Genomic DNA, 57,040 nt, shown 5'->3' on the forward strand with positions numbered 1-57,040 from the left:
CCCTCTCCCACAGAGTCCATAAGACTGTTCTATACATCAGTGTCTCTAATGAGGCTCCAGTTTCATCCACCTCATTAGAACTGATTCAAATGTATTCTTTTTAATGGCTGAGTAATACTCCATTGTGTATATGTACCACAGATTTCTTATCCATTCATCTGCTGATGGACATCTAGGTTGCTTCCATGTCCTGGCTATTATAAACAGTGCTGCGATGAACACTGGGGTACACGTGTCTCTTTCCCTTCTGGTTTCCTCAGTGTGTATGCCCAGCAGTGGGATTACTGGATCATACGGCAGTTCTATTTCCAGTTTTTTAAGGAATCTCCACACTGTTCTCCATAGTGGCTGTACTAGTTTGCATTCCCACCAACAGTGTAAGAGGGTTCCCTTTTCTCCACACCCTCGCCAGCATTTATTATTTGTAGACTTTTGGATCGCAGCCTGAATGTTGAGCTTTAAGCCAACTTTTTCACTCTCTTCTTTCACTTTCATTAAGAGGCTCTTTAGTTCTTCTTCACTTTCTGCCATAAGGATGGTGTCATCTCAGTATCTGAGGTTATTGATATTTCTCCTGGCAATCTTGATTCCAGCTTGTGCTTCTTCCAGCCCAGCGTTTCTCATGATGTACTCTGCATAGAAGTTAAATAAGCAGGGTGAAAATATACAGCCTTGACGTACTCCTTTTCCTATTTGGAACCAGTCTGTTGTTCCATGTCCAGTTCTAACTTGCTTCCTGACCTGCATACAGGCTTCTCAAGAGGCAGGTCAGGTGGTCTGGTATGTCCATGTCTTTCAGAATTTTCCAGTTTATTGTGATTCACACAGTCAAAGGCTTTGGCATAATCAATAAAGCAGAAATAGATGTTTTTCTGGAACTCTCTTGCTTTTTCCATGATCCAGCAGATGTTGGCAATTTGATCTCTGGTTCCTCTGCCTTTTCTAAAACCAGCTTGAACATCTGGAAGTTCACAGTTCCCCTATTGCTGAAGCCTGGCTTGGAGAATTTTAAACATTACTTTACTAGCATGTGAGATGAGTGCAATTGTGTGGTAGTTTGAGCATTCTTTGGCATTGCCTTTCTTTGGGATTGGAATGAAAACTGGCCTTTTCCAGTCCTGTGGCCACTGCTGAGTTTTCCAAATTTGCTGGCATATTGAGTGCAGCACTTTCACAGCATTGTCTTTCAGGATTTGAAAGAGCTCAACTGGAATTCCATCACCTCCACTAGCTTTGTTTGTAGTGATGCTTCCTAAGGCCCACTTGACTTCACATTCCAGGATGTCTGGCTCTAGATGAGTGATCACACCATCGTGATTATCTGGGTTGTGAAGATCTTTTTTGTACAGTTCTTCTGTGTATTCTTGCCACCTCTTCTTAATATCTTTTGCTTCTGTTAGGTCCATACCATTTCTGTCCTTTATTGAGCCCTTAACAGTCTTAAAAGCCTCCTGGCCTCATCCCATGCTGTGCTCCTACTTGTCCTCTTCTTCCAACCTAACACGCTGCTTTTTTCTGTTCCTATTCAGTGCTTCCATTAAGTGTAAATAGAAAAAGGTGCACCTTCTTGGGGGATATATTAGAGAAAGGATTTTGTTCCTTCAGCCTGGTGTCTTTTTACAGTGCACGACCTAGGCCCCCGAGCCCAGGAGTCCTGCCTTTAACATGCCACGCCCCAAACAGTCAAGATTTGGACATCTGGGAGGAGTGGAAAGAGCCTGGGCTCTGATGGCAGAAAGGGCAGGGATCCCAGCTCTGCCACTTGCCAGATGTGTAAGCTGGGACATGACTCAATCGGAAAGGATTGAACAGGTCCCACTCTGGGGGATGGAAAGTGTTGTGAGGATTAAATGAAATCATTAGTGTGCTGTGCTTGATCAATATCCCTCCCTTCCGCTGTGTGGCCCCAGAGTGTCTACCTCTATTAACGGAGAATCAATGCTGTTAGCAGAAGCATGTACATTTTTCTTTTTAAATTAAAAAAAAAAACAAAAACCTTTTATCTGCTTTTTTTCCAATACAAATGCTTCTTTCTGTTTTTACTACCATCAGCCTGGAAGAAGTCTGCATGACAACAGACTCCTAATTTGTTCCCGCCCCCTTCCACTCTTGCCTTTCCAGTGCTTTCAGAAGTCACAACTTTATAACTAAATCTGGTCATGTCATGCTAAACCCTGCTACCTGTGTCAAACTCTTCCTCATCCTTCTGGTCTCAGACCAAATGTCAGCAGCTAAGGAGGACCGCTTTATCACTTTCAAGTTAGAATCCATCTAATGGCCTAAGACGGCCACACCTGGTGTCCCACAGCAGAAAATGGCCCATGGTTTCCAAGAAATTCACCAAGAGTCCAAGGATGGTCCGGGCTGGTGACCTTGCTTTCTCACCAGCCTGGAGAGTCATGCGTGCATGCCAAGTCGCTTCAGTCATGTCTGACTCTTTGTGACCCCATGGACTGTAGCCCGTCAGGCTCTTTTTCGGTCCATGGGATTCTCCGGGTAATAATACTGAAGTGGGCTGCAATGCCCTCCTCCAGGGAACCTTCCCCACCCAGGACGACTCCCGCATTGGCAGGCGGGTTCTTTACCACTAGCACCACCTAGGTATCCCCATCTGGAGAGTCATGGGGAAATGTTAATTTTAGCTGAGGATGTGATGGACTAAAAACTCCAATGGCGTCTGTCTCCTAGCCTAGTGTTCTGCTTTAGGCACAACGGCTGGGCAGAAAGCATGGACTAAGGGAGCCATCAAGGTGGAGCCCAAGTATGGAGCAGAGAGAACAGTCTGTGGGGGCTAGCTGCTCAACAGCGTCACCATGTGGTGGTGAGAAGAGCAGCAGTCGCAGTAAATACACAGGACGGTGGACTGTGAGGAATCACTGCTCAACAGCGACACCATCTTGCAGTGGCAGGAACAACACCCCAATGAACAGACTACGGACCGCGGCCTGACATTAGAAAGCAAGACGCACTCCTTTTGGACTAAGTAAATCCCAATTATTCTTGGGCAGTGTGGAATGAGGGGTGTCCTCAAAAAGGGACAGTGGGGCTTTCTGCTCAGGAAGGCATGTGGGAGCTCAAAAGGTTTATTAGAGAACTAAAAAGAGATGATTGTATCTTGGCCACACCAGGTACAGGCAATAAATGAATGAATGAACATAAAACAAGAAGAAACAACATGATCACCAGAATTTCAAAGAAAAAAAAAGGTTTTTTTTTTTTGTTTTTTAATGTAGTATGAAGCACAAAGAGAAATATTGTGATTACCATTGAAATGCAATTCTTGGAGGAAATGTCCCTGCAGCCTTAGCCCTTGGAAGAAACAATTCCTAAAATACACACCTCTCAGTTTTCCAAAAGACCAAGTTTCATGTTTGGATCATTTCTGAATCTGAGTTCAGAGAAGTTTGCAAGAGTCTCTGAGTCCTGAGCTAGAGAGGGAAGCCTAGAGAGGGGGCAGCCTGTGCCCCAGGGGCGTGTCAGGAACGGGTGCTGACAACCCTGCACCTCCTGATTGACGGCCCCCGGCACCCATGGGGTCTTCAGCTGTAGTGGACATCTGCACCGAACAGCAGGAAATCCTGGGGGAGAGATGAGAACGCCGTCATCTGCCGGAACAGTAACCCTCATTTGTGAGGGTGGGAATGCTGGGGTTTTTAGAAGAAAACTTTGGGAGCTTGCCTGCTGGGAAAGAGAGAGCCTCTCTGCTGACAGAAAGGCAAGAGTGAGTGGGGGCAGGGGGCTGGCATCCCGCCCCTACGGTCTGCACATTAGCGGCTGCCCATGCCCGCGAATCTGTCAGCAGTTTCCCTGGCAGCTGTTTTCCGCTCAGACGTGGAGACCCCCGGGCTGCCTTCATCTGTCATCCCTGCCTCTTGGCAGCTCCAGGGAGCCCCCTGCCGTCAAGGCTGCAAAACCACTTCTCTTTTGCTCCTTCCTGCCCTGCACTCAAGAATGTTCGGAAAGGAATTCAGTTGTGCCCAGGGGGTCGTTTTTTATTTTAAGGATGAACTGGGTTAGATGTGGGGGATGTGGGGGATGTGTTTCCTCTGCTCACTCAATTAACTTCTCTATTGTCTCTTAGCCCTGGGAGTTCTCCAGTTAGGTTGAAAGAATTGGGGACTGGTGGACTGGATGTTGGGGGTGAGGGAGAGCGAGGAATCTGGGTGGGGGTTTCCCATGAGGGTCATCAGAAAGCCCTGGACTGAGGTAAGGAATGCAAGAGTGGGTGATGGCTTCCTTGTAGAGTTATCAGCTCTTTGGGACATAGTGGGTGTAAGGAGCTTTAGAGTGGAGACACTGAAGAAGCCAGTATGTGTACTTTGGGCACATAGAAGAGACTGGAACCTCGGCCGGGTCACACGGAGATGACTGTTGTGCTTATGCTGATGAAAGTGACCAGGGAGGAACTTCTTTGGTGGCCCAGTGGCTGAAACTCCATGCTGGTCAGGGAAATAGATCCCACATGTCATAACTAAAGAGTTCACACGAAGCAACTAAAGATCCTGCATACCGCAACTAAGACCCAGTGCAGCCAAATGAATAAATATTAAGAAAAAGAAGACGACAGTGACCAGGCAAAGCAATTGTGGGGGAAGGGCAGAGGCCGGGGCAGGAACCCTGGAGAACTCTCTCTGGGAGGGGAAGAAGGAACCAGTAAAGGAGACCAAATAACACAGTGAGAGGTGGCTGGAAAACCTGGAGAAGGAATCGTCAAAGCTAAGAGAAGAAAGTGTTCCAAGGATGGGGAAAATAGTGTCAGATGCTGTTGGGGTCAGACCAGGGAAAAGGGAAGAGAAGGCTGTCCATTCCGGTGTCTTAATCTGCCAGACACTGACCAAGGGCCTGGAAGGATGCTGGATGCAAAGGAAGGCATGCGTCACATATCTGTCAAATATTTAAATGCATCCACCTTATAAAGGAGGCTTGGGGCCACTAAGTGAGTTCCATTTCTACCAAGTATTGTGTGGGAGTGGTACAACTCAGGGGTTAAAAACCGGGACCTGGCTTTGACTTTGGACTTCATTTAATGGCGGTGTGGCGTCCCTGAGTCTTATCCTCTCTTCTGTTTAGCAACATACCCTGTGGGAGTGTTGGAAGGGTCGACAGCGCTTGATCCAGAGCTGGAGGAAGGTGGCTATCGAAGTAGGAGATTTGGCGAAGGAGACCCTGGGGACTCACCTGGTAAGGCTGAAGGGTCAGGTTGAAGAGCTCGATGTAGGCGGGCAGCGGGAGAGGGAAGCCTTTCTGTAGCTTCTCTGCATTGGAGGTTAAGGCAGAGGTTAAGGTGAAGGTACCACCTCTGATGGGAGGGGCCGGGGGAGGGAGAGGGTGGGGCCGGGACTCAGGCAGCCAGTCCGCAGCCTCCCTGGACCCTCTGGGAAGAAACCTAGGCAGGAAGAGTCCGCCCAGAGTCTCCTCTTCTCTCTCCTCCACTAACCTCCGGACACTGCGGACACAGGAATTCCGGCCCCCTCAGCCCCAAGACCGCCCGCCTGAGGGTACCAGCACTGCTGGTGCACCCCTGGCCCGAGTGACAGCCGGGGCAACTGCTTGCTGGGGCGTGGAGGCCTGGAGACACCTGACGGATATGCACATGTAGCCCCTCGATGTTTCGGATGAAACCAGAAATGGGTGGTAGCCAGGACCAGCTCCCCCATCCCACCACACTCTGGCATGGAACCCTGGAGAATTCTAAGCTCCAGCCTAGTCCCTCAGGTCATTATGAAGCTGCACTTGTGAAGGCAGGAGGAGAAGCCAGAGTCTATATGTAACAATTCGTTGTCTTCATTTATAATTTCTAAGTGGCCTAAATCAGGGGTCCCCAACCTCCGGTGATGTGAGGTGGAGCCGATGTAATAATAATAGAAATAAAGTGCACAATAAAAGTAATGCGCGTGAATCATTCTGAAACCATCCTCTCCCACCCCGTGCATGGAAAAACTGTCTTCCATGAAACCAGTCCCTGGTACCCAAAAGGGTGGGGGCCGCCGGCCTAAATGTTCTCATCGTAGGGTGGGTGGGCCTCTATTTGCACCCTTGTACCCGGCTCTGCAAAGGTCAGGGGTTTCACCAGTGAGTGAGCTGAGTGGAAGTGTTGTTAGCCCAGGTTAGCCCTTCTTCCTTAGCCCTTCTCTCTTGGAAAAAGACCAAAGATTCTGGCTTCAGAGCTGGGATCGAATTCCAGCTTCATCTCTTACCTTCTCTGGGACCTGAGAACCACTCATTCTCTGATCTCCCATTTCCTCCCATGAAAACTGGAGGTATTATTCTCCATCTCAATGGACGGTCTCATAGTTCACGAAGGAGGAACTCAACCCTTTTCCCCTCCCTTTTCTGGGCCAGGTGTCACTTGAGGTTCATTTGAGGAGACCACCTCCAGCCTCCACACCAGGGGCCCGATAACCCATGGCTCTAAGATCCACCCCCCTCACTGGGACTGAAAATCAATCCTTTCCCCAAAACTCCTTACTGTTAATCACGGGAAGCACGATGGTGGGCATAACGTAGTTGATGACAGACTGCAGCGACTCAACCTGGGGATCGGGAGGACAGGACCCACGTCAGGGCACTGGGGCATCAGCCGTCCTCCGTCACCTGCCCTCCCACCCAGAACAACCTCAGGAAGAACCGCTGAGAGACAGACCAAGGGGTGACCTGGAAACACTGCAGCTCAAGGTCACCAAAGCACTCTTTTGCTTTAAAGGTTCCAGATGCAAACCACATTCTAGACTTGTAGGGGGCAAGGCGGAAGCAAGGAAGGTCATCACAGAGCACTGAAATGTGAAAACTTTTGTGCAAGAACATGCACTCTCTCAGGCTAGGGGGGCAAATTCATTCAACCTTTCAGAGGGCTATTTGGTGATGCTCATCAGAAGCCTTAACAATGTGTGTGCCAGGTGGGCCAGCAAACATGCCTCCAAGGCATTTATCCTAAAGAAATGAGGTAGTGCATTAAATAGACCCAAAATGATAAAAGCAACCTGCAGGTCCAGCAATTGTGGAATCATCTGGGGGGTGGCCGGGCGCGGTAGCACTTGGATAACAAGAGATACTATGTAACTATTTAGGGCTTCCCTGGTGGCTTAGGTGGTAAACAATCTGCCTGCGATGCGGAAGGTTCAGGTTAGATCCCTGCGTCAGGAAGATCCCTTGGAAAAGGGAATGGCTACCCACTCTAGTACTCTGGCCTAGAGAATTCCACAGACAGAGGAGCCTGGTCCATGGGGTTACAAAGAGTCAGACACCACTGAGCCACTAAAACTTTCACTTTTCATGTGTAATTATTAACAATGATCTGGCAGAAATATAGCATCAGGGACTCAATGGACATGACTTTGGGCAAACTCTGAGAGATAGTGGAAGACAGAGGAGCCTACAGTCCATGGGGTAGAAAAGTACTGGACACGACTTAGTGACTGAACCCACAACAACAACAGAAATATATTGGGTTGGCCAAAAAATTCATTTGGGTTTTTCCATAACATCTTACAGTAAAGCCTGAACAAACTTTTTGGCCCACCCGAGAATTATCAACATAGACTTTTTTGTGATCTATTTTTGAGTTTAAAAAAAGCAGGCTAATGTATAACTAATTCACTTTGCTCTACAGCAGAAACTAACACAACACTGTAAATCAACTGCACTCCAATAAAAATTTAAAAAAAAGAAAAATCAGGTTACAGAAACCACGTAATTCCATCCTGTTATTAAACATGCATCGAAAAAAGTCAGGAAGGATATACACCAAATTATTAAGTAAGTGGTGAAAACAGGAGTGATTTTTATATTTTGTTTTGCAAATCTGTAGGTTCTGACTGTTCTATAATGTACATGTTTTGCTTTTGCAGTAATAAAAAAATTCAAAAATAACGTAACACCTTCAAGATGATGGCCTGTAGTGGTGACATTTACAACCTGACAATATGTACATTTTTGTTTCTGGAACAATTGAGTTTCCTTCCCCGGGCTGTAATTCCTGGGGCTTATCAAACGTGGTGCCCTTCTTCCCATGAATCTGGGAACTTTAAATTTTTATTTTCTGCAGAAGCAGAAGTTAGTTATTGACTGAGTCCAGCTGCTGCCAGGAGAGCCCTGGCATCAGTAAATCCATGAAAATACAATGAGGTTGCTTTGGGTCTTTCTGTTTGTTGTAATCTTATCAGATGGGAACGGCTGGCTGGATTTCCATCGGATTTGGAGGGGATGTTGGGACTGACTTCAGGGTTGGGTGATGGGGCTGCATTTCAGAGATCTAAGGAAATATTCTCCAGAGGTTTGGCAAGAGGCTCTCTGGCAGATTCCGGCCATGAGCAGTAAGACACTGTGGGCAGAATTAGCATCTTTTAATAGAGAAGGGAACAACCCACTCCAGTATTGTTGCCTGGAAAATCCCATAGACAGAGCAGCCTGGTGGGGTCGCTTAGAGTCAAACAGGACTCAGCGGACAGGACTTAGCAACTAAATAACAGCAACAGTGGAAGTCACAAGAGCAAGGCTCATTCAGGTCGGCTGTTGAAGAGCATCTGACCTGCTGTTTACAAGGGCAGCTCCCCATCAGGGCCAGAAGGTGTAGGAGGAGAAGGAGCAGTGAACTGCGGGGAGCGAGCTCCGCCTCTGGCAAAGGTCATGAGGAAGGAGGCTTGGCATACGCAAAGGCGGGATCAAGCCTCAGGAGTCTCCCTGGAAATTCTCGAGCAATCTACCCCCAAAACCAGAGTCTGCCTACTTTCTGCTTTGTGCTTTCACCTACACCTCTGACTTTACGGGGGGGCTGTCCCCCACTACCTCTCTGAAAAAAGTTAGCTTACAGCTCCAGTTAATAATTCCTGGGTGTGACAGTGTTTAACCTACAAACTCCTTTGGAAATCCTCTAGCCTGCCTGAATAGGTTTTTCCGGCCACACGTGATTGTTCAGAGCCTCCCAACTGTGAGAGGCAGGAGATGTTCTAAACTGTCTAAACACAGATTCTTTTGAGTAGCTAAAAGATTGATTAGAAATTGTATTGGTGAAGGGATTTTCACTTGTTGGGCCAATGTTTGCTGCTAAGTTTCCATATCCCTTACCTGCTGTGTCCCTGGCAGTGTATTGATTAATATAATTGGTGTAAGTAGTAGCTTTAATGTTTGTAACCTGGGACCCTTGAGTTAATTCTTTTTCTTGTTATAGCCCACCACACCTTTGCTCTGTAGGAATGCAACTTTATCTAATGCTTTTGGAGGGTGGCTCCTGACCAATCACCTTTAGAGAAAAATAAGTTTTCTGAAGAAAAGGTCTTAAAATGTTAACAGGCCTCCGGGCCAGAAGATGATGCAAATCACCTAAGCTTTTGCATATGATAAGTTTGCAGGAAGAAAGCCTGGTTTGCTGCAAGACTCTACCCTTTCCCCCATTATCCTCTATGCATAACTTAAGGTATAAAAACTACTTTGGAAAATAAAGTGCAGGCCTTGTTCACCTAAACTTGGTCTCACCATGTCATTCTTTCTCTTACCTTCTGGCTGAATTATTCAGCCTCTTTTCTCCACTGAATTTCCTCACTGAGCTATCCTTATTTCAGCCTCTTTTCTTCATTGAATTTTACTGAGCTATCCTCATTCTATTACTCTTTATATCCTTAATTAACATTTAATTAAGCAATTGTTTCCTGATCTTCGCCTACGCCGTCTCTCCTTCAAATACCCTGGATCAGCCGGGGCTGGTCCCCGGCAGTGAACCTCCTGTTTTTAAAAATAGATTTTGGGGGGATGTGGACCATTTTTAAGGCCTTTATTGGATTCGTTACAATATTGCTTCTGCTTTATATTTTGTTCTGTTTTGTTTTGGCTGTGAGGCACCTGAGATCTTAGCTCCCCGACCAGAAACTGAACCCGCATCCCCTGTATTGGAAGGTGAAGCTGTAACCACTGGATGGACCGCCTGGGAACTCCCAGTGGTGAGTCTATTTGATGACAATGATTCCATGTAGTGGAATCATCTCTGTGGGCTGGCGAGATACCTGTCATCTCCCTCCCATCTGCCCTACCGTTCATTCACTTAGCTGCTCAAGTCAAAAATCTGGGAGTCATTCTTCATTGCCTTTCCCCCGCACCATGCACAGAAAATCTCTCACCAAGTTCTAATTCTGCTTCCAAAGTTTGTCTCCCATCTGCCATCTTTCTCTTCCTTTCTGGCCTCGTCCCAGCCTCCATCATCTCTCACGTGGACAATGCACCAGCCTCCCCAAGGCAAGGATCCTTATGCTCTGACTCATCCCCCATAGTCCATTCCCCTCATTTCTGCAGGGGCATCTTTTATAAAGTGGAAATGGATTCATGTCCCTCCCTGCATGAAACAGTTCGCTGGCTTCTCACTGTCCTCTGAACACAAGCTACTCTAGCCTAGAAGGCTCAGGGTGGGCCCACCCCTGCCTGCCCGCCTGCCTCTCTCTGCCCCCAACTTCTCATCTTGTTTCTCCAGCCACACTGCTTGCCCCCACTGCCCGAACAAGCCAAGCGGTTCACCACAGGGCCTTCGCTCCTGCTGCTCCCTCTGCCTGCCACACCTTCACCTTGTGGGCTCCTTCAGCCCAAATATCACCTCCCCAGAGAGGCTTCTCCTGATCACAGGCTCTAACCGTTAACCTGCCCCATCACTTTCTACCCCACCTCCACTTAGTTTTTCAAAGCATTGATCTTGACCAAAATGATCTTCATTTCTCATTGTCTGTTTCTCCCCTACAATGGAAGCTCTAGAGGAGTTGTTTTCTTGTCTAACTCATCAGCACATCCCCATCCGTGGAACAGGGCCTGCCACATAGTAGGTACTCAAGAAGGTAATTCACTTGTTCATTCAACACACATCTGTTGAGCAGATTCTCTGTACCTGATTGTGTACAATTAATCCCATTTAAAACTCACTGCACTAACTCAGGCAGAAATTATTATCCTTGATTTGTAGGGAAGGTATGAAATTTGTTGAGTGGAAGTGACTTGCTCAGGGCCCATAGTTAGTAGGTTTGGAGCTGCAATTCTAGCTCAGGTCTCTGTGCCTGCAATTGTGTGTGTGTGTGTGTGTGTGTGTGCGTGCACGCGCTCAGTCATGTCCGATTCTTTGTGACCCTATGGACTGTAACCCACCTGGTCCTCTGTCCATGGAATTTCCCAGGCAAGAATATTGGAGTGGGTTGCCATTTCCTCCTCCAGGGGATCTTCCCAACCCAGAGGTCAGCACCCTATCTCCTGTGTTTCCTTAGTATAGGAAAAAGCATAGTATATGTAGAGTTCCCTTCTATCTGTGGTTTCAAGCAACCCCAAGGTCTTGGAATATATCTGCTGTGAATAAGGGGGACTACTGTATTCAGTTAAGCTGTTTAAGAGGAAATAAAGATTTCATCACACAATTCATTGTGACAAAACCCTAGACTATCCCACTTTGCTCAAAGGCAGTATGACAGTATATATCTTTTATGATGCTACGTCTCCAAATGTACTTGTCTCTACTTGGTCATAGAGACATGGAAGGCAGTTGTACACAAAACCCACAGTGCTCCTCCCCTCATTATTTCACATGCAAATTATATGCAAACTAATCAGTAGTCTGTTGAAATGATGTTATGAGCCCAGGTGGCCCTCAGGACAGTTATCTCAAGATCAGAGGAAGGAAGGAGCCACCAAGGGCCTCAGACTCACCGAGAAGGGGCCGATGTCTGAGTGCTTCAGTTCCAGGAGCAGCCTGTGAGAAGGGGAGGGGAAAATTGAGACCACCATTTGCCTGACCCATATTAGAATTCAATTACTGGGGAGAAGGGCTTCCCAGATGGCGCTAGTGGTAAAGAACCTGTGTGCCAGTGCAGGAGACATAAGAGATGGGTTTGATCCCTGGGTTGGGAAGATCCCCTGGAGGAGGGCATGGCAACCCACTCCAGGATTCTTGCCTGGAAAATCTCCTGACAGAGGACCCTGGGTTGACAGAGTCAGACACAACCGAAGCAACTTAGCACAGCATTGAGGAGAAGGGACACTCACTGGTGGGTGTTGTCTGCTCTTCCCATCCTGTATCCATTCCTCCTTCCTCTGGTGACAGCTCCCTGATTTTTTCTTTGGGACAGTCATCTGTTCCCTACATTGTTAATTCTGGGTTCTGGGGTGGGCTGGCCAAAGGGCAGAGTCTACCTCCGCTGCCATGGTGATTGCTTCGAGAATTGACCACTAACCCATGCTGGTCCAAGGACTTCTGCTGGAAATATTGGGAGTGAGGTATTCTCTTTTCTCCAGCAAAATTAGCTGGTGACCATTTTTGCCACCACTCGGTGACAGCCTGCTGGGAAATGAAGCCAGTATGGGGGAGAGCAGAGCCAAGAAGAGAGTCAGAGCCCTAAGGATATCATTGGAGCACCTGGATCTACCTGTGTCTGAAACCCTCAGACTTTTGAATAATTTGAGCCCATAAACAATCCCCTGAAACGAGTCGCCAGTCCAGGTTCGATGCACAATACTGGATGCTTGGGGCTGGTGCACTGGGACGACCCAGAGGGATGGTATGGGGAGGGGGGAGGGAGGAGGGTTCAGGATGGGGAACACATGTATACCTGTGGCGGATTCATTTTGATATATGGCAAAACCAATACAATATTGTAAAGTTAAATAAAAATAAAATCCCCTATTTATGGACTTCATGACATCTTAACAATGATCCAGGGGAAAGGTAAATAAATGGCTATTTAATGAATCCCTTTTATTCACTATGTTGGATGCTATATCCTACTGAATTCCTGTAACACCCAAGAGGCAAGGGCCATCACACTCCCATTTTACAGATGATGTCCTTGACAATCAGAGAAGACAAGCAATCTGCCCAAGGGCACGCAGTTGACAATCAGCCAAGTAGAATTTCAACCAGGTCTCCCTGATGCCAAAGCTTCTGTTGTCTCCAGTACCCTGCAAAGCTTGAAAACTCTCGCCCTGTGGAGTCTCACCACTCCCTATTCCTGTATATTTTAGGAAGTCTGTGCTCAGCCATCACCCAGCTGTATTTTCTCCAGCTCCTCCACTTGAGAGGCCCACAGGTGTTTCCAGGAAAATGAAATCCACATGTTTCCAAAGCAGTAACACTTGTCAAAATGATGCCAGGAGAAATAAGCAGCATGCAAACCTCTGGAGCCAAGCTCAAGGTTAAGAAGGACAGCTCTGTGCCAGAGAGAAGGCAGAAACAGACAGGAATGTGGGTCAAGACTCAATTTAAGCAGAGTGAAAGTGAAGAAGAGGTAGACGCCAGGTTGGAATTCGGGGGTCATCACGTCTGCTCTGCTCGTCTCCCTCTCTTTCCCTCTTGCCTCCTTTGGTGTCTTTCTGTCTCTCTGACGGTCTCCCTATTACTGTGTCTCTGCATGCATCTGTCTGTCTTGCTCTACTTTCTTTCTCAGTGTCTCTCCCTGCCTTACTGTGTCTCTCTGTGTTTCCCCATCTCTTTCTGTCTCTCCCCCATTTCTGTATTGCTCTTCTGTGTGCCCCTCTGTCTTTCTCTCTTCCTCTTGCTTGTTGAGCACTTATTATATCCTTCAAAGCGTTCTAAACATCACAACACATATTAATACAATGATTACGGCTGGCAAAGAACAGTAGTAATTGGGCTTATTTTACCAGCCAGGGAAAACGGCTGAAGTCTGAAGAGTTCTGTGCTTGCCAAAGGTGAGCCGCACTTGAAAGGCAGCCGCCTCAGCCTCCGAGCCCATGTTCCTAACCCCCACCTCCTCTGCTGGGATTCAAACCCAGGCACGGGTTCCAGAGTCTCCTGGCAGGAGGTGGCTGATGAAGCCCCAAGGATGGGGTGTGAAGAAGTTGAAGTGGGTTTCCAAATGTCAAGGAAGGCCAGGGACGTGGGGTGGCTGGAGGCTGGAGCAGATTTATCAACTGGCACTGCCCAGTCATGAATGGACTAGGATAGGGGCGTGACCTGGGATGCGGGGGTTTCAGTGCTAAAGCTGGGTCACTGCAGACAAGCCGAGATGGCTGATCACCCTATGACGGGTGGTCTTGGGTGGGTCACTTCATCTTTGAGCACCAGTTTCACTATCTGCAAAATGGGGATATTGTACGTACTGTGCTCTGTCTGAGGTTTAAATGGGATGAATGAACACGAAAGCTTGGAACTTGGTAAGGTCATTGTGAACTCACAGGCACCAAGACTGGATGGGAAGGACTTCCCCAGTGGTCCAGTGGATAAGAATCTGTCTGCCAATGCAGGGGACATGAGTTCGATCCCTGGTCCAGGGAGATTCCACATGCCATGGGACAACTACTGAGCCTGAGCTCGAGCCACAACTACTGATTCACATGCCCTAGAGTCTATGCTCCCAACAAGAGAAGCCCGAACACCGCAACTAGAGAGTAGCCCATGCTTGCCGCAATTAGAGAAAGCACACTCGCAGCAACAAAGCCAAAAAAAGAATGGATGGGCAGTCCCCTCCTCCCATGCCCATCGCCCCACTTACTTGTCCAATCTGAGCTCTCCAATAAGTCTGTCGGACTTGGCACCAACAACCACAGAAAGGTTCAAGTTCTGCAAAGCAACAAGCCAGGGAATGAAGTCCACTGACCCAGAATCCTGGGGCTCTGCAAAGCCTCTAAGACCAGAAGGTCTGCTTCACGAAGACCCAGCAGAAGAGCCCACATTGCTGGGTCAGACCCACAGAACCCACAGAAGGGAGGAGTCTTCCTTTCGTCAATTTTGTGCTTGTTATGAGTCCTGGACTGTCAAACAATTACCATTTTTCTCCCCTTGCTTCTGGGACCAGTTTAGATTCGCAGGCCACTCCCATGGGCTGTAGGAGACAGGCTGTGAGGTAGGTGTCCAGGCCAGCTCTATTTCACATTCATTCATTGAGTCATTCAACAAATGAGGTTCCCAACCTCAGCTTTCCTGTCCACTGTCTGTGTGACCTTGGGCGACCCCCTTAGAACCCACTGAATCTGCAAAGTGAGGAAAATGGGTCTCAACTTGAGGCTGGACAGACCTGAGTACCTGCTGTTGGGGAGAGTCTGGCCCTCACCTCCAGTAGCCAGAGTGGGTGTCACCAATATTTGTGGAGTGACAGAGTGATCAGATGAATGAATGTACAAGTCAACCATGGGATGAAAACTTAAATAAGTGAAGGATTAAATGCACAAAGGAAGGAATAAATAAAGATAGGCATGGATGAATACATGATTAATGAATGAATGAACAAATACACAAAGGAATGATCCATTGAACAAAGATATAATAAATGAATAATGGAATAAATGCATGTATGAGCCAGCAAAGATACAGTAGATTTCAAGTTAGCAGTTGAATGAATAATTGAATGACTAAATAAATGAATGAACAAACCCACAGGTGCATAATTGAATGGCCAAAGATATGCATGAACAGATTGGAAATAGTATACCTATTTCAAGCCAACCACAGAATGAATAATGGAATGAATGAAGAAATCAGAAGACAGTGGCTCTGGACACACACAATGCAGGTTTGAGTCTGGGTAGGCTTTACGCCAGTCCCCCTGGCTCTCAGGGCAGTGCTCTGAGCCCTGTCCAGGGCTGCCTGTCTGCTCAGACCTGGGATCAGCTTACCATCTCAAGCAGGAAGAGGGGGTCCAAGGAGGAGTTTGGGAGGATGGCAAAGGCCTGGGTGTCCAGGACAAAGATGAGGTCAAGGCCGCTGGGCTTCATGGTGAGTTTCGGAGGCAAAGAGGCCCAGATGAAGAGCTGCATCTGCATGTCAGGGAACATCTTGGCCACCTGCAACCCACAGGGGACGACCAACAAAAGAGGCCATTGATTAAAAAGCGTCTAAATCCTATCTTGTCCTGGTCCTGCAGAAGCACTTCCAATGTCTTCCCACTGTTGTTTTTTGGCAGTGCTGGATCTTCAATGCTGCACGAACTACTCTCCTCTGGTTGTGGTGAGTCGGGGCTACTCCTCTTTGTGATGCACAGGCTTCTCATTACAGTGGCTTCTCTTGTTGCAGAGCACAGGCTCAAGGGCACATGGGCTTTAGTACTGTGGCTCCCTGGCTCGACAGCACAGGCTCAATAGTTGTGGCGCACGGACTGAGCTGCTCCGTGGTGTGTAGGGTCTTCCCAGATCAGGGGTCACTGAACCTGTGTCTCTTCCATTGGCAGGCAGATTCTTTGCCACTGAGTCACCAGGGAAGCCTCCCCATTGCTTTCAGAATAAATTGTAAAGACTGTATAATTCAGCACCTGGCACCCTGCCAGCCTCACCCCATGCCCACCCCCTCCATCGCTTCTACCACTTGCCCTCTAACTCCACCCACAAGGGACTTCTTTTCCTCAAATGTGACTTGCTGTCTTTGTATACATCAACTCAATTAATCAATTGCAGCTTTATGAGGTGAAGTTGTTATTACTGCATTTTATGTATGAGAATACTGAGATACAGGCAGAACATGCTCAGGAACATAAAACTAGTAAGTAAGGACCAGAGTTCAAACCCAGATAGATCCCAGGAAGAGATTTATAATTCAAAACATCTTTTTGGATGGAATAAAAGTATCCTGAAATTAACTAAAAAAATTGCACTCTACTCTCTTTCTGTCTAAAACTCCTTGCATTCTCTGTTCCCTCTCCCTGAGTGTTGATCCTGTATTCCTCCTTAGCTTGGCTCTTTCCCTTCCTTCAAGTCTAGAGAGCAGTGGTGGGTTCAAGGAGGATCAAAGGAGAGCTTTGACAACACCCCCATCTCAGCTAGCCTGCAGTCCTCCTCCAGGTAAACTCACAGTCTGAGTAAAAAGAATGCAATTGCTATGCAAATTAAGTTTCCCTTTCCCTTTCCCTGATCCCTCTACGCGTTGCAGCTCCTCCATACCAGTACTGCCTATATATAAATTTCTGGAAGTGTCACCATTAAAGAGGCTATTATGGACTGAATGTTTGTGTCCCGCCTGCTCAGCAAATTCATATACTTAAGCCCTAACCACCAGCATGGGCATTCCAGGTGGCTCCGAGGTAGAGAATCTGTCTGCCAAAGCAGGAGCTGCAGGAGACACAGGTTTGATCCCTAGATTGGGAAGATCCCCTGGAAGAGGAAATGGCAACCCGCTCCAGTAGTCTTGCCTGGGAAATCTCATGGACAGAGGAGCCTGGAGGGCTACAATCCATGGAGTTGCAAAGAATATGACACAGTTGAATGACTAACACTTTCACTTTTTCACTTATCACAGTCTGTTTTCTTTATTGTTTCGGGTGTCTGAACAATAATTTTCTCTCTCTCCACTGGACGGGAGCTCCAGGAGGGCTGGGATATGATCTGTTTTGCTGGATGCCCTGCACAGGGCCCCAGAAATGCAGTGGGCACTCAGAAACTATTTGTTGAATGGATGCGCCCTCAGGATCTACTCACACCTGGTCACATGAGTGCTTGGGGCCTTTCTCCGCACTGGGGATGAGCTGCACAAAGCTGTGTCCACAGGCTCAGGCTGGGTTGCCTCTTGATCTGGACAGGGGCAGCTCTCAGCAGAGCTGTTCTCAGCTCCCCCCAGGCCTCCTCACGAGATGACTAAAGGGGAACAAGTCCTTTCTCACCTGGGGTATCAGGATTCCAAAGAATTTGGTTGTCAGGCGGAACTTGGATTCCTTTGGAATCTGTAGCGAGGGAGGAAGAGAAAAGGATCTTGGAAGATTATGTTATAGATTGGGGGGCAAATTCTATATGAGGGGTGAGAGAATGAATACACAAACAAACCGTGGCCAGATCACGTATGACCGAAGAATGCTGACCCAGAATGGTCAGTGACTGCCAGCTTCCCTAACACTGGAAAAATCAAATATGCTTTTCAAACCAATCACATAAGATGTCTGGCTTCTGTTAGTCCCGCCTCCAGCTTGCCCACACCAACAACCTCTGTAAGAGCCTACCCAGCCCTTTCCCTTTATTTAATATAAAGCGTTCCCACCCCTCGCCCCCCCCCCGCACCGTGTGCCTTTGAGTCTGCCAAAGGCAAGAGTTCTCATTGGGATGGTCTTTGTTTATCTCCACAGGGGGACAAGTCAGGGCTCAGCATCTCTTTGATGCCTCTACAGAGGGGGAGGATCTGGCATCTCTTCTGAGAGCAGCAGAGGAGGAACCCCGTGTGGCTGGTGAGCAGGGTGGGTCCTGTTGCCCCTAGACTCTGGGGAGGATGGTCATTTGCTCATTCTATAGATGGGCAAACCGAGGCCCAGAGCAGGACTCAGCCACAGATACGGAGACAAAGTCATGGAGGATGATGACCATAATGTTGATATGATGGTAAGACTGGATTACGGACAGACACACAGCAGGGACACGGTCAATGTTAGCTGTTATCATTAGGATGCAGGGGACTTCCTCCACACTCATAAGCCTGTGCTGGGGCTGCCAAGTAATCATATCTCATTCAACCTTCCTTACACCCTTTGGAGGAAGATACTATTATTGGTGTTTTACAGATGAGGTTCTTAGAGGCTGAATAACCAACCTAAGGTCACCAGGATGGAAAAGAGGGGATCTGGGGTTTGAACTCAGGTCTGGCTGACTCCAGAGTTCAGAACTCGATGTTCCTGGCTGTGAACCAAGACTCAGAACCAGACCATCTACTGCACTCTCTTCCCACATTCACTCCCATTTGGCCTTACCATGTCGTCTCTGAGGGTCAGATTCAGGGCTCCAGCCTTCTGATACACGAACCCGGCCGTGTTGAAAAAATACTCAGAGATGCCCAGGTACACCATGCGGTCGTGGTCTGAGGGAAAGGCCAGGGCTGGTGGGGCAAAGGGCGGGGGGCTGCGGTGGGCCAGACTGAAAAACTCCCCCTGCGGGCAGAGGCAGTAGAGTGAGCCTGGGCATCCTTCAAGAATTACAATTCAATGTCTCCATTCCAGGAAAAAAATGCGCTAAGGATAGTAATCATGGATTCACAGAGGAGAAAGCCATGGCCTGAGACTAACAACAGCATTGCATGCCTCCTTGTGCTAATTTCTAAGTGCTTCTCCACCAAGGCTGTGTGGTAGATGAGATCACCCGCATTTTACAAGACAGGATGCTGGTTTCCCAGGTGGCTCAGTGGTAACGAATCTGCCTGCCAATGCAGGAGATGCAGGTTTGATTCCTGGGTTGGGAAGATTCCCCTGGAGAAGGAAATGGCAACCCACTCCAGTATTCTTGCCCGGAAAATTCCATGGAGGAGTCTGGTGAGCTACAGTCCACGAGGTCACAAAGAATCGGACACAACTGAGTGAGTGAGCACACAAACACACTCTGAGGCTTGGGAAGGTGAAGTGGCTTGCCCAAGCTCACTTAAAAGGGTGAGTGCCAGAGTCAGTGATTGAACCCAGACATCTGGATTCTGGCAAGCACATTCCTAACCATGCCATGGTCTCTGCCTCAACCTTGCAAATAAGTGCAGAAATTCTCCTAAAAGAACAAGGAGAATTCTGTTTGTTTTCACTTATCAAATTAGCAAAATATTCAAGAGAGAGGTAAATTGTTTTAAACGTGTGTGTATTTTAAACTGATACTATCCAGTTTTTGGTGAGAGTATTCATGGGCTCCTGGGGAATATGTTTACATTTCTGAAGAGCAATTTGGCTACGCATTGCAAAAAACAGATCATTCACTTAGCTGAAAAACAATAATGTTGCGTTATAAAATAGCAAATTGTCGATGGATACATATGTTAGAATACCATTTATGTAAATTGTGCTTTAGTCACTAAGTCGTGTCTGGCTCTTTGTGACCCCATGTACTATAATCCACCAGGCTTCTCTGTCCATGGGATTCTCCAGGCAAGAATATTGGAGTGGGTTGCCATTTCCTTCTCCAGGGAATCTTCCCGACCCAGGGATTGAACCCGGGTCTCCTGCATTGCACGCAGATTCTTTACCGACTGAGCTATGAGGGAAGCCATTTATGTAAAATTAAAGGCCTAGAAAACATACTATATAAGAATTATTGACACCAGAGATAGATAGCAAAAGTATAAAAAGTCAGGCGAGGACACACAGGGACATCATCCACGTGATTCCCTGCGGGGTAGAGGGTCCCCAAGGGGGCCTCAGCTATTTACTTCTACAGTATTTCATCTCAAGAAATATTAAAGGTAAATACGACAAAGTAGTAACACTTCTAAAATCTGGGTAGTGGGTATGTGATAATGCGTAATATTCTCTGTACTTTTGGATCATTATTTGCCGTTAATGACCATGACACCCATCTTATAGAGTAAATATCATAAGCAACTCTTAAAAATAGCTGCAAAAAAGACAAAAAATAAAAATAACGGGTGGACTTATGTACCAACCAGGAACCATCTCTAATATATATCACTAGGTGAGAAAAGAAAGTGAAGAACAATGCAAACAGATTCTCAGTAAAACTAGATGGGCTTTCGTGTAAGTGTATATGAATGCTCAGGACCAGATTAATACCTGCCATGGCTGACAGCTATCACCTCTGGGCAGGAGCCCCGAGTGGGGGTGGGGGGGGGCCAGTAAACAGGACATTCTCATTCGCTAGGGATAATCAGGTATTGTTTTAATCCTTTGTTCCATCTTATCACTTAGATTTTTTTTACAAGTATGCTATTTGGTCCAGCAATTTCACTTCCAGAAAGTAATCAAAGATGGGCAGAGACACAGCTACAAGGATACTCATGGCAGTTCTGGTTACACTTGTGGAAAAAAGGGAAAGAGCCCAGACATCCCAAGAGGGGGCACTGTCTACGTAGCTTATCACAAGCTATCCACTGAAAGACCCAAGAGCCAGTGAAGGGACTAGGGGAGGACATTTCACTGATGGATGTATACCTTGCACCGTTCTGGTTTTAAAAGTTGTAAAACATGACTTGTATACATATATATGTTTATATATGTTGTTTCTGTGTGTATTTGTTTCCAGGCCTACATGTGTGTATTTTTGTTTCTGCTTCTTTTACATGTGTGCATGTGTGTGTGTGATTTTCTGTGTCTAAGCAGAGGAAAGGATTGGCGGGTTGGAGAAGTGTAATTTGTGTGTCAACATACAGGCCTCAGTCATATTATTAGGGTAATTTCTCTTTCCTTCTCCCCTTCTTTCCTCCCTATTTATTTCTTCTGCTCCTATGTGGTTTCTACATTTTCTTCCAGACTTTAAATGTGTTTTAGAGAAAACAAGCAAAAATAGTAAACAGACACACCCCTTGTGGAGGGATTGAGGTACATCCGGAGGGGATTCAGAAAGTGGGACTTATTCCAGCTGAGATGGGGGACGGCTGCTTGGGGAGTGACATCCCAGCCCAGACCCACTGGAGGATAAGAAGAAGATGGCTGGGAAGAGGAGGGGAAGGAGGAGAGGGGAGTCCAAGCAGAGGGAATGGACAGGATGAAGGCCTTAAGGCGGAAATTAGCTGGAAGTGTTGAGGAGGTACAAGGCCAGTGAGCCTGATTGGAGGGTAGAGAGTGAGAGGGAAAGTGGCGTGAAATGAAACTCACTCACTCCATCCATCCATCCATCCAACCATCTAACCATCCATCCATCCAATACACATTTACAGAACAGTTATTACACGCCAAGCATAGTTCTAGGTGCTGTGTATGGTAAAGAACAAAACAATCACAGCCCCTTCTCTTTCATCGTATTGAGGGAGACAGGCTTGTGACTGCGGTGTGTGTACATGAGTAATAAGTGCGGCTGAGAAAAATAAAGCAGGATATAGGGGAAGAGGAGGGTACTGTTTTAGCAATGCTGGTCTGGGAGGGCTTCTCTAGGGAGAGGATACTTGAGCAAAGACTTGAAGGAGGAAAGAGAGAGCTGCTGTCGATATCTGGGTGAGAGCCTCCTGGCTAGAAGGAGCAACAAGTGCAAAGGTCCTGGGGAGGCAGCAGTCATGGTGCATTTCAGGACTAGCAGGAAGGTCAGTGTGATTGGAGCCAGGAGAAGGCATGGAAGGTGGACTGGGGAGAGTGGTGAGGATGGATAGGAAGGGGGTGGGGTCATTGTAAGATTTGTTTCCAAGGACGATGGGAAGCCGCCAGGTGTGGGGGTTCTGAGGCAAAGGCGTGAGGGTGTATGATTCTTGATATGAGTCTCACCTTCAGCAGCCAATCCAGGTTATTGGCTGTGGCTCTTGGAGGTGCCACCAGTGAATAATCGACCCCAGCCACTTTGTCTAGTTTGGTTGTCACTAGGGGAAAGAAGATGGACCATGAGCTGGCTCCCCATGGCAGCATCTTTGGAGCCTGGGATGCAGACTCAGCATCTCCTTACAGACCTGCAGTGCTAATTCCATTCCCACTGCCTCCAAGGAGCCCTCCTCCCTGCGCGCCCCTCAAAGGAAAATGAGCCCACACCCCACATTCCCAGAATCATCAGCTCCCTCCCTTCTTCCAACAGCTCTGAGACATGGCCAAAGCAGAGTCAAGGAACAGAATGACTTGGGCTTAACTGAACTCTGTGTGACCTTGGACAAGTCCTTTCACTTCCTCTGAGCCACTTGTTTTCATTTGTAGGATGGGGTACTAACGACTTTGCAGATGCTCTGTACATGGTAGGGGCTCAAAAGCCAGAAAGAGTCATTATTGCAGTGATAACATCCCAGGCAGAGCCCAAACTGGCTTCAAGTCTGATTGGTTTCTTTGTTTCCAGCATTAATCAATGAAGATTAAATGAATATTGGTTTCTCCTTTAGCCCTGCTTTCCCATGTTAGAGGGAATAAACTGAGTCTCAGAATACGTAATTAGTCCTGGATGGCAAAGCTTGTGAGTGACAAGGCTGGGACTCAAACCAAAATCTTTTTCCTGCCCAGTGAGGCTAAACCTGGGACCCTGAAACTGCGTTGAATACACCCAGGATGAGCTCTGCACCTGGAGGGGCTGGGACAGTGCCCGGAAGAAGGAAATGTATCTGAAATGGACAAGTACCACGTGCAGGCCACATTAGGCTCTGTGGGGAGGCAGCCCTGGTAGAAGTTTGGGGCACAGGCTCTGGAGTAGGAAAACCTGAATTTGGATCATATTTCTGCTTCTTACTGGCCCTGTGAATTTGGGCAAGTCATGGCTCCTGTTTCCTGGTGTAAATTTGGCAGAAAACAGTGATCTCAGTGTGGCATTGGGAGGCCAAGAGGAAACATTACTGCTGGGTACATGACACATGTTGACACTTGGCCAGATGGGTCTTCCTGCACCTTCTGCAACCCTTCACAATTTACTGAGCACTTGGGGAAAGAGAAGATTGTGTCCATTTTAAAGATATGGAAACTGAGTCCTTGAGAGGGCAAGTGACCAACCTCAGATCTCAGATCAGCTATGTACCTCTGGCTTCAGGGGGCTGTGGGTACTTGTTGTTTGTAGGGAAACCTTGTAGGGTTTCTCTTCCATTTAACTCCCAGACCTGCTACAAGGACCTGGCCCCAAGGGATCTGATACTAATTACCATTTGAAAATAACCTGCTCTACTCATTCGCACCCAAGCCTGGCCTGCCTAGGAAACTTGCTGGCTCCATCACACTCTCCCTATCTCCCTTCTATCCCAACTTCCCCTTCCCCCTTCTACCCCAGGTTCCCCCTCCCCTTCCACCCCAGCCTTCTTAGCCCGGCCCATTTCTTACCTGGCAGCGTCTGGAAATAAGGCTGCAGCTTGGAGGACACGGTACTAGTCACCACCTCGCAGATCTTGGGAGAATAAAAGAAAAAATCAGCGAAGGCTTCCCATAGTGGACAGTGTCCTTTAGGAATAATTATCTGGACAGGTTTTGCTTGTCTTGAATGTTTCCTTGAAAATCATGTAGCTACTCAAGCTTCCCTTTTCTCTTTGGCCACCAGGAAGCTCAGAGTCCAACATATAGCCTGGAAATAGTAGCTGTATATGACTGTATGGGGGCTTCCCAGGTGGTGCTAGTGACAAAGAACCTGCCTACCAATGCAGGAGGTGCAAGAGACGTGGGTTCTATCCCTGGGTCGGGAAGATCCCCTGGAGAAGGAAGTAGCAACCCGCTCCAGTTATCTTGCCTGGAAGACCTCATGGACAGAGGAGCCTGGCGGGCTACGGTCCATGGGGTCATAAAGAGTTGGACATGACTGAACAACTGAGCACACATACGACTGTATGAGATGCATATCTGCGTTTTATTTCCTACTCAGATTCTAAAACCCATTTTATAATCTACTATGCTGTGCATTTTGACCACCATGCATGGGTATTTTTTTCTCTTAATATTTGACAGAGTGCTTTCAGATAGATGGTTGATATCTCCTTACCCACATTGTCAGCGTCTTTGACTGGAAGACCAAGGTCTCCCATCTGGAAGACTGCACAAGCCTCCTTGGTTTCCCCAAGACTCCTGCCCTGCTCTTGGCCCCTCCAGCCATTCTCACGGCAGCTAGACTAATTGATCTAAAGCACAGATCTGGCCAGGTCATCCCCTTGCCTAATACCTTCAATGGCTCCCCACTACCCTCTGGAGAAAACCCAAGCTCACTTGGCTTGGAAGACAGGCTCTGGGGTTTCCTGGAAGCTGATGGTTTATTAATGGGAAGCTAGCTCAAGAAACTACCCCTTTTCTCAGCTGAAGAGGTTGGCTTGTAGGGGATGGGGGTTAGAGTGAAAGCAGAGCTGGGGGGACACACTGGTCTGTGTCTGTCCTTCATACCAGTTCCAGCCTCAGGACATAGCTTGGCTACACTCTAGTCTAGCAGCTTCATCAGCTGCACGTTTTCTGGGTGGGGCTTACCACCAAGGTGAAGAAGGCAATGGCACCCCAGTCCAGTACTCTTGCCTGGAAAATCCCATGGACGGAGGAGCCTGGTAGGCTGCAGTCCATGGGGTCGCTAAAAGTCGGACCTGACTGAGAGACTTCACTTTCACTTTCGTGCACTGGAGAAGGCAGTGGCAACCCACACCAGTACTCTTGCCTGGAGTATCCCATGGACGGAGGAGCCTGGTGGGCTGCCGTCTATGGGGTCACACAGAGTTGGACACTACTGAAGCGACTTAGCAGCAGCAGCACCACCACCAAGGGGGTTCTGGGGTGGGGGATGAGAAAGGAGGCCGGAGGGATATGAGGGTTCAGCAGGAAAGAACAGTAGTTTCTCTGCAGGGAGGGACGACGTCGGGGAAGGCAGAGGTGACTCAAGTGTGGGGCAGTTTGCTGAGGGTGCGTGACATGAACCTTAGTCTCTTGCTAGATTCCCAGGAAAATTGACATGACACATTGTAGAGCTGGACTTGCGCTCCCTAAGGGCTGTAGGAGACTGCTGAAGAGGTCTGGATGAGAGCGAAAGTGTCCCGTGATGCGTGAGGTTTGCGGACACCGCGGGCCCCACCCACCGCGGGCCCCACCCACTTTGACGGGAGCGGGCTGAAACTCTAAGCCCCTCCTACCTTTCTGGTCATGGACTTTTGGAGCAAAGACTCGATTCGTTTGCGGAAGAGTTGGATCAGCCACCTGGATTGACATGTGGGGACAGGCGTGAGGCTTTCCAGGTACTCCCCAGGCTGTGCTCAGAAGGCTGCCTCATCTGGGAAGCCTTCCTCCCTCTCCTGAAGAGGCCTAACCGCCCTCATCCCTGGGCTCCGACTCTGTACACCCCCATCAGACCCTTCTTCTGCTGTGTTCAGTGACTGGTCATGAGGTTATTTCTTACACAGGTGCACAGCGGGAACCCTGCCCCGTCCCAGCCTCATTCCTCACCACTCCCTCTCTCTCTGTCCTCCAGCCCCAGCTCGTCCATGTCCTCCTGTGTCCTCTGCTTCCTCCCACCACAGGACCTTTGCACACGCTGTTCGCTCTGCTTAAAACACCCACTGTCCCCAGTCTAATTAACTTCTACTTCTTTTCATCTCAATTCAAATGTCATTTCATCAAAGAACTGGGCAACCGCCAGACTAGGTCAGAACCTTCTGTTCTATGTGTTCATCACACGTTGTACCTCTTTTTCCTACTTCTAATATCCTTTTGTAATTCCTTGTGAGCCATTCATTAATGCAATGATTTGATTAATGTCTGTCTTCCCCACAGGCTGAAGCTTCAAGAGAACCGGGACTGTGAAGCTAAGAATCCGGGGGCTGGGAGTCCTGGATTGAATCCCTTCTCAATTCTCATTAGGTATGAAAACTCAGGCTACTTCCTATTCTTTCTGTGCCTTGATCTTCTCCTCTGAAAGTGGGGGTAATAATAGACTAACCTCATAGAGTCTTTGTGTGGACAGGATGGGATAAGGCTCATGTCTGAACAGTGCTAGGCATCCATCAGCCCTCCAATCACTGTCAGCAAGGCCAGATTTTTAGTGACCACTGCTTTTTCTTGAACACAATGAACAAGCCTCATGCACAGCAGTTTCTTAGTTGATATTTGTTAGTTGGATGGAGAGATGAATGCCTACAGGCTTGTGATAAGGATTAATAACTTGGTGCACTGAAAGTGTTTAGTGCAGAGCCTGCAGCATAATAAGTGCTCAGTAAAAGTTTGCTGAATGAATATTGAATGAGCAAGGGACCCTTCAAGGCAGGGAGGGGGTGTTCCATCTGTGAACCTTTGTATCTTCCTTACATCTGAGACCTTTGGACAAGGCTGACATGGAAGTGGCATTTGGGATGTGCTTTCTGAATACAAGAATGATTAGGATAATCCTGTCCCTCCTCCCAGGACTTCCCAGGTGGCTCAGTGGTAAAGAATCCACCTGCAGTGCAGGAGATGTGGGTTCAATCCCTGAGTCGGGAAGATCCCCTGGAGGAGGAAATGGCAACCCACTCCAGTATTCTTGCCTGGAGAATCCCATGAACAGAGGAGCCTGGTGGGCTACAGTCCATGGGGTCGCAAAGAGTCGGACATGACTGAGTGATTGAGCACGCATACACATTCATACCTCCTCCCATCCACAGCCCCAGGAGGTCATACCCCAGGCTGCTGCCAGAGATGTGTATGCGGACGGTGTTGATGCCACTGCTGCAGCTGGAGCAGGTAACAGTGGAGTGGCCCGAGGCAGGATCATAGCCCAGATTCAGACCCGCCAAAATAGAGATGCCCTCCACACTCAGGTCAAAGTTGCCACCGAGTTTGCTGAAGGGAAACACAAAGACAAGACTTGGAGCAAGCATTTTCTCCCCTCTGCCAGTCAAACTTCACACCAATGCTGGAAGGTAGGTTTTGCTATTATCCCCACTCAGGATGAGGAGATGGAGTTCAGAGAGGGAAGGCCGCTTGCCCAACGTCACACAGCAGCTGAGTGAAAGAACCAGAATCCCAACTCAAAGTTTGAAGCCATGTCTGCCTGGCAGAACCTCCTCTTATCCACTGCCTCAGCCTCTGCTGTGTGGCACTGGGAGTGTTTCTCAACCTCTCTGAGCTTCAGTTTCCTTACTCAGACCTTGGACCAGCAGTGGGACACTGGTTTTGCCACTAGAAAGCTGAGTTTTGGGGAGGGACGTGTCTTTAATTAATTAATGACTTGGTTCATTAAATGGGGTTAATAACTACTCCCTCATGAAGTGAGTTTGGGATAAGACAGTGGATGTGAATGTAATTTGTCAACTCTTCTATAACGTGAGGAAGTATTGCTATTTATTTGTTTATGATCAGTAAGTGAAATGATGGATGTGAAAGAGCTCACATGAAAAATTAAGCAAGTCCCTCTGCTGTATAACACAGGGAACCCTGCTCAATGTTATGTGGTAGCCTGGAATGGGAGGGAAGTTTGGGGGAGAATGGATGCATGTATATGTATGGCTGAGTCCCTTTGCTGTCCACCTGAAACTATAACAGCATTGTTAATATAAAATAAAAAGCTAAAAAAAAAGAAAAATGAAGCAATGCTTATTGTGGGGAATGCCAGATCAGCAGTCCTTATAACGAAGGGCAGACCTACGCCTCTATCCTCATCAAAGGGTCTGTTTGCTCCCTGGATTCCCCACAAAGGAGAAGTTGCTAACGTGACAGGTCAGTCTGGGCCACTGTCACCACTGCACAGTCACCGCAGTGAGAGCCTAATATTTAGATTCACAGTTGTGGTTTGGATGATTGGCCCCAATTTTCACCCTCCCTGCGTCCATACCCTCTCCATTGCCTGTCTTGGGAGGATACGTGTGTAATTCCATGTTCTTGACTTTGGACTTGGGCACGTGACTTGTTTTGGCCAATGGTATATGAGTAGTGACTATGGACCAGTTCAAAGTCTAGGGCTTAGTATGCTTCTGGTTACCCTTTTTGCACCTCTGCTGTCACTAAGAACATGCTCTGTGTAGCTCATTCATTGGTCCAGGGAAGACGAGGAGATACATGTTGAACAGGGCCACCCCTAGCTGAGGCCAACCTATGGCAGGGAACCCCAGCCAACACATAGATACATAAGTGAAGATATATGACTTGCTTTAGGTCACTGAGTTTGGGATGGTTTGTAACACAGCAATTGCTAACTGATAAAGGGGTAAAGTAAAGGTCCCACTTAGCCTTCCCTCCTAAGCCATATGTACCAACTCAGCCTTGCTGGTGTCCTGCATTGAGATGTGGGAACATGCTCAGCTATTAACCAAGAGTTATGTTAAAACTTCGGAGAAGGCAGTGGCACCCCACTCCAGTACTCTTGCCTGGAAAATCCCAGGGACGGGGGAGCCTGGTGGGCTGCCGTCTATGGGGGTCACATAGAGTTGGACATGACTGAAGCTACTTAGCAGCAGCAGCAGCAGCATGTTAAAACTTCTTTTGTGAAAAATTTTCCCAGTAGCTCTGAGGGGGCAGATGGTATTCGGCCAGGCAAAAATTCGGCATGCTTGAGATCTTGGCTCTCCTCTCTTCCAAGTATCACCAAGAGCTTACCCCACACTCAACAAACAACAAGCTTGGAAACTCACATGAAATTCTTTCGTGCCTTCCATTTTCCTCTGATCTTGATACTGGCATCTCTGATAGAGAGATCAAGGCCCTTATCTGGCAACGGTCTTATCTGGGAATTGGGAATATTGAATCCTTGAATAACCATGCTGCAAGGAAGAAATGATCAGTTAGTCTCCTTGGGGTCCCCACAAGGACTCAGTCAATGGTCAGCGCAGACTCATTCCCCTCCAGCCTGGTCCTTTATCCCATCCATTGTAAGAGAGCCCAAAAGTTATGATGAGAGCAGCCTTGGGAACTCTGTGGCTAGGCTTTAAAGTCAGACAAATCTGCATTTGAATCCTGCTCTTCAATTTACTTTTGTGTGATCCTGGCCACATCGCTTAATCATCCTGAGTCTCAGTTTCCTCATTTGTAAAGTGGGCACAATAACTTCTGTCTTGCAGGCTGTGTGATAATCAGTGAAGATAACAAATGTAATTCCATTGACTACATGTTCTGTAAGGGGTGGAATGTGTCTGTCTTTTTTTCCCTATTGTACTATAGCAAAGCCTGCTGAATCAGACACATAGTAGGTGCTCAAAAATATCTGCTAAGTGAGTGCATAAAATTCGTTAGAGGACATTTATGGGTTTTCTCCCCAGCACCCACATCCCTCTCTTGTTGATAACAGAACTGCCATTTTTGCTTTGGAGGAACTCTTCCCCACATCTAGCCCATGCTGCTCCCAAGAAAGTTGACTTCACAGGTCATCTTCAGGGGGTGGAGCTTGAGACTTCAGTACAAGCTCATTCGTGTTTTCTATTCCCTGGCCACAGTGATTGGTCCAGCACTGTGTATGGACCTAAAATGGACCAATCAGAGTGAATCTTAGGAGTTTTGCTTGAGTGGTAAGAAGATGGTACCTTCCTCCTATAGGGCTGGAAGTGCTGAGAAGATGCTGATGGCCTCTTTATAGGGACATCCTACCCGAGAATTAGCCTTTCCAGAGGGAAGAGATGCTGAGAGATGGCAAGAGAAAAACAGGGTCCAGTGATATTTGAGCCTTCCTCAAGCTGAACCTGAAGCCAGATGATCCCAGGGACATCTCAGTCCTCTGAGCCCCTACATTCTGGTTAAGGTCATTTCTGATTAGGTTTTCTGTCATAGAAACCTCACCTCCGCCCCTAATCCCAATTAACATAAGGGCTTGGCACAGAGTTTGGGGATTTATGACATCCCCTCGGGAGTCACAGTGAGTGTCTGAAAGACAGTTTGGGTGGTTTCTTCCACACGCAGCTTGGGGACTGTATCCCCTCGGAATGATGTGAACATTAGCTTTGGGATCCTCTAACCTCTCTTAGTTTAGGAATTTGTGGCTCTATGAATCTACGTCTTGGTGGCCCCAACACACGACAGTCCTGAACACGGAGGACTGAGCAGGACAGGGCTTACCTGAAGAAGCTGTATTGCCCTTTCCCGAGGTACTTTATCTTAAAGTTTCCTGAGAAATTGGGAATTGTTATCTTCTCCAACTCCTTCTGCAGAGTAAGCACTCCCTGCTGGCAGGCTGAGAGGAGAGAGAGGAGGCAGAGGTCAGAGGCATGTAGCTGGTTCATAGCAGAGACGGTGGGATTGGAGGGTCTATAGCAGGGCTCAGTTAAGGGCTCTTGTCAATGCCCCGATAATAAATATTTTCTGCTTTTTAGATCTTACTGTCTCCGTCACAACCACTCAGCTCAGATGTTATTGTACAAAAGCAGCCATAGACAGTAAGTCAATGAATAGGTATGGCTTTGTTACAATAAAACTTTACTGATAGAAAATGAAACTTGAATTTCACATCAGTGTCACTAGTGGTAAAGAACCCGCCTGCCAATGCAAGACACATGAGAGACATGGGTTCGATCCCTGGGTCAGGAAGATCCTCTGGAGGAGGGCACGGCTACCCACCCCAGTATTCTTGCCTGGAGAAACCCATGGACAGAGGAGCCTGGCTAGCTGAAGTCCATGGGGTCGCAAAGAGTTGGACACTGAAGACTGAAGTGACTTAGCATACACAGCACACACATCATTTTCACATGGCCTGAGACCAGATTCTCCTTTTGATTTTTTTTCCAGCCATTTAAAAATGTAAAAGCCATGCTTAGTCCCTGGGCCATACAAAAACGTGGTGACAGATTTGGCCTACGGGCTATTGTTTGCCAACACTTAGTTTGAAATATCACCCACTTCAAACACCCAGTCATGCATCCTATGGGTGTTTATTGATCATCTGCTCTGTGCTCTGCCTTCACAGATACTGCATCTCTCCGGGTTTTGGACTCTCTCGCCACAGGATCTTTGCATGCACCTTTCCCACTGCCTGGGAAACCTTTTCCTCTCATCCTCACCTGGTCAGCTTCTAGTCATCATTTCTTCTAGGAACTTTCTCTGGTCTATCAGAAGAGTGCGATCCTGCTTGTTATCATTCTCACGATGCTGTGGGTATCTCTTTTGGAGCTCGCATTACCTTTTTTAATTATGCAACTATTCATGTGATTTTCCGATTAATATCTCTCTCCCCTACTAGATATAAGCCGCCCAAGGCCAGGGATGGATGTCACAGACATCCGCCACGTTTACCACAGGGACTAGAACCTAATACCTGATGGATGACTAAATGAATGAATGTCCCCACGGTCAGGAATTCTGCCATCTCTTATTATGTGGTTAACAGCGTCAGAGAACCAGTTAGATGGCAAACACGTTAAATGATAAGAGTAAGCAGTAAAATGATGGATCCTAGGATTTGCGTTTTTCCAAGAGCCAGTTAAGCATACTAATAATAACAATTGTAATAATAATAGTAACAACAACAACATTTATCAGGTTCTTATTCTGTTCCTGGCACAGTTCTGGGCTCCATGCATGTATTAAGTTACATACGTGTAACTGAACATACGCGAATCTGAACAGTCCTGGGTAGTAGGTCTTGTTGAAAAGAACTGATTTGGAACCCGGGTCTCCCACACTGCAGGAAGTCTTTACCAACCGAGCCACCAGGGAAGAAGCCCAGTGGGTCTTGTTACACCTCCCAATTCACAGACAAGGAAACAGACTCAGAAAGGTGACCACACAGCTGACAGGTGAGGGAGGCAGCATCTGAATTCAGGCCTTCTGTTCCCAGAGCCCATGCCCTGGGACAGGCCTTCTGGGGGTCCAAAAGTAAACCAAGCACAGACTGGCACTGCCCAGAGAGAAATGAAAATGTGGGATGGCCACCGTTTGTGGAGCTGCAGGGGCTGGGTCTCGAAGGGTCTCTAATGCCAAGCCCAGGACGCCTTCTGAAGGCACTCGGGAGCCACTGAATAGTGTCAGTAATGAGGGTCCTGAACCGACATGCTGCACCTCAGGACACTCACTGGTGGCTGAATGGGGTGTGAGTAGAAGGAGGGACCGAGGCTGCTCTGACAGAATGTGAAGGCGTTTGGGCTTAAAGGCTGAGCCCAAGTATCTGCTCCCGGGAAGCAACCAGAGGCACCCCAGGTCTGGGTACAGGGCAGGGGCATAATCCTTTCTCCTAGCTCACGGGGAGTCTTCCGTCTGCAACCCTGGGATTCACAGGTGTCCTGCCTGGGCTGGGGTAGGAATTCAGGGATGGAATACCAGGTCTCCTTGGTCCTGTCCGGGGCTTCCCTGATAGCTCAATTAGTAAAGAATCCACCTGCAATCCAGGAGACCCTGATTCGACTCCTGGGTCAGGAGGATCATCTGGAGAAGGGATAGGCTACTCACTCCAGTATTCTTGGGCTTCCCTTGTGGCTCAGCTGGTAAAGAATCCACCTGTAATGCAGGAGTCCTGGGTTCAATCCCTGGGTTGGGAAGATCCTCTGGAGAAGGGAAAGGCTTCCCACTTCAATATTCTGGCCTAGAGAATTCCATGGACTGTATAGTCCATGGGGTTGTAAAGAGTCGGACATGACTGAGCGACTATTACTTCACTTCGGTCATGTCCTGATTCCTCCGGGGGTCCACCGCCCCTGAGAGCCTGCCTTCTCTTGGGTCTGATGTCTCTGGCACCGGCTGTCCCCCACTGTTCTGCAGGTCATCTCTCTGCCACAGAGAGGCAGCATTGAGCAGCCCCACGCTGATACTTCACAGACCAGAGCTCAGATCCAGGCCACCCCCTTCCCCTTCCCTCCTTCCAGTCTGTCTGCTCATCTGTAAAGGTCACTAGTAACATTTTGTGCTTTTAGCATAGTGCCTAGACCGATATGAGCAGGTCAGGAGGCTGCTTCATAACATTCTCTGCCGTGTCTGGGCCTGAGGGAGTGGCCTGGGGGGATCGTCTCTGTGGCACCCGGGTGGCTACTGTGCAGAGTGTGGCTGCCAAGCACCACCGCTCCTCACGGAGCCTGAGCTCGGCCCACGCTGAGGACTGAGCCAGGGGCTGCCAGACGAGTATCAGGGCTGAGAACCAGCTAGGAAGGAAGTGAAGGGCCCAAGCCCGAATCGGTTATTGGGTAGAGGGAGGGGGACCCTGAGGGGCCTGAGCACTGGACTCAGAGTCCTCCAGACTAGGGTTCCATCCCCCCTGCTGCGGCCTCCCAGCTCTGTGACCTTGGGTAACTCACCCTGGCCCAGCTTCTTGCTCTGTAAGACGGGGTGAGAGGGTCACCTTGAAGGAGCAGTGAGCAGGCCATACCCTGGATTTAAGGGTTGCACACGGCAGGTGCTCAGTCAGTGATGGAAGAGAAGGAAAGGAAGGCAGCCAGTTACCGTAGTCCAGGCCCTTCTGGGTGATCCTGGCCACGATGCCAGGGTTGGTAGTCGTCACAGCCGTGCCCAGGGCGGCCAGCACCACCAGGGTTGCCCACCTCCGCGCGGTGTCAGGGCCTCTGGCCATGTCTTCGTCCTGCAGAGCTGCCAAAACCTCGAGGTCTTGGAGGGGAACCAGGGACCTATAAGGGAGGCAGCTGTGGAAATGCAAGTCAGGAGAACGGAGAAAGGAGGAAGGAACACGAGCAGGGGCGGAAGAGGGGGTGGGCGGCTGCCTGCCTGCGGTTCCCCACCGTATGGTGGGGCCACAGCCCCAGAACAGCCAGCAGTGGAGCCTGGGAGCCCTGTGCGTGTGCGTGTGCTGTGTGTGTATGTATGTGTGGCATGTGTGTATGTATGTGTGTTGTGTGTGTGGTTGCATTTGGTGTGTGTGTGGTGTGGTATATTGTATGTATGTGTGGTGTGTTTGTGTATGTATGCTTGGGGTGTGTGTGGTATGGTATATGTGTACGTATTGTGGTGTGTGTATGTATGCATGTGTGATGTGTGTATGATGTGTGGTGTATGTGTATGTATGTGTGGTCTATGTGTATGTATGTGTGGTGTGCGGTGTGCATATATGTGTGTTGTGTGTGGGATTGTGTTTGGTGTGTGTGCGTATGTGGTGTGGTATGTTGTATATATGTATGTGTGATGTGTTTGTGTGTGGTGTGTGTATATATGTTTAGGGTATGTGTGGTATGGTGTGTGTGTATGTATTGTGGTGTGTGTGTGTATGTGTGGTGTGTATATGCATGCGTGATGTGTGTATGGTGTGGTGTGGTGTATGTGTATGTATGTGTGGTGTGTGGTTGTTTGTTGTGTGTGTATGTATGTGATGTGGTGTATTGTGTGTGTGATGTGTGTATGCATATGTGGTGTGTTTGTGTGTGGTGTGTGTGTATGCATGTGTGGTGTGTTTGTGTGTGGTGTGTGTGTATGCGTGTGTGGTGTGTTTGTGTGTGGTGTGTGTGTATGCATGTGTGGTGTGTTTGTGTATGGTGTGTGTGTATGCATGTGTGGTGTATTGTGTGTGTGATGTGTGTATGCCTGTGTGGTGTGTTTGTGTGTGGTGTGTGTGTATGTATGTGTGGTGTGTGTTTGTGTGTGGTGTGTGTGTATGTATGTGTGGTGTGTGGTTGTGTGTGGTGTGGTGTGTGTATGTATATGTGGTGTGTGTGTGTGGTGTATATGGTATGTGTAAGTCAAGACCTGGCTCTGAGCGTCATTCCCCTCCCCTTCCCCGCTCCCTGAACCCTCCACCCAAATCCCTCCATCCAAGGACTTCCTGGAAGCTGGGTGGCAGGTATATCAGAGTTGATTATATTTTTGTCTCCTTTTTTTATGCTCTACTGAGGTATAATTGGCAAAATTGTGCACAGTTGCTCCTTGAACAGCGCAGGTCTGAACTGTGCAGGTGCGTTTGTATACGGATTTCCTTCAATAAGTATGTACTGCCGTCCTGCACCACCTGTGGGTGGTTGAATCCAGAGATGTGGGACCTCGGATATGATGGAACTGCATATATGGAGGTCTGACGCTAAATTATACTCGAGTTTTTGACTGCTTGGGATGTCAGCACCCCTCGCCCCTGCATTGTTTAAGGGTCAAGTGAACATTTAAAGTGTACAATGTGATAATTCGGTATACGTATACATTGTGAAGAGATTGCCACAACCAAACTAATTCGCTCATCTCTCTCTTCACGTGGTTATCATTTGGTGTGTGTAGGGAGAATGAAGATTTACTCTCTTAACAAATTCCAAGTATATAGTATTCTTAACTGCAATTATCATGCTATACATTAGATCCCCAGAACTTACTCATTTTGTAACTGAGAACTGTATTTTTCTTTCTACTTTTGATTTCTTTGGTATTTTCCACAGTAAAACCTTTAAGGAAACAGAGCCTGAAGCATTTTCTTGTCCTGAGAGGCAATAGTGGTAATAATTAAATGCTTGAATTTTGAGTCTGGTATTTTAACTGGTTTTAAAGCTTAGCTTTGCCACTCTGTGGTGGTTTGACCTTGGTCAAGCCCCGTAACCTCTCTGAACCTCAGTTCCTCTTTGTAAAGTGACAATAACCAGAGTACACCCCCCACCTCGGGTTATTGTGAAGACATAAAGGGCTTTAAATCATGTACAGCACTTAACACAATACCCCATGCATAATATGCTCACAAATGGTAGCTATTACTGTCACTCTGACTTTCAAAGCAATCCATGTTCACGGGCGAAAATTTGAGAAAGAACCAAAAAAAATATAAATAAAAATTACGTGCAATCCCCAGTTCCAGAGAGGACAAGCAGAAGTGTATTTTAGAGTATTTCTCTCCTCGCTCCCCACTTTTGGTAAGCGTAGATCAGGTGTGTCTTTCAACACAGAAATATGTAATCAATGCCGGTTTTGTGAAGTTCCCTTTTATAAGAACAGTATGTGCGGTTCTCTGTATTTCATTGCTTCCTTACCCTACAGTTTTTTTCACCAGGCTTTTGTTCTTATACCTTTTCCCCTTTCCTTTGACATATGTGAAGCCTGAGGCTTCGAGAGGGGAAGTGTTCTTTCCACAGTCACGCAGCTAGGCTGCTAGCAGAGCTGGGATTCAAGCGCAGACGCATCCCACACTAACCTGAGTCCTTCAGCATCTTGGGAGCTGGGGCGGGGTGGGGGTGGGGGTGGCATCAGCACACACACTCCCCACCCTCCCTCCAACTTTCCAGACGGAATTCTGTCTGCTAGGCCCCTGCCCCTCCCTTTGCAGCAGCCTCAGGCCCAGTGTGGGCGGGAACCCCACCAGGCAGCATGGCACCGTCTCCATGGTGATGAGAGGAGGGGCGGGGCTGCAGAGAGGGAGGCCAGCTTCTCTCCTGCTGGGTCCTCATCAGCCCCCTGACGCCCTGTCTCCCCAACTCTGATTTGATGAAAATCTAATGAAGCCCATTGAGCCTGGAGGACATGAGACTTTCTGAGTTTTTTTTCTTTCTTCTCTTTCCACTGTTTCTGAAAGGATCTCCCTTCCTGCCGCCACCCACCACAACCAAGAATCCTTCTGGCTTGCTGTAGAATGAAAACAGTGGCTATGACAGAGCATCTACTATGACACTTTATTTATATTGTCTTCAAGCCTTTAAATAACCAGTGAAAAGTGAAGAAATTGTTAATCCCTCAGTGTGTCCCATGGATAGTAGCCTGCCAGGCTCTTCTGTCCATGCGATTTCTTAGCCAAGAACACTGGAGTGGGTTGCCATTCCCTGCTCCAGGGGATCTCCCCAACCCAGGGATCAAGCCCGAGTCTCCTGCATTGCAGGTGGATTCTTTACCGTCTGAGCTACCAGGGAAACCCCAAGTAACCTGTGAGAGAGGAATAATTATCCTCCATTTTGAAGATAAGGAAACAGAGTCACAAGGCAATTATGTCCCTGTCAAGGTCGTAGTGCCTTTCATGGAGAGAAATATTCTCCTCTCTTCTTGGGGTAGTTTCTAAGAGAACTTGTCACCCTGGGTCTTCACCCTAGCTCTGCGTTCCTGGGCCCCCAGATTCCCATGTCTGTATCCGTACAAGGAAGACACAGGCCAAAACACACAGACTAATGACTTGTCAGAAAATCCATTTTTTGAAAAGTTATCTTACACAGTTTGGAATACCTGCAGCTCTAACTGCCCCAAATTCCTGAGTCCCCTGGGTCCAGGCAGATATTGCCTCCCTGAGGATATCAGACAGGAAAGGGGTATTACAAGGAAACTCACAGAATGATAACTTAAATTGCCACAATGTAAGAATCTTAAAACCAACTGGCAATAAGCCAGCCCCACTGGCTTCTGATGCTTATGCTCAGTCAAATCCGGAAGAGTCCATCAGCAAACCTCTGACCTCCTTTTTGGTTCTGCCCCTGGCCATGGTGGGGCCCCACTGCTTCAGACCTGACTCTTTACTTGGTGTGAGTGACAGTGTTTTCAACCCGAGCAACAGAAATCCTCAGCTCACATTGGCTTCAACAGTCTACCCGTATCTCAGAGATGAAGCCCAGAGAGAGAGCAGGTTTGAGGATCTGATTAATTCAACAGCTAACAAGACTTCCCTGGCTATCCAGTGGTTAAGACTCTGCACTTTCACTATAAGAGCTGTGGATTTGATCCCTGGTTGGGGCACCTTTATGATCCCACATGCTGTTTGGCCAGGAAAAAAAAAAAAAACACCAAATTTGCAACAAAAATGCTAATTTAAAAAATTCATTAATTAACAGGCATTTACCATCTCTCCACACCTGTCTGCTCTGCCACCCTAGTATCTCAAATTTACCCTTACACTGGCTTCTTTCATAGTTGTGTGAAATAAAATTCATATTTTATGGCAAGACAAGAAAAATTTAAACATAAAAAATTTATTTCTGTCCTTTGGCTTCCTCTTTCCCTTCTACTGTGCATTGTGTATCTGCATTAGGCATCGACTAAATCTTCGCTGTTGGCAGAAATACCAGCTCAGCCCTAAAGAGAAGCATTCTCCCAGCATCAAGAAGACAACTCTTCTTGATGGAAAGGTAACATTCCTTCTTGATCTTGTAAGGGGATCACATCATCACCTTGTACTTGCATATCTGAATTGTGTAAAATGTCAGTGATTCATCATGTAATTTACAGTCCTCTGTCTCAAAAAACTTATGTAACTGTGTTTTGACTTCTCATGGTAGAACAGCCCTCAGAGCTTTCTGAGATGCTGTTCCTGTTTTTGTTTGAGATTGAAACAATACAAGTTTTATTCAGTGGCCAAAGAATGGAGAAGGGGAAACTAAGTTCACAGATTAATTTCTCATATTCCTGGGTTATAATCCTCAGTTTGGCTCAAATAAAAATCTTCATTTCTTTCTTAGATTGACTGAGTAATTTTTCATTGACAGTTGCAAGATGACTGCAGCAGCTCCAGCCATTGCACCTAAACAGGCTTTTTCCAGTGTCTCCTCCTTCTCCTCTTCTTTTTCTTCCTCCTCTTTTTTGGCCTTTTTGTTATTATTGTAAAACCTTTCAAATATAAAGGTAAGAACAGACTACCCAAATTTGTAAAATCTTAACATTATGCCATATTTACTTCATATAGTTTCTTTTAGCTCTATGAATCGTTAATACACGTACAGCTATGTATAACCAGAATCACCATAGAAATATAGAATATTTCTGTCATCCATTCAAACTCTCTCCTGTTGTCCCAACTCACAACATAGGAAAATACACTACCTCAGCAGAAATTTAGAGGTGGGATGGGTCAAGAGTGGATGATTCATGGGCTGGTTCTTTCCGTCTTTCTAATCCATGCTCCTTAGGATGTTGATTTTTTTTCCAAAAGAAAGTGCATTTGGCTTGGAGCCCTGAGTTTATAGTTCCAGCCAAGTTATTTGCTCTGATCAAGTTATTTGACCCTTCTGAAATTTGGGTTCCTCATTTAAACATGGGGAAACAATGCCCAGCATGGGGGTTGTTCTGGGGATTAAATAATAGGCGTGAATCGATTGGCATGGAGAAAGTGCTCAAGAAATAGTCCTAATTTAACCATCATGGCCAGCTGGTTGGAGAGTCCTGGAGTCCCCAGGAAAACACACTAGGGCACCACGCACTGAGCCCTCGCTTGTCAGGTCTTTGGGTCTGGGCTGGACCTGTGCAGAGGGAGAGGTCTAGTGCTCCCGTGGCCTCTGTGAGCTGCCACTCAGCCAGGCACTGCAGGGAGAAACGCCCCCTCCCAGCACAGCAAGGCAGTTAGGAGTGTGGGCTGAAACCTTACGGACCTGGGCACAGATCCCAGCTTGCCACTTACTTGCTTTGTGAGCTTGACTTTGTCGCTTAACCTTGCTGCACCTGTCTCCGTCCCCACACTCCATCCTCGGGGGCAGCTCTTCTTCAGGCCCCTCCCAGTGTTAGGATGAGGCCATCCTGTGGTTAGTGGAAGTCCCGGAAACGACTCCCTCCCCCTCTGCCCCTGATCCTCCAGCTCTTTCCCTCCTGGCCCCACATCCGCTGGGTGTCTGGCTTCCCGTGTATGTTGTCAGTTATTTACTGACCCTGGATTTGGGGTGCAGGAACAGGAAGGGGTTCGTGGAGGGTCCTGGGGGGTGGAGGGGAAGGGAGGAATAGGACTTCATGGAGATCAGGCCTCAGGGTGTGTAGTATCTAAAAGGCAATCATAGGACTTCCCTGGTGGCCTAGTGGTCAAGAATCCACCTTCCAATGCAGACGACAGGGGTTTGATACCTGGTTAGGGAACTAAGATCCCATGTGCTGAGGGGCATCTAAAATCTGTGCACTGCAGCTACTGAGCCTGGGCTCTCTAGAGCCCGTGCTCCGCTAGAGAAAGCCCTTGTACCATGACGAACTAAGACCCAGAGCAGCCAAAAGAAAAAAAAGATGTTTTGTACTATGGCGATAACCTCTTGCTGGAGAAGGGCATGGCAACCCACTCCAGTATTCTTGCCTGGAGAATCCCATGGACAGAGGAGCCCGGCAGGCTACAGTCCATGGGGTTGCCAAGAATCAGACACGACTGAGCGACCGAACAACAACAACAACCTCTTGAGAGGGTGTCTCCCCTACCTTGTTAGCTAACAAAAGTCTCTTCCAGAGCCTTGAGTCTCATAAAAAGGCCCCTTTGGGTACCTTGTCTTAGAGGTGAATGTAAATCTTTCTCTTATTATTTTATTACTAGTGCAGTTCTTAGAGTAGATCACAAGATATATTCAGTAGTGAGTAAATGAATACAACAAACTAGTGAATATAATATAAAAGAAGCAGATTCATAGAGAACAAACTGGTGGTTACCAGTGGGAAGGGAGGAGGGGTAATAGAGAGCGGGGGAGTGGGGGGCATAAACTACTGGGTGTAAGATGGGTTCAAGGATGCACTGAACAACATGGGGAATCTAGCCAATATTTTGTCATAGCTGTAAATGGAAAGCAACTGAGAGGGTAACAGGCAGGAAGCCCAGGGGTCTCCAAACAGAGGACATAGGCTGCAAGTGTCAGACATTTTTTATCTCTCTCTCAGGCAGCAGGAGGAAAAAAACAAGTATCAGATTTTTTTTCCCCTTCTCTATACAAAATTAAAAGGAGGTTTCTCTTAAAATATGTGTTGCCATGATACCTGGCTCCACCTGAACTTAACTTTTCTCAAACCTTGAGCTAACCAGTGTGTGTCTTTCTTATGGAAATGTTTGTCTTAAATCTATGTTAATGAACTACTTATTTACCCTGCTGCTGCTAAGTCACTTCAGTCGTGTCCGACTCTGTGTGACCCCATAGACGGCAGCCCACCAGGCTCCCCCGTCCCTGGGATTCTCCAGGCAAGAACACTGGAGTGGGCATGTATTTACCCTAGACTCTGTCTTTCTCCAAGTCAGTTCCGCTTAAGATGCAGAACCCATAAGTGAAGTGAAGTGAAAGTGGCTCAGAATACTGAGTGGGTAGCCTTTCCCTTCTCCAGGGTATCTTCTCAACCCAGGGATCGAACCCAGGTCTTCTGCATTGCAGGTGGATTCTTTACCAGCTGAGCCACAAGGGAAGCCACAGAACTGATAGTTCAGTCGCTCAGTCGTGTCTGACTCTTTGTGACCCTGTGGACTGAAGCACACCAGGTGTCCCTGTCCATTACCAACTCCCAGAGCTTACTCAAACTCACGTCCATAACGTCGGTGATGCCATCCAACCATCTCATTCTCTGTTGTCCCCTTCTCCTTCTGCCTTCAGTCTTGCCCAGCATCAGGGTCTTTTCCAATGAGTCAGTTCTTCGCATCAGGTGGCCAAAATATTGGAGTTTCAGCTTCAGCATCAGTTCTTCCAATGAATATTCGGGACTGATTTCCTTTAGGATGGACTGGTTTGATCTTCTTGCAGTCCAAGGGACTCTCAAGAGCCTTCTCCAACACCACAGTTCAAAAGCATCAATTCTTTGGTGCTTAGCTTTCTTTATGGTCCAACTCTCACATCCATGCATGACTACTGGAAAAACCATAGCTTAAACTAGATGGACTTTTGTCTCTGTTTTTTAATATGCTGCCTAGGTTGGTCATAGCTTTTCTTCCAAGGAGTTAGCATCTTTTAATTTCATGGCTGCAGTCACCATCTGCAGTGATTTTGGAGCCCCAGAAAATAAAGTATGTCACTGTTTCCACTGTTTCCCCATCTATTTGCCATGAAGTGATGGGACTGGATGTCATGATCTTAGTTTTTTGAATGTTGAGTTTTAAGCCAACTTTTTCACTCTCCTCTTTCACGTTCATCAGGAGGCTCTTTAGTTCTTCTTCACTTTCTGCCATGAGGGTGGTGTCATCTGCATATCTGAGGTTATTGATATTTTTCCTGGCAATCTTGATTACAGCTTGGGCTTCATCCAGCCCAGCGTTTCTCATGATGTACTCTGCATAGAAGTTAAATAAGCAGGGTGACAATATACAGCCTTGACGTACTCCTTTTCCTATTTGGAACCAGTCTGTGGTTCCATGTCCCGTTCTAACTTTGCTTCTTGATCTGCATACAGAGTTCTCAGGAGGCAGGGCAGGTGGTCTGGTATTCCCATCTCTTAAAGAATTTTCCACAGTTTGTTGTGATCCACACAGCAAAGGCTTTGGCTTAGTCAATAAAGGAGAAGTAGATATTTTTCTGGAACTCTCCTTTTTCAATGATCCGACAGATATTGACAATTTGATCTCTGGTTTTTCAGCCTTTTCTGAATCCAGCTTGAACATCTGGAAGTTCACGGTTCACATACTGTTGAAGCCTGGATTGGAGAATTTTGAGCATTATTTTGCTAGCGTGTGAGATAAGTGCAATTGTGAGGTGGTTTGAACATTATTTGGCGTTGCCTTTCTTTGGGATTGGAATGAAAACTGACCTTTTCCAGTCCTGTGGCCACTGCTGAGTTTTCCAAATTTGCTGGCATATTGAGTGCAGCACTTTCACAGCATCATCTTTCAGGATTTGAAATAGCTCAACTGGAATTCCATCACCTCCACTAGCTTTGTTCACAGTGATGCTTCCTAAAGCCCAACTGACTTTGCATTCCAGGATGTCTGGCTCTAGGTGAGTGATCACACCATCATAGTTATCTGGGTTGTGAAGATCTTTTTTGTATAGTTCTTCTGTGTATTCTTGCCACCTCCTCTTAATATCTTCTGCTTTTGATAGGTCAATACCATTTCTGCCCTTTATTATGCCCATCTTTGCATGAAATGTTCAACCGATAAGGGCCCAACAAACCTGTATGTTCTACTCATGCGTTGTTCCCCTGATCTATGTTAATGAATCTCCATATTTACTTGGAAACCTGCCTTTCTTCAAGATTTATGTCAATCGTTTTAAGGCTGGGGATGACTCACCTGGTGCCACTGTTATCTCAAAGTCCATGTTGTGGGTGAGGGGCCTGGTGCCACTCTGAGTTTTGAGACCTTGCCTTTCTCTAATTAACAGCTTGCTGATAGGTATATAACATCCTGCTAAAGGAGAAATATCAATAACCTCAGATATGCAGATGATACCATCCTTATGGCAGAAAGTGAAGAGGAACTAAAAAGCCTCTTGATGAAAGTGAAAGAAGAGAGTGAAAAAGTTGGCTTAAAGCTCAACATTCAGAAAACTAAGATCATGGCATCTGGTCCCATCACTTCATGGCAGATAGATGGGGAAACAGTGGAAACAGTGGCTGACTTTATTTTTTGGGGCTCCAAAATCACTGCAGATGGTGATTGCAGCTATGAAATTAAAAGACACTTACTTCTTGGAAGGAAAGTTATGACCAACCTAGATAGCATATTCAAAAGCAGAGACATTACTTTGCCAACAAAGGTCCGTCTAGTCAAGGCTATGGTTTTTCCTGTGGTCATGTATGGATGTGAGAGTTGGACTGTGAAGAAAGCTGAGCGCCGAAGAATTGATGCTTTTGAACTGTGGTGTTGGAGAAGACTCTTGAGAGTCCCTTGGACTGCAAGGAGATCCAACCAGTCCATTCTGAAGGAGACCAGTCCTGGGTGTTCATTGGAAGGACTGATGCTGAGGCTAAAACTCCAGTACTTTAGCCACCTCATACGGAGAGTTGACTCATTGGAAAAGACCCTGATGCTGGGAGGGATTGGGGGCAGGAGGAGAAGGGACGACAGAGGATGAGATGACTGGATGGCATCACCAACTCGATGCACATGAGTTTGGGTGAACTCCGGGAGTTGGTGATGGACAGGGAGGCCTGGCGTGCTGAGATTTACGGGGTCCCAAAGAGTCGGACACAACTGAGCGACTGAACTGAACTGAACTGAAAGGCTAGCAGGGGGCACTCTTTCTGCCCCCTTCTGATGTCTATGTCTGAAGCTTTCTCTATCTCTTTTATACTTTGATAAAACTTTATTACACAAAAGCTCTGAGCAATCAAGCCTGGCCCCAGATTGAATTCCTCTACTCTGGAGGCCAAGAATCCCAGCATCTTTCATGGCTCAGCAACAACCTTTCACAACCTTTAAAATTTTATAAAAATTGAAAGTTTAGGAGAATTCCCTGATGGTGCAGTAGTCAGGACTCAGCGTGGCAGTTTAAACTGCTGTAGGCCCAGTTCAAGCCTGGTAGAGGAACTAAGATCCTTGCAAGCAATTTTTAAAATTAAAATTAAAAAAATATATATTGTCAGTAAATGAAAGAAGAGTCAGAGCCCAGAGCATAAATTCCAGACAATAAGTTGTTTGGAGCCTAAGGAGAACAAGTGCAGCCTGACAATCCCCAGAGGCTTCCTGGAGAAGGTGAAAATTGACCTTGGCCATGGAGGGGCAGCCTTGGGGTTGAGAGAAGCAGGCCACTTCTGAGCCTGAGGTATTGGCTTTGCAGGAGGGACAGTTTCTGGAGAGAGCTGAAGGCTGTGGGAAAGGGAAACAGAAAGCAGAGAGGTTCTCCTAGGGAACAGAGGGGAGGGAGTGTGTCCCTCTCACTTCTCATTTCTCTCTGGAAGCTGAAACCCTTCGCCAGGGTTACAGTGTTGGCTCCAGCAGGCTGGGCCTCCTCCAGCCCCAGGGACGATCACAGGAAGTAATGCAACACATAGTTGCCAAATGTCCAAGGAACACCCAGAGCCATTTCCCCCCAGCCAGGTTGGGAAATAGGTGTGTACTCAGCCAGCTCTGGAGCCTGCTGCTGGTAAGGAAAAAACCATTGCCAGCCTGGCCCTGCTTGGTAGTGATGAGAGCATGGGGCTGGAGACCTGGGCAGGTGGGGATCATGGGTGGCCAGTGAGGACCGGGGCCAGGCTTTTAGCCCTGGCTTTGCCTCTACACGGCTATGCGAACTTGAACGAGTCTTTGCACCTTTCTGGGTCTCAGAGTCCTCATCTGTAAGAGCAGCCCTGTCTTTGGAGGATGTAAACGAATCCCTCGGCAACAACCAAGCCACACCCTTGGCTAACATTCTCTTTTAATAATCCTCACCTGTCTCTGAAAGTAGGTATTATTGGCTCTATTTCACAGATGAGAAAATTGAGGCTCAGAGAAATTAAGTAGCTTCCCCAAGGCCACACAACTGAGAAGTGGCATGTGGATATAGAGGACCTCAAGAAGAGGGAAGGGAGCACGTCCTGTTAGGTTGCATGATGAAATTGACTCTGAAATGTCAGGACTCCTGCAGAAGCACATCCCCTTAGACCCCTGGGCATCCTCCATGGACTGTGTGGGGGAAGGGTAGGCCAGGTGGAGGTAAGCAAAGGCATGTTGTGGTCTTGTTCTCAGAGCCCAGTGTCCCCTAAGTTTGTCAAGTATGAAGATCCTCATGTGATAATAATTAAGTTTGCATCCAGTAAGTTGAAAAAAAGCCACTGCAAATCTAGAGACTTTTTAAAATGAATTTGCATTTTTCAAACTCAGGGTTTAGAGACATTCGAGATGAAGAGGCAGGGGCACATTTGGATGATATTTAATAGTTAGGCTATGCTATGCTATGCTAAGTCACTTCAGTCGTGTCCGACTCTGTGTGACCCCATAGACTGCAGCCTACCAGGCTCCCCTGTCCCTGGGATTCTCCAGGCAAGAACACTGGAGTGTCCTTCTCCAATCCATGAAAGTGAAAAGTGAAAGTGAAGTCGCTCAGTCGTGTCCGACTCTCAGCGACCCCATGGATTGCAGCCTACCAGGCTCCTCCGTCCATGGGATTTTCCAGGCAAGAGTACTGGAGTGGGGTGCCATTGCCTTCTCCTATAGTTAGTCTAAGGGGCCTCTAAATGACTAAAACTTGCCCGACCAGTTCCCCACCCCCTGGCCCCCTCTGCACCTGGGGAACTGAACTCAGACTGTCACACTCGGAAGCAAAGTAGTGATTCATCGTCAGTTGGGCCAGTGGCCAGTGGCTGAGGCTGGCCTGGAACAGAGGTGGGGGTGGGGGTGCAGGTCTCATCCCCTCCCAGCCCTTGGCTGAATGCATGGGGGTGAAACCCCAATGGCTGGCTTGGGTGGAGAGAGGGAGAGGGAGAAAACCAGAGTGAGCTTTGGTTAGGCTTACTGGTCACGTAGCACAGAGCAGAAGAACTGAAAATGGGCACCTGGATGTGTACCCTTTAGCCCCTGAAACTCCTGCCCACTATCAGACAAGAACCCATCAGTGTTCTAGAATCCAGCCAATTGGAGTAGCAATTCCAGATTCCTAGGGGGAGGGTCGGTACTCTTGCCTGGAAAATCCCATGGATGGAGGAGCCTGGTGGGCTGCAGTCCATGGGGTCGCTGAGTCGGATATGACTGAGCGACTTCACTTTCACTTTTCGCTTTCATGCGTTGGAGAAGGAAATGGCAACCCACTCCAGTGTTCTTGCCTGGAGAATCCCAGGGATGGGGCAGCCTGATGGGCTGATGTCTATGGGGTCGCACAGAGTCGGACGCGACTGAAGTGACTTACCAGCAGCAGCAGGAGGGGAGAAGGATGGTGAGAGCAGGGAAGCAGGTGGGGTTGAGAGCATTTCTTACCCTCCTGGGGAATGTGTGCTGACTTCCAGACAAGCCTTCCTGAACTATTTGGATTCCTAGATCCTTTGAAAGAATTCAGATCCTCCACCCCACCCACCACAGCCTGAGGCCAGGACTACGTTGGTGACAGGAGCTATTAAAGGATTTTGAACAGAGGTGTCACATGAAAAGGTTATTCTTCTCTTAGCCGTTATGGAGCACTGTGAGCGGCATAATACTGTGTGTGCGTGCTAAGTCGCTTCAACTGTGTCTGACTCTTTGTGACCCCATGGACTGTAGCCCGCCAGGCTCCTCTGTCCATGGGCTTCTCCAGGCAAGAATATTGGAGTGGGCTGCCATGCCCTCCTCCAGGGGATCTTCCTGCCCAGGGATCAAACCTGCATCTTTTATGTCTTTTGCATTGGCAGGCGGGTTCTTTACCAGGCTTCCCTTGTGGCTCAGCTGGTAAAAAAGCCACCTGCAATGCAGGAGACCTGGGTTCAATCCCTGGGTTGGGAAGATCCCCTAGAGAAGGGAAAGGCTACCCACTCCAGTTTTCTGGCCTGGAGAATTCCATGGACTGTATAGTCCATGGGGTCGCAAAGAGTCAGACAGGACTGAGCGACTTTCATTCTTTCAGTGTCACCTGGGAAGTCCAATACTATGTGTGCCTCTCAATTAATTTTAATTAATTAATTCACTCTGCCTTCATAGTTAAGGCATAGAAATTCCTGTGATTGCATAAGCTAAACTTCTATCTTTTTTGTACATTTCTTTTCCTGCTCCAATCAGCACAGCTGCTTTCTGTTGCTGCCATTAGGAAGAGTGGTTAGAACAATACCCATACGTGTGTGTGTGTGTGTGTGTGTGTGTGTGTTGTACACAAGCTTGCATGTGTAGATATGCAGTGACCCCAGTGATAAGAACCACATGAGTCAGTGTCTCGGATTCTGTTCCCAGGTGTCTGTCTGATAGTCTGAAAGTGGATTCTTCTTTTCTCAGAGAAAAGGGCAGACAAGCATTAACAAAATGCTTCCAGGTACTACATTTCACTGAATCCTGTCCACTCAGGAAGGAGTTAACATTTGTATTTTTACAGAAGACACCGAGGGTCCAAGAGTCTGGAAGGCTGCCAAGGCTTCAGAGCTACTAAGGGGTGGAACTGAGGACAAGTTCAAACCCTGGCCCCCTCCCACTGTTACCCATTGCCTTTCCCCTGGAGCTCAAAATGAGTGGGAGATTGGCCAGTTGGGGGTCTTCAAAAGGGGTGGAGTGCTCTGCCAGCATGGGGTACTGATCTCTATAAGCACACAGCAAACCCCTGCTCCACACGCTGCCCCAGCACATCAGTGGATTCCAACGTGGGCCATCCACGGCCCCTGAAAGAGATCTGTCCAGGGGCCGTCTTCAGGGGCTCTACTAGCCACCAAGAGCCTACTGTACATTTTGCCCAATGCTGTACCTTCCCTGAGGAGTGAACAACAGTGGGGAAGTTGCTGCCTGGAAGTTGCTGCCAATCCAAATGGGACTGAGATGACCTTTGCAAAATGAGGCCACCATGGCTAAGCCCCTCCTGTGCTGGCTGGACCTGGAACTCTCCATTTGTAATGGATATGGCTGTTGATGACTGGAAGTGCCCAGTCCTGCCCAGTAAGGAGAGTCTGGCTCAGCTTCATCCCGTCCCCCCACCTCTCTGAGGAGGGGGCTGCAGGGGTTTGGGAGTTCTGAGTGGCAAAACAATGAAGAAGGGAGGGTGGGGGGAGAAAGAGGGAAATGATAGAGGTTCTAGGGCAGGGCTAGCTCTGGGGGCTGGCTCTTAATCTACATATGGATAAAGAAGTTTCTTATCTGTTTTGCTCCCAGGTACCTCGGTTGGCTTCTGGCACACAGTAGGTGCTTGTTGGCTGAATTAAGGGAGTTTGGAGAAGGGAGACCTCCAAAAAGCTGATAGTGATGGTGGTGAGGGATATGAACAATCGAGGACAGGGAAATATTGAGAAGTATTAATATCTCGGGCTTCCCTGGTGGCTCAGTGGTAAAGTATCTGCCTGCCAATGCAGGAGAGGTGGCTTTCATCCCTGATCCAGGAGGTTCCCACATGCCGAGGAGCAACTCAGCCTGTGCACCTTAATTCTAGAGCCTGGGGGCTGCAAGTACTGAAGCCCCCACACCCCAGAGCCTGTGCTCCAAGCAACAGAAGCCCGTGCACTGCAACTAGAGAGTCGCCCCTGCTCACTGCAACTAGAGAAAAGCCCTAGCAGCAGTGAAGACCCAGCACGGCCAAAAATAATAAAGAAATAAATGAAATTTTATATATATATAAAGAAATGCCTCAGGAGGTGGTGCTTATTCCTTTCAGAATGCTCTAAATTACAAGTGAAGAACTTGAGTTGTTTAAAAATTATCTGGGGGGGGTGTCAGGACAGTGACCCTGTGAGCGCCACCTGCCCTGAGATGGGACCAGTAGGTTCATACATCTATCAGCAGGATTTTCACAGCAAGGATGCTAATCATCTGTCCCAGCACTTAGGTGGCAGGCATTGTTCAAAGCCGTTTGCACATGTGTGCATGCTCATATACACAGACGACATCCTGACGAGCTAGCCTCCATCTTTATCCTCATGTTACCAGAGGAGGACACGGAGACACAGAGAGGCTGAGTCCCTGATGCAGGGACACAGTGATTAATAAGTGACTAATTAATTAATAAGTGATTAATTGGGCATCAGTCAGGGTTGGGGGCACCAGAGCACACCCTCCTGACCATACCCCTCATGTACTAGAGCCTAGGTCATGGGGAAGGGGCGAGCAGGTGTGAGCCACTGCCTCTGAGATGGTCAGGCTGCCTTGTGGCAACTGAAGGGGGCTTCTGGGTCTGAATTACTGCACCCCCTCACCCCTGCCCACTGTTGCACAGTCTCCTGCTTTGTCTACTCAGGGAGGAAAAATAAACATTGACGGGACAGGGCTCAGAGTTCATCTGGGGGCTGCTGTTTTCCCAGCTGTGGAGTGGAGGCCTCCTCCCAGGCTCCCAGAGCCAGCCCTGGACTCCAGCGGTTCCAAGGAGCCAGGACCAAGTGTGGTCTTTGTGGGAAAATCAACCAAAAGAAGAGCAAAAGAAAATAAAGATCAGCTGTGATCCCTCCACTCAGAAGGATGTGGACACTGTTTCTGGTGTTTAGCTAGCAGTGAGTCTTCCTACCAGTGTGTGTGTGTGTGTGTGCACGCACATGTGTGTATATACACACATACACACAAGTAGATGAAGCCTGTTACACAGTTGTGTGGCATGATATTCATTTGGCAATATTGGGAACGTTTATCCATATCATTAAATATTCTTAGCATATTTTTCTCTAGCTTTCACATGGTTGGCTTGTTTTAATTTATAAAGGTATTATACACCTTTTATACTTTGCATCTTTTTATTGAGGTGTAGTTTGCATATAGGAACACTTTGCATACAGTCACACTTTCCAGTGTTTATATCTGAGTTTTGACAAACCCATAGTCTAATCACCGCAGTAATCAACATACACATTTCTTCAACCCCAAAAGCTTCTTTGTCCTCTTTTGTAGTCAGCCCCTCCCACCACCCCCACCACTAGCAACCCATGATATTTTATTTTTCTGTATGTTTGCCTTTTCCCAAATGTCATATATTAAAAACCCATTCCAGGTGAATTGAGAATTTAAATGTAAGTGGTAAATCTTATAAGTTTAGAATAAAATGTAGAAGAGCATCTTTATGGAAAAGTCCTTTAACCAAAGCTTTTAAGAGCAAGATACAAAAGGTTTAAACCATAAAGGAAATACATAAGTTTGACTAATTGAAAACTGAGAACTTCCATTCATCAAAAGGCCCCATGAAGAGAGTGAAAAGACAAGTCACAATTGTCTGTATTTGTAACACATAGAACTAACCAAAGAGCTGTAAGATATGTAGACAAACACCTATGAATCAATAAAACAGACTAATAAATAACACAAGAGAAAATGAGCAAAAATACAAACAGAAATTTCAAAAAGGAAGCGGAAATGATCCATAAACGTGAGTAAAGACACTCCACCCATTTTGTGCTCATCTCAGTCTATCAATAAGCAATGTGGTTGGAACGGCCTTTGTGGTTCTTATTACGATTACAAGATGCCCTTAAGCAATAGCCATTAGGAAACTGAAAAAAATGAAAGTTTAATACTTACAAGTCCTGGAAAGTACACAGCACACTTGAGGCCACACAGCAAGGTTGCAAGTAGAAAGAAGAGAGAATGCATGTGAGAGCCGGGGGCTCAGCTTTTACTGGAGAAGAGTGTGAGGCCCTTGGGTATCCTGGGCTCTCTCTCTATTGGCAAATTTAAAATATAACAGATTCCGGCTGTTATATAAAGTGCAGGAAGAGAAAAAACAGGTGGCCCAAACGGTCATTTATTAAAATCAACCAAGGTCTCTAAAACAAAGGCCCCTCAGTAGGGAAAGCTGGCTTGATTCTTCACCTAATTGCTTCTTCAAGATAGACCTGATTGAAGTGGGTGCTTGGGTAATCAAAGCTTAAGGCAAACACTTCCATTCCAAAAGGAAAAGTCATCTGTCAAGGTTTACACTACAATCTACCCTGTGATGTGGAGGCAACAGAATTAAAGGTGAGTCAACTAATTGCCTGGGTAGACAGTTGCTAAAAGTTAAGGGTAAGTCAAGTTGTAACCCAGAAACTGCACACCTAAGTAGGATCATAGTAGCAGAGCCTACAATAATTGTATAGGCAATAGTCTGAAACCCACTTCATGGCCATTGTCTCACACTTGAACGGCCTCATGATGAAACCAAGTCAGTGATTTGGGAGCCCTAGCAATATCTTCAAAGATTAGAGTCATATTATGAAATATTTTTGAGCTTTCCAGGTGGTGCTAGTGGTAAAGAACCTGCCTGTCAATGCAGGAGACATAAGAGATGTAGGGTTCGATCCTGGGGCCAGGAAGATCTGTTGGAGGAGGGCATGGCAACCCGCTTCAGTATTCTTGCCTGGAGAATCCCACAGACAGAGGAGCCAGACAGGCTATAGTGCATAGGGTCACAAAGAGTCAGACAAGACTGAAGAGAGTGCATAGGGTTACAAAGAGTTGGACAAGACTGAAGAGACCTAGCACACACGCACGCGTGAAATATTTGAACATCTTCAGCCATTTGGTATAAATATGTTTGAATCTATCCTGATTTGGTAGATTGCTCCATATGTCATTGAATTGGTCTCTTAATCCTGACAAGTTGCTTTAGTTAAAGGGTTGTGTCTTATTTCAGTTGAGGAAATCAGTCCTGATTATTCATTGGAAGGATTGATAGTGAAGCTGAAACTCCAATACTTTGACCAACTAACTCATTGGGAAAGACTCTGATGCTGAGAAAGATTGAAGGCAGGAGGAGAAGGGGACAAGAGAAGATGAGTTGGTTGGATGGCATCACGGACTCGATGGACATGAGTTTGAGCAAGCTCCGGGGAGATGGTGATGGAAAGGGAAGCCTGGCATGCTGCAGTCCATGGGGTTGCAAAGAATCAGACACAACTGAGCGACTGAACTGACCTGAACAATGAAGCTGAGCTCTCCAGGTTAGGTCTACACAGTGCATGTATTGGCATCAGGTTATTTAGTAAGAGGCATTTCTGTGGAAGCAAAAGATTCTGAGTTTTGAAGGCAATCAGTTGAGAAGATTTCTGGATGCCAAGCCTGAAGTATCTTCAGATGGAGTGAGGGCAGGCAGTGGTGATCTAATAGAATTTCCTTGTTTGCAGTTTGAATGCCACTGGTGATCTTTCTGAGGGTCCCACACAGCAATAACTATGAAGATCCTCCATTTATGAGCTGGTGTGGTGATTTCTCTAAAGTTTATTTCAAGTTGTTCCACTTTAGCTTTCATGCCTTTGGGAAAAGGGCAGTTTTAGTTCTCAGTGATTCCAAGTCAGAAAGAAGGAGAGATATTGGAAACATTAGTTTGGAGAGTTGGAGCCAGATAGCAGAGAAAATGAAAACAGTTCATATCTAGTCCCGTTTACAGGTAGAAAACACAACCACAAAGACCACTAACAGAGCTAGACTCTAATATCCACAAGTGTGTGTTATAGTTTCTACTGAAACATAGTTTTTTTTTTTTTCCCTCTATAGTCACCCCTTTTCTATCAGAGATAATCAAAGTAAGACTAATTTGTTTGCAAAAGAAATCTAGTCTCATTAAACTTGATCTTACTATTCACACAAATGCAGTAAGAATAGTGATTGACCATACAGACTCTTTTATGTCTGATTTGCTGAAACTTTTCATAAGGAATCTCGGATTGAACTTTTAAAGGCTAGATTTCTCTGGTGACCCAATGGTTAGGACTGTGTTTCCACTGCAGGGAGTGTGGGTTCAATCCCCAGTTAGGGAACTAAGATCTCATATGCCCTGAAGTGCAGCCAAAAAAAGAAGAATCTAAGAAGCAATGCCAAACACTTACCATCAAACTTTGCCTGCAGTACCTATAGATTTAGATGAATTCCTCTCTTCTCAAGGTCTTCCAAATACCCTGAGGTTCCTGGGCCTGACCTTTCTTACTCATCTGGTAAGGCTACTGGGAAATCTATATGTGCCAGGCTGATTTTCCTAAGTGGCTGTTACTGAGCAAGGGCTCATGTACCCCTAGTGCAGAAAGCCAAATGCTAACAGGCAATGTTTGCAACAAAGTAAAGGTTTATTTGCAGGACACCAGCGAGTGAGAAACAAGTCTCGAATCCACTCCAACTTGGTCTTTGAGTTAGGGATGTATTGAAAGGGAAGAAAAAAGGAATTGGGAGTGATCATCATCTTGAGACATTTCTGTGACATTTCTATTTTTTTTTTGTTTCAAAATAAACATTTTATTTTAAAAAGGTTATCTGTTATTTTATTTTGACAATTAATTTTTTTAAACAGAGATAAGAAAAATATTTGTATAACCATAGAGTTACAATAAGTTTGGTTATAGCAAAATCATACAATACAAAAAAATTTGGTAATAGAAAGATAATATACCTGACAGGGTGAGCTGACCCTCCTGACCCTCTTTAGATTCTAACAGAGGAATGTGAGTGAATAGCCACCAATCATCCAGGAATGAAATTAATGTTTGCATCAGTACATAAGGGGTTAACTTGGATTTAATGGGATCTTCTTTGGAATGTAGAAAATCACTTGCATCTAAGCAATTCTGTGACATTTCTTAATCATAGTTTTGGGAGTAGGAATTCTTCCGTTTACAATTCTCAGGCCAGGTGGTCCATAAAATGGGGGTCTCTTAGGTCATCTTGCCTTGGAGAAACAACTTGAATTTGTATATGAATGATTATATCTAATAATGGCAATTTTAGTACATTAATGATGTTATTGACCACAGCAATCTTAGTCATCTGATTCTGGTTGATTAGTGTTCAGTTAGCACAGGATTGAGGTCAGAGGAGATCAAAAAGGGATTGAGATCAGAGGAGACAAGCAAGAGAATAAAGTTTTGGATAGAGAAATTAATCATACACTCAGTAAGGGCACTTGGTTTTAAGGGAACTTGGTTTCTGGCTTTATTGGCTCCACAGAGTCAGCCTTAGTTCTTTAACCCTGGTCGTATGTATGTTTATGCACATTCTCAAATATGATGTCCCAGCCAAACCCTTGGTAATATGCCCAATGATTCCAATTGTGTCCTGTCACAAGGAGAACAGATTCTTATTGAATTTAGGCAAATAATTATATTGCTGTGAACATAAGAATATTTAATAAGAGTTTCTAAATTCTGGAGGGATCAGTAGTGAGAAAAAAAATTCAGTTGACCAACATGAGTTTGAACTCTGTGGATCAATTTATAATCTTAAGTTACCTCCTAGGGTGTTTAATTTCATCTCCATTTGTTTGTTCAAAGACATGGTAAGAATTACAGCTTCAAGGGACAGGGAAAGAATGTAAGTTTTCTCCTAGGAGTTTTCATGCCCTTTGGATGATTTCAGCAGTCCCAATAAAATGTAGTAGCATTGCCCTGAAATTAGGGGAGGTATCTGTTAAAATAGGGCTTTCCTGGTGGCTCAGAGGGTAAAGAATCAGCCTGCAATGCAGGAGACCCAGATTTGATCCCTGGGTTGGGAAGATTCCCTGGAGAAGCGAATGGCTACCCACTCCAGTATTCTTGCCTGGAGAATTCCTTGGACAGAGGAGCCTGGAGGGCTACAGTCCATAGGGTTGCAAAGAGCCCAACATGACTGAGTGACTAACACTTTCACTTTCTGTTAAAATAATTCCTTGGATTCAAGGTCAAATGGGGCCTCTTCAGGAGTGGAAGTGAGGAGGGGGTCTTTTGGGTCACTGTGGTCATGGAAAAGATAAACCCATTGGATCAGGTCAACTCTGGAATGGGAGATGGGTCTCATCTTAACGTTTTTCATTCACTGAGATATTTAGCAGTGATCCTCATTGAAGGCCTCAATAACCCCGTCAGCTTTTCCCTTGGTGGCAGGGACTTCTCATGAGGTGTGTTTTTTAATCTTGTCCCACTCAAGGGAAAGACGAGAGGACTTAGGATCTCTGGTGTCTTGAAGGCAATGAGCATGTAGCCTGGATAGATCTTTATGGAACTTATGGAACTTGGGGTCCTCAGAGATACCCGTTGATCAATGTGTTTAGAAGCCAAGAATAATAATTCAGTATCTATAATGCATGTGCTCAGTCATGTCTGACCCTTTCTGACCCGGTGGACTGTAGCCCATCTAGGCTCCTCTGTTCATGGGATTCTCCAGGCAAGAATACTGAGCTGGTTGCCATTTCCTCCTCCAGTGGATGTTCTTGACCCAGAGATCAAAGCCCATGTCTCTTATATCTCCTGCATTAGCAGGCTGATTCTTTACCACTGAGCCACCTGGGAAGACTCTTCAAACAAATAAAACCCCACAATAATCAATGAGTTCCTCGTTCCTTTTCCTCCTTCCTGTTGCATAAAACCTTTAAGAAAGATTTGAATTTTAATAATATAGCTTCTGATTTCAGTTTTTACTTCTCTTTTTTTTTTTTGACTGTGTCTCATAACTCTTGGAATCTTAGTTCTCAATATTAGTTCCCTAACCAAGGATTGCACCATGCTCCCTGCAGTAGAAGTGTAGACTCCTAACCACCGGACTGTCAGGGAATCCCTAGTTTTATATGATTTTTCCTGTTACTTTAATCTTCTGTGTTGCTACCAGCAAATTTTGGATGACGTCATTGTGAGCCCTCTTTGTAGGTGGCAACAATTTTTTTCCCCAGGGTGTCCCAAGAGAACTTCTAGGGATTGGCTTTTGCCAGCCACATCATATCAGAAATTGAATCCACAGTAAACAGAAGAGCAATGATGAATAATGGTTGTGGGTGAAGTGGTGGCCCAGAGCCCGTAGGCCTGTTACATTTTCCTTAAGGTGTTGCCATTTGTTTCAGGTTCCGAGACTATTTTACTTCCGGATTAGGACATGCAGTCCAGGCACAACTTACCGACTCCATGCAGGCTGAATTCTCCCACCTTCCCTGCCCCCCTTACTTATGGGACTCGTTTTCTTGGTATATTTAGCCCAGAGCCTCTCCCTGGGCAGTGACAACAGCCCTGGGATCCAATCCCCTCCTCCTTAACTCCTCTTAGCCTTGAGATGTAGAAGGCCCTTATGCACATTTATAGTCAATTAAAGCCTTTGTAATTAGTGGTCTAATTGTCTCTTGAAACCATATGGCCTTGATCATGCTGCTCTGGGGAGACCTTTTGGATAATTACAGTAGCCTTGGCATTTTGGGTTAGCTACGCAGGCAACACACGGCTGAGAGGGCAATATGCAAAAGCACTTAGCAACATGACAAGCCCAGCAAGTGGTGCTCCTTTCTCAGATGGAGTCCCCACCTGAGTTAGGTGACTAGTAAGAAAAGGTGGCAAGAATACACGGAAGAACTATACAAAAAAGATCTTCATGACCCAGATGATCACGGTAGTGTGATCACTCACCTAGAGCCAGACATCCTGGAATGCAAAGTCAAGTGGGCCTTAGGAAACATCACTACAAACAAAGCTAGTGGAAGTGATGGAATTCCAGTTGAGCTATTTCAAATCCTAAAAGATGATGCTGTGAGAGTGCTGCACTCAGTATGCCAGCAAATTTGGAAAACTCAGCAGTGGCCACAGGACTGGAAAAGGTCAGTTTTCACTCCAATCCCAAGCATAGGCAATGCTGAAGAATGCTCAAACCACCTCACAATTGCACTCATCTCACATGCTAGCAAAGTAATGCTTAAAATTCTCCAAGCCAGGCTTCAACAGTATGTGAACCGTGAACTTCCAGATGTTCAAGCTGGATTCAGAAAAGGCAGAGGAATCAGAGATCAAATTGTCAACATCTGTTGGATCATTGAAAAAGGAAGAGAGGTCCAGAAAAACATCTCCTTCTCCTTTATTGACTATGCTAAAGCCTTTGACTGTGTGGATCACAACAAACTGTGGAAAATTCTGAAAGAGATGGGAATACTAGA

At 46.9% G+C, this 57,040-nt stretch overlaps 1 protein-coding gene across 1 annotated transcript; it reads right to left on the reverse strand.

Annotated features, from left to right (window-relative positions):
- Nucleotides 1-3,188: 3,188 nt before the first annotated feature.
- Nucleotides 3,189-33,693, reverse strand: LOC147360265 (bactericidal permeability-increasing protein). The gene is made up of 15 exons (XM_086330865.1): nt 33,537-33,693; nt 30,231-30,345; nt 28,817-28,945; nt 26,868-27,029; nt 25,352-25,415; nt 23,580-23,643; nt 22,065-22,156; nt 18,633-18,809; nt 17,562-17,621; nt 15,589-15,756; nt 14,469-14,536; nt 11,668-11,710; nt 6,470-6,533; nt 5,179-5,255; nt 3,189-3,578 (listed from the first exon to the last, which is right to left on the reverse strand). Exons 1-15 carry the CDS (start codon nt 33,661-33,663, stop codon nt 3,540-3,542), a joined length of 1,449 nt encoding a protein of 482 aa, XP_086186991.1. The 5' UTR covers nt 33,664-33,693; the 3' UTR covers nt 3,189-3,539.
- Nucleotides 33,694-57,040: the final 23,347 nt, after the last annotated feature.

Source organism: Bos grunniens, chromosome 13, assembly GCF_055505025.1.
Source record: "Bos grunniens cultivar Pamir isolate PY7600 chromosome 13, Bosgru_T2T1.0, whole genome shotgun sequence".
In the NCBI taxonomy this organism is placed as follows: domain Eukaryota; kingdom Metazoa; phylum Chordata; class Mammalia; order Artiodactyla; family Bovidae; genus Bos; species Bos grunniens.

Coding starts and splice junctions, on each gene's coding strand:
- LOC147360265 (XM_086330865.1), bottom strand. CDS start 33,663: ATGGCCAGAGGCCCTGACACCGCGCGGAGGTGGGCAACCCTGGTGGTG. Junction 23,644..25,351: donor AAAAGTCCATGACCAGAAAG/GTAGGAGGGGCT, acceptor TATTCTCCCAAG/ATCTGCGAGGTGGTGACTAG. Junction 22,157..23,579: donor TTATTTCCAGACGCTGCCAG/GTAAGAAATGGG, acceptor TCTTTCCCCTAG/TGACAACCAAACTAGACAAA.